The following is a 72,089-nucleotide window of genomic DNA, read 5'->3' as shown; positions in this document are numbered from 1 at the left end:
TAATTTTCAATTCAGCATTTATTTCCAATTCATTAAAAATACAAGTTGATATCATGATCATGTACAAACAAAGAAGACAATAGAAATTAAAACATATCATTAAAACATAAATAAATACAAGCGAAAGTGATAATCAAAGTATTGTTGCCAGATCATTGAAACAATATAAAACAGGACGAAAGATAAATGAATGGGAAACAGGAGTGCACTAAAAAAGCCAGGAGATGGCTTGTTAAAACGCTCACACCCAAAGTAAATTGATTCTTAATGGATGCGGCAAGTAGCAAAAGAACAAAAGAAAAGACAGCAAAACAAATAAAAAACATCAACAACAAGACATAAAGCAAACCTAATGGAAATTTATAGTACGATGAGGATCTTCGTAACTTGACAGAGTTGACAGATTAGTAACTTGACAGAATTTGGCTTTGCTTGACTACAAATATTGCATATAACTGTGATGTAAGGGTGAAATATTGTCTAAAACCGTGTTTCTAATGGTCACCATAGGCCCTTAAAATATACAATTTGAATGGGGACAGATAATTTTCACAAAAGGACATAATGGCGGCCATTTTGAATGTTGAAATATAGCATTTATCACCTAAATTATATAAGTATGATATAGTTAAAATCATGTTTTCAGACAATATTTCATCAGTAGTCAAGCAAAGCCAAAATCTTTTGAAATCCGTTCCCATTCACGTTGTACATAACACCGTAAGGGCCTGTAGTGGCCATTTTTACTTTAAAAATACAGAATTTATCGCCTAACTGGCATAATAAATGATATATCTTGTTAGAAATCATGCTTTCAGACAATATTTTACTCATGGATCACTATTACGTGCATGTATGGTGCTCACTCCTGTGAATATTGGTTTCCCAGTTCGCATTATACACAATACAGTCAATGTCTATGGCGGCCATTTTAACAGTCAAAATGCAGTATTAAATCTTTTGAATATGTTTCTGCCGAAGATTTAATTCTCTCCCTTGTGATATACAAAAATGCACGTCCCTCCATGCATTTAAAAAACACTGTAAATCATTAAAATTCTGACTCATACATGTAATTACACTGAATAACTTGATGTAAATGTAATGATTCCATGAGTAATTGTTGATTTCTCTCTATATGTATATAATCTTTTCTGTTTTTACTATATTATATGTTACATACATTGATTTGCTATGATGTTAATTTTTTTGTTAAACTGCAGGGCGCCTTTGGAAAGCAGTTTTGCATAACTGAACAGGCCTACCCTGCAGTATAAAATGAATAAAACCAATAAATAAATAAATAAACACAAACTTGACACCTGAATGATATGTTTCGTTAAAAATAATGTTTTTAAACAGTATCCCATTACTTTATCACATATATATGCATTTTAGTGCTCCCTCTGGTTAGTTCTTTGGTCTTCTTTCTCATTGTACAAAATACTATTATGGGTACCATGAGCCTAATTACAACATGAATGCTATAGGGTCTTTGGCAGCCATTTTGAATATAAAAATACAACATTTATCACATACATGGCTTGTTAAATAATATATTTTGTTAACAATTATGTTTTAGACAGTATTCCACTCGTTTATCTTAATAATATGCATTTTAGTGCTCACTCTTGTGATTTCTTTGGCCCCCATTGCCATTGTACATAATACTGTTTGGGCCAGTGGCGGCTATTTTATATATCAAAATACAACAATGTTCCCATACATGACATAATAAATTATATATGTCGTTAGTCATGATTTGCATACAGTACTTCGTTCATAGATCACAATTTCCTGCAGTTTAGTGCTAATTTTTGTGAAAATGAGTTTTCTCTATATAATAAAGTATACGGGGGCTTATGGCGACAATTTTGAATATCCAGAAAAAAAAAATTGTAAAAAAACTATTTTTTCAGAGAGTATTTCACCCCTGGCACACAATTTCATGCATTTTATAGCCAATGTGCGGGTAATTTTTATGATTTTTATGGTGTTACAATACTGCAACAAATAACAGTGAAAATTTAGTTTTAAATTTGATTTCCTTTTTTTATTACAGGAAATAATCAACCATACACAAACAAATAAAAAAATAATAATGGTCTTACATCTCTTGAAGTGTTGATTATAATCAAAAGGTATGAAAGTCCAGTATATAATCCAGATAAGATCCAAGTTGGCTGGCAAAAAATTCCTTAAATTAAAGTTCACAATGATGGCGATGATGAAATTGACGTTGAAGCACGATGAATAACAAGAGTAACTGTAACGAGATGAAATGTCTGTGAAGACGATGTTGATGATGATTAACAGTCAATTTCAGCAATCCATGAGTTGAAAAGCGTTCATTAAAACAGGCTGATGATCCCGATGAGAACTGAGAATTCCTCTCTCAAAATAACTGCATGCAAACAGTTCATTGATGGCGTGCAAATAATTCAACAGAAGATAAATGTTGTATTCCAGGTGGAAATAAACTATGCTCTGACATAAAGTTTGGCGTGAAACTCTGAGTTCTGATCTGATGTGATGATGTCCTTGAAGAAACTGTCAGCTTATATACATACATTTTCACTAATCTGGAAGCTTCTAGTATTCACTATTCAGGAAGCTTCTAGTATTGTCTACAAAAAGAACATTCTGCCAATTTCTAGAGCAGTCTAATTTAAGAAGACCCGTGAATGACCTCAGTAAAATTAACAATGTCAACAACATAGCTAATTGTATTGTTCTTTTCACTGCCACTAGCCTATTGTCTACGTTCCATAAATGACAGAGATTATTCAGCCTATTAAATAGACATGCCTAACAAAGCTTTAAAGAGACATTCTGGAATGTTCTTAAACATTTTATGCTATGAATATCCTTAAAGAGAAAATAACTAAATAAAATGAATGTAATTGCTCCTAAAATTCTTATATATAACAATGGGTAATTTTCATAAAATGCTCAAGGTTACACGAGTGGCATCATTCAGATTCTTAATCAGCACCCTCGAATTGACAACAAACCATCAAAAAAAAATGTATATATGAAACAAAAAATAAGAGTACGCTTCTTTTATCCTGGACTATCTCACAACGAGGAATCAAATCACATTCGTCAGTGAAGACATACAAAAGATTTAAAGCTTACTTTCAGGTTTCACTAAATTTTCAACTAATATATCATATACAGTGCGTCCCACAAAAAACGAAACCGAGATTTATCGATGATTTATCATACCTTAATCACAAATACAATAGACAAATGACCTACCATTGTAAAGCTTAGAATATCCTCTTTCATCTGACATTACTTAGATTATTTCTCATTCACGTATGAGTGAGCAAAAACAATTTGAAGAGGGGATACCAAAAAGTCATTTGGCGGGCTGTATCTGGGTTATAAAACGAAAACCAAATTTTTAAGAAGTTCAATATCTGCTCTTCAATTTGATACCTCAATTACAGAAAATGGTAAAAAAAAAATAAAGTAATGGTTATTTTAAATAAGGCTTGAATTTCAATAATTTCATAAAATGAAGAGGTTCTACAGGCTAGCGTTCAAACTCACTTGAAACTCCGTTTTGTTGACGATCAGCCATGCATTAAGTCTTTGTTAACCATGTGATAGCTTTTGTGGGAAACCGGTGAAAACACGTTTATTTAATGAAATTATGGAAATACAAGCGCATTGTTTCGAGGGAACATAACTTTTTTACTTGTGATTAAGGTATCAAATAAAAGAGCAGATATTGACCGTTTTAGGCATGTGATTTTATTTTTGAAATTCAGATACCCACCGCCAAATGAGTTTTTGGTCTATGTCATCTAGTAGCACCCATCTGTTGATCAAAATAGTTTTAATTAGCTCAGGGTCTGTGCCTGCAAACAATGCTCAATCCTTTCCCATTCTTTACCAAAATTGAACTTTGTCCGTTTTCCTTTTCACACGATTACACATTTGAAAATAATATAATAACATTGAATAGTTTTCCGCAACCCGAGTAGAACATAATAACGGAGTTGATCGCTAGACTTCAGTTAAATGTTCTGAATCACTTTGTGCAATCGGAAACAGCGGACGTGCAAACATGGCCAAAAGCCCCCAAGGTAGCTCAACTTTCCAAGATCTCTTGTCCGATGGTAAGATTCCTTCTCCTTCTATAATTGTTTATAAGGCATTGTTATGAAGCTCGACTTCTAAAATTATACCTCTGCTCATCCTCAGTCGTGTTTTATCTGAGTGTCGTTTCGTACGTGCTGTTGCAAAAAGAACATTGTAAAATGTGAGGGGTGGGTGTGTGTAGATTTTCAAAAGAGCGTCTCAAGTTTTATATTTATTCACAATTACAGCTAAGATGAAATTAGATCATCATAGATCTATTTTCCACAGTGTCGTTTTTTCATCAGGGATGCACTGTTTACAGGTGCCAATTTGAATATTGGGAAATATCAATTTATACGGTAAATGAATGATTATGTTAAATTGACTGAATCCCTTCCCTATACAGTGCGTCCCAGAAAAAACGAAACCGAGATTTAGCGATGATTTAACATAACTGTATCACAAATACAATGGACAAATGACCTACCATTGTAAAGCTTAGAATCTCCTCTTTCATCTGATATTTCTTAGATTATTCCTCATTCACGCATGAGTGAGTAAAAACAATTTGAAAAAAGGAGACCAAAAACTCTATTGGCGGGGGGTATCTGAATTTAAAAAAAAAAATCACATGCCTAAAAGGTTCACAATCTGCTCTTTTATTTAATACCTTAATCACAAAAAATGGTCAAGAAGTAAAAAAGTTATGTTCCCTCGAAATAATGCTTCTATTTCCATAATTTCATCAAATAATCGTGTTTTCACCGGTTTCCCACAGAAGCTATCGCATGGTTAACAAAAGACTTAATGCATGGCTGAGTTTGAACCTCTTCATTTTATGAAATTATTGAAATTCAAGCCTTATTTCAAATAACCAGAACTTTGTTATTTCTTGACCATTTTCTGTAATTGAGGTATCAAATTGAAGAGCAGATATTGAACTTTATTAAAATGTGGTTTTCTTTTTGAAACCCGGATACAGCCCGCCAAATGACGTTTTGGTATCCCCACTTCAAATTGTTTTTGCTCACTCATGCGTGAATGAGAAATAATCTGAGTAATTACAGATGAAAGAGGAGATTCTAAGCTTTACAATGGTAGGTCATTTGTCTATTGTATTTGTGATTAAGTTATGATAAATCATCGCTAAATCTCGGTTTCGTTTTTGGTGGGACGCACTGTATAGTATAATTGCAGAAAGATGGGAGTGGTTAGCCAAAGGGTTGCGCTATATTGGGCTATTGTCTGTCATTGGGGTACCTCCTGTACCGATTGGAAGGTCGACCATGCCAAACCTATCTGAACATGCTGTAGGTCCAGCCAGTGGCGTACCTAGGATTTTCCACAGGGGGGGCAAAATCGGCCGCCAAAAAAAATTGACAAGCAAAAAAAAAAAAAAAAAAAAAGGTCTCCAATAAAAAAATAAAGGTTTTCTTACCAGAAAAAAAATTGCGAGCAAAAAAAAAAAAGAAAAAAGGTCTTCAAGCTCATCAGGGGGGGGGGGGGGGGGCAATAAAGGTCTTCAAGCTCGTCAGGGGGGGGGGCAAAAAAGGTCTTTTAAGCTCGTCAGGGGGGGGCAGGTTTATGACTTTTGTATGGGTTGTGGCTCCCTGCCCCCCCCCCCGTAGGTACGCTAGTGGGTCCAGCTTTATATGAGGAACAGCTTAATTCTATTTACAACATTGGCCACTTCCCTCTCGAATTGCGACAATCCGTTCTCATTCGGCTTCCTGTTTAATCTCTTTAGATACAGAGTCGGACGCTTCTCGGTCACTTCTTCACAAGGTTTACGAGGTAATAAATTTAATTTCTTGTTGCAGATCGAGAAGAAAAACAAAATAGCAAATGTATCGAAGAGCCATGCAATGGATATATATATTTTATATATTTATGTATACGAATAAAGTTGCATGTGTGTGGCCACACGAATGTCATTAAATTGTCCTTTTTTATCGAAAATTCACGTTTTTATACTCGGGTATGCACAGAGGTTGATTATCAGTTTGATGAGGGATGAGGGAATACATATCCCTTCCTTACAGATTTCGACATACCGAGTCAAGTCCCCTTATCCTACCGCCCCATGCCTACATAATACACTCACGCTATAGGCCTACAAAATCAGCCATACGAATAGGCGAATTCCATTTCACACAATACTTGCTCTCAAATTATTTTGAAAGTTACTACATGCGTGCCTGCTATGAATTACAGGTGTTAAATAAAATGTTCTAAAATATATCATTACATCCTAAATATTGAATATGTTGCACCTACCAAAGCTGAATCGATAGTTTAAATATATAGAATAAGGCAACTTAAAAAAAACAACATTTATCATTTTTGTCTGAGGTATATAGACATGTATTGCAAAAACCTGGTTTAATCGGATCTCTAAATAATAATTAAGACTCGAGTGATCGTTGAAAATAATTTATGCTTTCATTTTCCAAACACATATATTTTCGTCTTTAAACCTGAAAACCAAACCTAACTTTAATTTTTATAATTTGGTGAAGATTTTGCAGATCGATATCACCATGAAGATGATACATCATTCTCTGATTCTTGAAGTGCTGGATACATGCAACCAAACCTCAAAAAAATTTATCTCCGAACATGCTACACCGAGACCAAAGCGGAGAAGTTGGGTGAGTCATTCAGTTCTGATTTGTACAGAAATTGATTTAAAAAAAATGCTGAGCAGAAAGTATTGAGGCAGGAAAGTGGGAGTTTGATGCGATGAATTTATTATCCAAAAGCATAATCCCCCTTGGGGTGTCGATTGCAAGATACACGGAAGAGGGAGAAAGGAAGAAAAACAGTGCATTTTAATTCTAAACAGTATGACTGCTGCATGTAATGAAATACGCACTCTTAAAACAATCTTGCTAAGAACAACTACGTGTAGATGAAAGGGCCATTTAAAAAAATAATATGTAACATCTGCAACAATCAAAATTTTCACTTGGAAGTAGCGGTGCAACTTACTAATCTTCTAATGATACAATTCTACAAGCTTTAAGATTCTTTTTCAGACTATATGACTACATTTTCTTAATTCTAATAGTGAATAATAAGATTGACGCTTCGTAACTATATATGCTTTTTATTAGAAATCAAAACAACGTTCATCTGGCGCTAAGGACAGGTTTTCAGCACTAACGGATTATCAATCTTGCACTCAAACCCTTACCTCCAAAATAAGAAGTCACTTCTCAGAGGTAAGCAAATATAATGGTCCTTATTTCATAATTTTTGGCTTACCACTAAACAGTCGCTGAGTCTATCAGATCACGTGGGAGCAGGGGCGGCGGAACGCATTTTCGTTTGGGGGAGCAAAAAAGGGCACTTATATGTGCAAACGGATATTTTCAGCATGAGATAATCATGTGCGTTTAGTAGTTGTAGTAATTAAGTTGAGAAAAGCCTTTCTGAAGTGATTTCATATTTATAAAATAGTGTTGTAGTGTTGTAGTGTTGACACTTGGGGCAAAAAGTACATCCTTTATAAAAACAATTTAGTCCAAATTTGTTTATACCATCGCAAATTTTACCCTAAGCACGTAGTCTCCTAGCGAAAATAGATACCCTTTTTTCATTATTTTAGTGTTTTTGACACCCTTATCACGTTACGTACATGTACGTAACGTGCCCTATCTTAAAAAAGACATCCTTTTTACGTGTTTTGTTTGTGGTCGCGATGGTATCCACTCGTCAATGTACATGATGTAAGTGGCCCTCGGGGGGTTATACTAAAAATCTACCAAACTCCGCACCCGGGAAAGTGGATATTTTCAAGATGGCGTCCAAGATGGCCGTCATTCACTGAAAATGTATATGATGGGGTGACCATAATTTACGCACATTTTGAAAACTATCATGAAGCTTATTTTGTATCAAAAACTTCTCACAGTTCACACAAAATTAATCAAAATTATAAATACCACAGTCGAATTCGCTTGATGGAATTATAAAGTAGGTCAAGGTTTTTTTTAAGAAATGTTTTATTTCTCTCTCAAAAAACAAAAAACATATATTTCAAAAAATCAAAAAAGACTTCCAAAATAGAGTCTAAACTTGCCCGACAGAGTTTGTTCAATATCCGGGAATATGACTTTTGTGTCTATACCATGGTTTAATGGGTCAAATTATACAATGGGATAACGGGATAAGTTACAAGGGCAGTCGGTTGTCAAGTATGTCCAAAAATCCACGGTGGCTTAAAAAAAAGAATAAAAAATAATCGCTGTTATTTACAAATGGACATAGTTCATGTAATATCCATCAAGGGCATATGTTTTTGATGTCTCAACCATCATGACCATGGTTTTACAAGTCAAAAAATTAGTTACAAGGACAGTCAGTGGTCCATTACATGTATGTCGAAAATCCAAGATGGCTTCCGAAAATCGGAGTCTAGAATTACTGCTGTTACTTAAAAATGGACATCGTTCATTTAAAATTCACCAAGAAGATATGATTTCGGTGTCCACACAATCGTTTCAAGGTGAGAATAATACGTTTGGACTGGTTACAATATGCAGTTGTCCATTGTGCCTAAAAATCCAAGAGGGTAAAATGGCATCTAAAACGACTCCTATCACTCAATAATGGTCAGAGTTCATACACAGTCAGACCGCAGGTCCCTATGCTAATGAGCAAAAAGGCCAGATTCATCCAAATCATCTCGTGGCTGAATCCTCCTCCTTGCAAAATCTCGTGATTCGTGAGATTTTCTTTCTCTAAGAATTTACCTGTTTTTACCTCAAGTTAAATTAAATATTATTGCACCATCAGATAGAGTAAGTGTTACTCTTTCATATTGGTCATTTATTTTGTATACAATATTTTGTTAAATAAGTAAATTTCTGGCCTGAAAATGTGCCTCAAAACTGAATTTTCTTCCTCTGTTTTCTTTTGCAAATTGTGCAAAACTTTTTATTTTGAGCCTCAATGATATCTATATCACCATAAAGCTAAACTTCTGTACTTTCTCACAATGCCACTCTTGATATGCGGCACCTTTTAATCGGGTCAAGATCACACTTTTCCCACCAAGGTACAAGACGAGATTTCTTAAATTTTGTACTTGCATGAAATCCAGAGTTCTGATTGGCTGGAAAAGGTTCACAGAACAACAGGCGCGGGGTATTTGAGGAGATTACCACATGGGAAGTGTGACCTTCCCATGAACCCAGGCACTGGAACTGTTGGAATTTGGCAGTGTGTGGAGTCTTTGACCAATCAGAGTGCAGTATTCTTGTTTTCAAGCTGCTTTATGTATTTGGCAAATGAAAAGTGTGATCTTGACCCGATTAAACCAATTCTTATTTTGAAACCTATATCATTTTGAAGCATACATATTCAGCTTTATCATGATATAAAAATAATTTGGGCTCAAACAAAAATAAAGTGTGAAAATAGCAGCTTTTTTCAGGTGAAAATAATTGTTTTGTAGCATATTTTAGATCAAAATTTAAACCTATATTACAAAATCTTTGAATAAATGCAAACACATGACCTAAAAGAATGATTCTTCTTCTTTACAATGATACCAAATTCATGAAATTCGATGCACAATTAGAGCAGCAATGACCGAATAAAAAGAGGTGTTTTGGTCTGCATCAAGCTCATTAAATATGCAAAACATCTCAAGTCATGAATATCACTTGGATGAAAGAAGCCACTTTCTTGGGACCTGCCGTCTGACTGTACAATATCCACCTGTGAGAAACAATTTTGGTGTCTACACTGTGGTATGAAGGGTCCAATAATACATTAGGACAAGTAACAATGAAGGTCAGTTTTCCATTTTGTCCAAAAATCCAAGGTAAATTCTAAAATTGCATCAATATGGGTGCTGTTACCAACTCGTGAAACAATCTTATCCGCTCGCATTTTAAATGAAGGCACCGAAAGTATTTCTTACAGGTGGATATTGCATCCACTTTTAAATAGCAATATTCATTTAGAACCCATTTTTGGAAGCCATCTTGGATTCCAGGCAAAATGGACATCTACACATATTGTCACCAGTCCCAAAGTATTATTTGATCCTTGAAAACCTAGTGAAGACACCAAAATAATATCCCCAGGTGTATTTTCAATGTTCTATGTCCACTTTTAAGCAACAGCAAAACACACTTTTTTAAGCCATCTTAGATTTTTGGACACATCAGATCACTGACTGTCCTTTCAACTTGACCCAACGTATTACTTGACCCTTTAAACCCTATATAGTGTAAACACCAAAATCATATCACAAAGGTATATAATTGTTAATTAACTATTATTTCCACTTCTGATTAATAACAGTCAATTTAGACCCCATACTTGGAAGCCATCTTGAGTTTTATAACATACCAGACCACTGACTGTCCTTGTAACTAGTTCTAATGTATGCATTAAACCATGGTTTAGACACTAAAATCATATTCTCCAGACAGATATTGAACAAACTATGATCTTAATGTATTATTTGACCCTCGAAACCATAGTTTAGACACACAGTATCACAGGCGGATATAAAATGAGCAATATCAATTTTTGAGTAAAAACAGTCAATTTAGACCCCTTTTTTGAAAACTTTGTTTTTTTTAACATACCAGACCATCGTCTGTCCTTGTAACATCTCATAGGCAGATAATAAATGAGCTATGTCAATTTTCAAGTAACAACAGTCAATTTAGATCCCATTTTTGGAAGCCATCTTGGGATTTTTAACATACCAGACCACTGACTGTCCTTGTAACTTGTCCTAATGCATTACTTTACCCTTTAAACTATGGTTTAGACACCATCATCATATTCCCCAGACAGATATTGAACAAACTATGTTCATTTGTAAGTAACATCAAATATTGTTTACACCATTTTTGGAAGCTATCTTGGATTTTTGTACATACCAGACCACTGGCTGCCCCTGTAACTTGTCCCGATGTACTACCTGATCCTTAAAACCAATTAATAGTTACCAAATTAAGGCCAGTTTAGCAAGTAATGGATGAATTGTGGATTTTTAGCCTACGGCAGCCAGTTAGGGCGCCATCTTGGATTTTCCCGGAGTGCTTAATTCATTTCAACCTTTATCAATAAATTGTATACCCCCTGGACCATGGAATATGCACTGAAATATGATTCTAGGGTGGATAAGGAGTGAGTTTTATCAATTATCAGTGAATGGCAGCCATCTTGGACAGACACCATCTTAGAAAATAACTACTCTCCTCGATGCGGAATTTGGTTGATTTTTATTATGTTATTCCTGACATCAAAAAGTACAAAAAACAGTTGAAAACCATTCATTAAAAATTGTTTGGAGTAAGGGTATATATATTTATTTTTTGATTTTATATTGACAAGTCTATTAATCATGTAAAATGATCAGTGAACAGATTTTCATTCATGTTGAATAGATTCATATGTTACTTTAAAAGTTATCACAGTATTTCGACATTTTCTTTGTCAAAATAAGTAGTGTCATTTTGAGGGGGCCAGATATGACGTATCGGGCAAATTCTATTTGTAAAAGTTGTCAGGGAGCCCAGTGAGAGAGAAAAAATTTCGACATTTTTCATAAAAAAAAAATCAAATTTGGTAAAATATTTTTGGCATAGTATTCAGAAAATAATAATCATATTTCATCAATCTCTCTTTCCTTTTCCCTCACTTTCTTGGTAATTATTTTTTTTGGGGGGGAGAGCGCCCCAAAGCACCCTCCCCGTCTGGACGCCGCTGGTCAAAATGGCCACTGGCTGCCATTCTTGATATTTTAATGGCAAAAAACTGCCCAAAACCGTTTTCTTTAAACTATGTTGTCACTGATCTGTGTACAAGTACATGTACTCTCTATTCACTTCAATCGAAAAAATGCTATGCTATTCAAAACGAAACTTCATTGTCTAATAATGCAGTGAAATATTTAGACGAATCTTGTGGGAAACCGTACCATTGACTACACATCCATGAAGCAAGGGAATTATATATAATCTGTTCAATTCAATACTACCTCAATAACCCTATTGTTGTGCCAAAAGCCTTCTTTAGGGGAACTTTGTAGCCACTGGGGGATCCAGGGGGGAGGGGAGCTGTGGCCCGTACCCCCCCTCCTTTGAGAGGCGCAATTAAAATTTGTAATGTAAAATTGCCGTTAAAACAGACGTGTGTCCCCCCCTATAATGTGAAGACCCTTTTTTTTTTGCTTTTCAAATTTTTCCACGGGTAAATGTGCACCCCCTTTTTCAAAATCCTGGATCCGACCTTGTTTGTAGCATCTTTATGGGAACTTTGTACCCTCTGTTTTATGTACCTAATCCATACATGTATGCCACAGAATTAGGGGGGGGGGGGTATCTATTCTGGATGGGAGAAGCAGCGCGGGATATTCCCCACGCAGTCGCCGATCCATGATTGCAAGAGGGGATTCATGTTAGTCTGCTGTGCAAACCCTTAACTCGATTAAAGGGTCTGAATTGCAGTCTACTCATGCCTTGTGTACTAAAGGCCCTCTCGCTCAAACAACAACTTTTGTATGTGCTAGTCTTTGTGTGGAGACTTAATTGTTGATCAAAGTTTCAGTCAGGGTCTGTGCTGGCAGACTGGATTCATGTGGAGAGGGGCAGTGCCGTGGTATACAAATATGTTTGGAAAGCATAAATTAGGGTCAAAGGTTCCCTACCATATAGATTTTACCCCTCACAGGAGGGAGGGGGGGGGGGCTGGGTGCCAATCCCGATACTACCCCCTCCTTCTGGATGCGTCCCTGCACCTACTTACCTCTCCCTCGTAAGCAAGAAATTTCTTTTTTTTAAAGAGTTGTTTTCAAAATCTTTACAGCACTCAACATTTTTTTGTGCCTGACTTAATATTATTACCTGGTATAGATGAGCTATGCAGCTGAAGTGAATTAATTAATGATTTCATGATTTTCTTTTTTGGTTCAGGTGGTTGAAAAGATGACTGAATTCCTTGGTCAGTGGGATGACCAAATCAAAATAGAAATTTGGGCATCGTATGAAACCCTATTCTTCTCCCCAACGTTTTCAGATATTGTAAAGCTTTATGTGGTGAGTCACAATTCCATACAATTCCTTGGGAAATTTCGTGATTGTGTCATTTTCTTTTAAACATTTTGTTTTGCTACAAACCAGTTCAATGATGCAATCTTACATGTCTTCTTCTATTTTTCTTATTTTCTTCACCTTTCGATGGGAATGGATTTACATTAAAGGTCAAGTCCACCTCAGAAGTTTTTTAAATTTGAATAGAGAAAGATCAGACAAGCATAATGCTGAAAATTTTATCTAAATCAGATGCCAAATAAGAAATTTATGACATAACAGTCATATGCACAAGTCAGTGACATGCAAATTAGACGGTCGATAATGTCCCTCACCCTCTCTTTAGTTTTTTTTAATTGTTTGAATTATACAATATTTCAATTTTTACAGATTTGACAGCAAGGACCAACTTGCAAGATTAACCATAATGTTAAACAATGGTAATCCCACATGTTAAGGGAGAAATAAAACTTTGTTTCACAGGACAATTAGCAGAAAATTAGAATATTTCATATTTCAAATAATAAATACAAAATAAATAGTGAGTGATGTCATTAGTTCCCTCATTTGCATACCAACCGGGATGTGCAGATAACCATTTTGTGAAGCTAAGGCGAAACTTAAAAATGTCACAAATGGGCGCGCCGTGGTCTAGTGGTTCTGACTATCGCCTTTCAAACAGAGGATCGTGGGTTCGAATCCTCGCCTTGGCGTGTTTCCCTTCAGCAAGAAATTTATCCACACTGAGCTGCATTCAAACCAGGTGAGGTAAACGGGTACCGGCAGGAAATAATCTGTAGCCTACCTTAGCCTACAGGCGACAATGCTCTGTTGTTGTTCCGTATTCCTATTCCGTCGTCCTCTTCTTCTGTCTTCTGTCTGCTTCTTCCACAAAATCTCATTCGTTTAACACGTAGTTTTTGTTAGCCCTGCCCTGGCTCCGTCCCTCATCCTAATTTGGTAGACATGTTGTCCAGCATCCCTAGTTGTGCACTTCGTCTTCCATTTTCCAAAATCACTCATGCATGACCATCAAGGCACAATTTTGTAAATTTCAAGTCAATTTGCATACTATTCCTAATCCCGTCCTAACTCCCGTATCCTGCGTGCTACAGACTTCTAACAAATTGCAGTAGATTGTTTAAGAGTTGCTCTTTCATATGAAAACTACAATTTGCCTTTCAAAATGCCGTCTTCTTGCCCTAAATTCAAATCCAATATAGTCTTCGTTCAAAATGTTCATATTTATTGAAATGCAAAGTATGAAAATCGTAAAATGACCATAACTTCCTTGTTTATATTCATTTCCGTCTCATATTTTCATGGTTTACTACATGGGTGTCGATCGGTATTCTTGGTTGGGGGGGATGATTGACACAAATGTTCTTGTGGATGGGGATCTTTTAACATTACCCCCACTAAAATCACAAGTTAGGACATTTGGGAGTGGTTGATATGCATGGTGTTCTTGCAGTGGCGTACCGTGAGTCACGACATTGGGGGGGGGGGCACCAGCAAAATTTTTGAGTCACTTAGTGAGCGCGCGAAGCGCGCTCAGTTGCCAGGTATACTGACCTAATAGGGACATTTTAAGGACAGTGCCATTAAACGGATTTGTATCTCACTGCTCAAATAATGCGAGCGCGAAGTGCGAGCTGAAAATTTTTGATATGCAGACCAAAAAAGGACATTATAAGCAAATTTTTGTAATCATGATACATACCTGTCTCGCTAAACAAACAATGCGAGCGCGAAGCGCGAGCTGAATTTTTGTAAATATTGACCCCAAACGAGGACATGTTAAGGACTATATTTTAGGAATCCATTAAGAGTATACATATCTCCCCATAGTCATCTAATGCGAGCGCAAAGCGCTTGCTGATTTTGCTACATCTAAACACATGAATCACTTTTTGTAGTCATTGTAATCATGATAATATGCATATCACTCATCAAATATTGCGAACGCGAAGCGCGAGCTGAAAATTTAGGATAATCAGACCTGAAGAGAGGCATTCTAAGGCCTGTTTGTAAGAATTCACTAAGACCGTACGATACGTATTTCACTAAACAAATGATGCGAGCGCGAAGCGCGAGCTGAACATTTTTGATATTCAGATCAGAAAAAGGGACATTTTAAGGACTGATATTTAGGAATTCACGAAGAGCAGACATATCTCACCAATCTACTAGTGCGAACGTAAGCATGGACAGGAAATGTTTTATATTAACACCTTAAAATGGGGCAATCACTTTAAGTAGTCATGAAAAAGAACCATACGTCACTACATAAAACAATAATAAGTCGAAGTGCGAGGAAATATATTTGGTGTATATTGACTTAAAAACGTTAAACAGACAATGCGAGTACCGGGAACAATGAAGACATCTAGGCCTGAGCAAAATAAAGTTATGAAAAAATGTTTCTGATGTATTATAACATAACATTATTATAATATAACATTATAATGAACAATAATTTCTTCATTCCCACTACGTTTCTCTTCCTTTCATCTCTTCCCCGTTTTTTTTTTTGGCCAGCCGATTGGGGGGGGGGGGGGGGCACGTGCCCCCATGCCCCCCCCCCCCCCGTTGTTACGCCACTGTGTTCTTGGAAATTCTTTCATTGTTGCAGTGTACTGTATTTATATATTTTTTTTGAAAATTCAATTTGTGTTACAAGTAAGCCTATTCTAAACTCATACGAAAGAAAAAATGACAAAAATCCGACTGGCAATATCTTTTTTCTTCTTAATGCATGATGATAAAATGCAGATTCGGACAAATTAAGACTAGCACAAATTACAAACTGCGTGGCTTCTCGTGCGCCATCGGGCTTACCGTCATTCCTTAGACGATTTTAACCCTGGATTTTAACATGTTTTAAATACTTTATAAGTGCATGAAACAAAAAACAAACATAAAAACAATCAAAACTCAACTGTCATGTTATGATATTTCTCCAACATTTTCTTGAACCATCAGTGTGTATTATCAGGTAATATATGTGTCAAAATGAAATTTACGTACCGCATGAGTGTGCTCATATACAATGCAAAACGGTCATCCCTTTCCAAACTCAAAAGAGATTTCTTTTTGCCAAAATAAGAAAAAATCAATCAAGTTTAGTTATTCAAGTCCATAACAATAACAAGAATAACATGGAAAAAAACATCCGAAGATACGCTTTAGAGAGAAATGAATGATTATTTTTTTCTGAAACCATTAATTGATTTCACTTATTAAAAAATTGTAAAAAATATGATCATATTACCACTGGTGGGATGGAACACCCTATCAACAAAAGTTGTTTTTCGTCGGGGTCCTTTTATGTCATGTGTTAAAAAATATCATATACATAAACATTTCATTCTTTTTCATCTTGAACCTCCACCCATCTGTTTAAAAGTCCTGGAAAAGAATGCTTTTATTTAATAACAATATACACAAATTGCGAGGGAAACAAACTGATTGATGGCATACTATAATCATCACTATAATCATCATGATCAAACATTTCATTTTTTCATCATCATTATTATAAATTTTCTACCCTAAATTATTGGGGGGATGATAATACAGGCCATCCCCCCCACTTGAAATATTGGGGGGGGGGGATATATCCCCCCCATCCCCCCCGTGATCGACACCCATGAATGGTATCATCCTTCACAATTCAATTTTTTTTACGCATCAGTGACCATTAAATTTACAAATAGCGCCCTCTATTGCAAAGTCAACAAATAGTAAAATGACAATAACTTTGTTGTTATCATTCATTTCGGTCTTATATTTTCAGGGCTGGCGTATGATATCATCCTTCATAATCCATATGCATCTTACGCATCAGTGACCATTACATTTAGAAATAGCGCCCTCTATTGCAAACAAAAGAAATATTAAAATGGCCATAAGTTCCTTGTTTTCATTCATTTCGGTCTCATATTTTCAGGGTATGCTTATTGTATCATTCCTCATAATTCATATGTTTTTTACGCATCAGTGATCATTGCCTTTAAGAAATAGCGCCCTCTATTGAACAGTCGAAAATAGTAAAATGGCCATAACTTCCTTGTTTTCAATCTTTTGGTCTCATATTTTCAGGGTTTGCTCAGGGTATCATTCCCGATAATTCAAACGTTTTTTTAACGCATCAGTGACCATTACATTAAGAAATAGCGCCCTCTATTGAAAAGTCTCAAAATGTAAAATTGCCATAGCTTCCTCGGTTTCATCCACTTTGGTCTCTTATTTTCAGGGTTTGCTTATGGTTACATCCTACATAGTTCACTAGTTTGTTACGCATCAGTGACCATTACCTCTAGAAATAGCGCCCTCTATTGAAAAGTCAAAAATAGTAAAATGGCAATAACTTCTTTGTTTTCTTTCATTTCGCTGTCATTTTTTCAGGATTTGCTAAGAATATCATCTCTCAAATGCCAAATGTTTTTTACGCATCGGTGACCAATTACCTTTTAAAATAGCGCCCTCTTTTGCAAAGTCGGAAAATGTTGAAATTGCCATAACTTCCTTATATGAATATATTTTGGTCTCATATTTTCAGGGTTTGCCAATTGTATCATTTAACATAATCTAATTGCGTTTTACGCATCAGTGACCATTCCTTTGTGAAATAGCGCCCTCTAATATTTTGAAAATGTATATCATCTGGAGTTTTCTCTCTATCTCCTTCTGTTTGTTGCCTTCTATCAAAGCACATGCGTCAATGCATGCACATCGTTCTGATACGATTGCAGTTCTAGTTATTATTATTCAAGTTCAAGTTCAAATTTATTCAAACCAATCAAGAACAAGAAACATATCACATAGTTTAACAAAAATGAGAATACATGATAGGTTTGGGACCCCATAGAAGCAGAGCTTGTGAGAGGGGCCCCTTATAAAGTACATTACAACAATAATGAGATGAAAAAATATTTACAATGATAATCTAAAGAGTAAAATAAGAAAAAACATACAAACACAACACACACACACACACACAACACACATGGTTTATCAAGAATCAATTTAAGATATTTTGTAATCTTTCAAATAAATATTTTCGACATGAATTTTTAAATATGGGCAGTGTTGGACTGGATCTAAAGTTTTGTGGTAACTTATTCCATTCTTTTGTACAAACTATCACAAAAGAATTAAAAGCAGTATTTGTTCTTGCAAGTGGCTGGTGGATAAGATTTTTCTGCCGTGTATTGTACAAATGGACATTTGAGTTAACAACAAATGCATCTTTTAAAAATGAACAGTTTTGAGAGGATTGTGATTTGTACATAAATATCAAGCAATTGAGGGAGACTAAATCATCAAAAGGCAAAATCTTCAATTGCAGAAATAAAGGAATACTTGGACATCTGTAATTCGAATATGTCATGAGCCTCATAACTTTCTTCTGAAGAACTAGCAGTTTGTTTAAATGGTTCCTATATGTATTTCCCCATGCAACATTACAATAATTTAAGTGTGGCATAATAATAGCATTGTAAAGAGTTACTAAGGTCTGCTGAGGGAGAGAGAAACGTAATTTATAAATGACACCAACGCTCCTTGATACCTTAGTACAAACATAACTGAGGTGATTTTTCCATGATAAGTGATCATCAACTACAACTCCCAAAAACCTTACATCTTGACTTCGACTGATCTGATGGCCTCCTATTGATAATGGATTAGTATCTTCAGGGACTCGTTTACCCCTTGTTCTAAAGACAATATATTGAGTTTTACTAGTATTTAATAAAAGCTTGTTACAGCAAAACCATTTAAATATATTTTTAATTTCATTGTTAGTTGAGAGTATGAGAGTTTCCATATCTTTGTGATGGGAAAGTAAGCAAGTGTCATCAGCGAATAGTGAATAAGTAAACAATTTTGATGAATTTATAATGTCATTAACATAAATCAGGAACAATAAGGGACCCAGAACCGAGCCTTGGGGTACACCACATTTAACCTCCTTAGATTGTAATTTAACTCCATTAATCGTTACATACTGACATCTATTCGTTACGTAATTTTCGAACCAACTTAAGGCTACCCCACGAACACCATAATGCTCAAGCTTGTACAATAATATATCATGATCGATAGTATCAAATGCTTTCGATAAATCAAGAAACACACCAATATAAAATTGTCCACTATCAATTGCACTTATAATGGTATTTACTAAATTCAAGACGCCCATACTTGTGGAGTAATTCTTTCGAAATCCAAATTGTTGTGGTATCATTATGTTATGAAGTTGAAGGAAATCATCCATTCTTTTGTACACTATTTTCTCAAGAATTTTTGAGAATATGGGTAACAACGCAATAGGTCTGTAATTTTCAATGCATTTACGATCATTCTTTTTAAATACTGGGACAACTCTAGCTATTTTCAGTTTGTCAGGGACTATACCCTGAAACAAGGACTTATCAAAAATATCGCATAAGGGATCAACAATGCATTGAATACAATTTGTTATGACCTTGGGAGAAACATCATCTGACCCGCATGCCTTCGATGGTTTTAAAGTCGAAACCAAATTAGAAATTTCACAAACAGATGTTGGTCGAAAATACAAGGATGAGGAGTGATTTTGGACCGACATAAAATCTCTGTATGAGGATTGGACAGAAGGAATTTTCTTGCTTATTTTAGAAGGTAGATCAATAAAATATTTATTAAAATACTCAGCTTTATGTAGATCTGAATTTAACAACAATTCGTTATGATACATGTCATTTGGGAGTGGCGTTTTCTTCCCCCTCCCCAGCAATTCATTGATATGGGACCAAGTCTTCCTCATATCATTTTGATTTGTTCGAAAACATTATCATAATAATTCTTCTTACTTTGACGAACAAGATTTGTCAATGTATTTTTGTAATCAATATACTTTTTCCGATTAATTTCGTTTTTATTTTTTGTATATGCATAGTAAAGCTTCTGCTTTTTATGAATGGATTTTAGAAGAATTGGAGTAATCCATGGTTTCCTGCATTTATTCTTACCACTGCATTCAATTAAAGGGAAATGTTCATTGTATAACTGAGAAGAAATGTCACTAAAATAGTTAAACGACACATTAGCGTCAAACATATCATATAAAATAGACCAATCTGTGTTAAGTAAATCTTGTCTAAAGTAATTCATTCTTACTTCAGTAAATGAACACTTTTCTTTTTGTTTCACTAGAAGTAATGGCATTGTCTTTGTTAATGCTACAAATCGGCATATGATCAGAAAAATCAGAACAAAATATTCCAGAGCAGAATTGATATTGAACACAATTGGTAAATATATTATCAATTAAGGTTGCTGAAGATGATGTTATGCGTGTAGGTTTAGTGATTAGGGAAAACAAGCCAAATGAACACATGAAATTATTAAAATCTCTAACCTTTTCATCTGTATCAGCATTTAACAAGTTAATGTTAAAATCACCCATAATATAAATGTCCTTATTTTCTTTATTCAATATTTACATTTCTTGGTCAAAGTCATCAGTAAATGATCGAATATCATTGCCAGGGGCTCTATACACACAACCAACAATTGACTTTTTGTTTGCATTATTCAATTCAATAAATACAGACTCATAATCAGTATTTGCCGTTGATAAATCATTGCGTAATTTGTAATCAAGCCCCTCTCTGACATAACATGCTACACCACCACCTTTTTTATTTGATCGACATACTTGAACAAGTGAATATCCAGGAATATCAAACGTAGCTACTTCTGTGGATGGAGTAAACCAGGTTTCTGAAACACCAATCACAGAAAAATTATGATTTATACATGATAACAAGACCGCCAAATCTTCAAAATTTTTAAAGAGACTTCTCGAATTAATATGCATAACGGAAAAGTTTTCACCATTACATTGGAAATCTTCACAGTTTATGTATTTACACTCATTAATAACCGGTTCTGGAATATTAAATCCGTCATCCATGAGGAGAGATTTCAACAAGCAAACAATAAACCAAAACAGCATTTATTAAACCATATCCGTCACAGACCAAACAAATATAAAATATCAACAAGGGTGGATGAAACATGGAAATCTGAGGACAACCATTACACATATTCACAGACACCCTCACACACACAGACACATTAACAACTATATGATGAATATATACAGGTATGTACATAGTATATAGAAGAAAAGCAAATGCAAGAGCAAATGACATTATAAATATACAACGAGACACAAGTTAGAAAAAAAAGCGGGAAGAAAAAAATGATAAAAGAAACTAAGAAAATAAGTGGAAATCAGAAAAAGGGTGAAGTAATTTTCAAGTTACAGTTAAAAGGTAAACCCCTGAGAGAGGTAACAGTGGAAATAAAGTTAAACACAAAAGTTGGAAGTTATAAAGAAGAGACTTGTTGCAGTGATGAGAAGGACCTCTTAACTTGGATTCCCTCTTGGTTGGTCTTGAGGGCAGCCATGACTCTCCCATCAGTTGACCAAGCCGCTTCGACTTTTGGATGGGAGGACAATTTCATGAGAATTTGATGATTTAACTTTGTTAGGTCCTCCTGGATGGAGATACCTGACCCCTTCAATTTACGGCGATCCTTCATCAGTGCAGCCTTCACTCGATGGGAGCAGAGCTTGACCAGGATAGACCGAGGCTTTCTGTCAGAGCGGGGCTTTCCCGATCGATGTGATCTCTCGATGTCAGCCTTGCTTATTGGGCAGCCAAGGCGATCTGTCGCTACCTTCATCACCAGGTTTTCCGTAGACTCTGTTGATGACTCTGGCACACCAAACACCCGAACAGAGTTCCTCCTACTATACTGCTCTAGCTCGTTGCTCTTACCCTCGTAAGCCTCTACTCTGCTTTCCAGCTTCTTCATGGAAGTGGTGATTGAGTGGATCTCAGCCTCCTTTTTATTACTTTCTTATTTTAAATCCGATTTTGATAAATTTTATTTTCAGTGTTATGCTTGTTGGATTTTTCTCTTTTTATTCAAATCAACTTTTTGTTGGGGTGAAATTGTCTTTTAAGTATTTCGCAACTTTGTTACCATACTGCAACAAATAACAATAAATATTTGGTTTTAAATTTGATGTCCTTTTTTATTACAGGAAATATAACAATAATAAACTAACAGAACATAAATAAATATATATTGGTCTTACATCAATCTCTTGAAGTGATGATTATAATCCCAAAGTTATGATAGTCCAGTATTTAATCCAAGTTGGTTGGCGAAGATTCCTTAAATTAAAGTTCACAATCATGGCGATGATGAAGTGGATGTTGAAACACGATGAATAAAGAGTCACTGTAACGAGTTAAAATGTCCGTGAAGACGATGTTGATGATTAACAGTCAATTTCAGCAATCCATGTGTTGAAAAGCGTTCATCAAAACAGCTTGATGATCTCGATGAGAACTGAGAATTTCTCTCTCAAAGTAACTGCAAACAGTTCATTGATGGCGTGCAAATAATTCCACAGAAGATAAATGTTGTATTCCAGGTGGAAATAAAATATGCTCTGACATAAAGTCTGGCATGAAACTCTGAGTTCTGATCTGATGTGATGTGTTGTGTCCTTGAAGGAACTGCCAGCTTATATACAAATTATTCACTATTCTGGAAGCTTCTAGTATTGTCTACAAAAAGAACATTCTCCTTTCTGGAGCAATCAAATTCTAGAAGACTCTTGAATGACCTCAGTGAAATTAACAATTGTAAACAAAATAGCTAATCCTATTGTCCTTTTCACTGCAGGCAGTCTATTGTGTAGCAATCTATTGTTTAGCAGTCTGTATTGTCTCTCTTTGGACATTCCAGAGATAACAAATATTATTCAAAGATTACTCATGTCCAACAAACATTCTGGAACATTCTAAATCATTCTATGCTATGAATATCCTTAAAGAGAAAATGACTAAGAAATGAATGTAATTGCTCTTACAATTCTTCTTATATATAACAACTTATTATGTGTCGTGAAATAGATATTTGCATGAAATATCCTCCTTGCCTTGATTTCCTTTTTATAATTCAAACAATGATGAATTTACTGATACCTTCAGTTTCATAAATCTAGTATATTATAGTATAGTAATGGTTTATTGGTAATATATACATGCTTGGTAGCAAGTGGCTGAAATATACATGTTTACAAAAAATGAGAACATACAAAGATATTTTACAAAGAGTACATATAAAAAAAAAACAATCATTCAATACATAGTAGATTAAATTACAAAAAAAAATCATTATGACGGATCTAATTAAGGAGTTCTCTAAGTGTAAGTGAAATTATAAATCGCATTCAATCAAATATTGCATAAAAAGACAGAATAATGCAAAGTGAAATCAAATGGTAAAACAAAAGAAAATCATATTCAGGAGGTCAGCAAAAAATCAAGTATTGGAAGATTCATTACTTATTATGAGTAAACATAAATGTTTACTCATTAATGTTATAAATGTTTACTCATTAATGTTATAAATGTAGAGTAAACATAAATGTGTAATAATCTCATTAACGTTGCAATGTATCAAATAAATAAAAAGAAACTAATGGAATGATGGATTCAAAGGAGATGCATAAATTACCATTTAGTTATTACAAACGTACAAATGTATTTGGGTTATGTGTCATAGTCTTGCAGGTAAACTCTAACGTTTGACCTGAAATGACATTTGACCTTACCATGTGACCCCGACTACACCGTAACATCCAGGTCCCCTTAATGCATCTACAACCCAAGTTTGGTTGAAAAGAGAGACACGGTTGTAGAGTTAAGTGTAATCAGAGTCTTGCATGTAAAATTTAACGTTGACGAGAAAGGACATTTGACTTTGCCATGTGACCTCCGACTGCACCATAATATACAGGTCCCCTAAGTACAACCCAACTTTGGTTGAAATGTGAGACACGGTTGCAGAGTTATGTGTCATAAGAGAGTCTTGCAGGTAAACTCTAACGTTAGACCTGAAATGACCTTTGACCTTACCATGCGACCTCCGACTCCACCATAACATGCAGATCCCCTAAGTACATCGATCTACAACCAAAATTTGATTGAAAGTGACTTATGGTTGCAAAGTTATCTGTCATAATGTTTGCAAGGGACGGACGGCATTTTGGATCCCTTATTCTTGCCTTTACTTCCGTTGGGCGAGACAAAAACTCAAATTATGATGTAGGCACCGATAGGAGTGAATAGGGGGGGGGGGGTTCATCATCATTATATTTTCAACGTTTTTCATCATACATCACCATCATTGTTATTACCATCGTTATTATCTGATGAAGATGAAAAGGGTAGAAGAAAAGAGGGATTAAGATGATAATGACGAAGAAGAAGAAGAAAAAGAAGAAGAATAGGAAGAGGAAGAAGAAGAGGAAGGATAAGAAGGGGAGGAGGAGGAGAAGGGGAAGAATAAGGGGAGGAGAGGGAGGAAGAGAAGAAGAAGAAACAAATTACACTTTTTTAAACTTGCAATTGTCTATAAATGTCATGTATCCATGAACATTAACAAGACGTAATTCAATCAATCAGACCATGATGTCAAACGTCACATTTTACTTCCATACAGCTCGCATATGATGGTGAAGCCAAGCTCCTTCAGATGCTCCTTCCTACAGCCGATCCGAGGAACATGAAACTGAGAGGTGAAGGGGTCATTGATATCCTTGAGTCTGGAATTCCAGAAGTTGATCCAATATCATTTGTAGAAGAACACTATGGAACATCTACCGGAGGTACCAGCTCAATATCAATGCAAGGCTCCATCAACCAAGCCGAAGGAGCTGCAGCTGATACACATAAAGATCATGACCAAAGTGAGGCTATCAGTGGTGAAGATTTAGAGCAGAATAGTGCATCCTATCGATCCGTGTCTTCAAATATGGTTAATGAGATGGAAAAGCTCTGCCCATTCCTGCATGATGTGGATCTTGAAGCAACGGATCAGAACGGTATCCCTGATGATCAACCTGTAAAGGAGTCTCAATCTGGAAAACAGTGCATCCCTAATAGTCCCCAGCTGCAGAAGGTGTTTAGTCATTTAAAATTATCAAAATTGTAATCATAAGAAGGAGAAAAAAATTGGTAAAACAGGATTTGTTTTGTGTGTTGATATGTCGGCTCCACAGGTTCCAAACAAAGGGTTATGTGGCAGCATCGACATTGAGAGAAAGGCATCGACCATTCCCAACCATGTCCCTTGGAGAGGCCCCATAGTTATCAGTCCTTTGGCAACTCACTTATCACCATTCATCCTTTTTCCGCAGACGGGGATCGGGTATCCCAACCCAACTTAATCATTTGAAGTTCAGGTGGACAAAGGAGACAGAGATTCAAACTGGGGAGATCTCACAATGCCCCTAGATGATTGAAGCTTAGTTTTTGTATTTAACCAAAGGAGCTTAGCAATTAAATGACAACATTTCTAGATCTGAAAAGCAGTGGATTTTCAAAGCACTTGACAGCTGCTTATGACAGCATCTCGACCTACTTGCTCTTACTTTCCTTTTTTTTGGAGGGGGGCAGAAAAAAAATCCCCCCTCTTGATGCCGCCACTAAAATTCATACTTAACCACTCTCCTATAAATTGTGATGAATTATCACAAAACTATGAGTATTTTGAAAACGAGTGTAAAAGAAGGAGAAATATAAGAAAAAGGAAATGAAGTAAGACAGACAAAGATGCAAGTTTGTGCCATATTACTATGCATGCTGTCATTGCTGTGATTTATAAATTGATGAAATATCAAATGCATTATTTAATTATGGATGTCAAATTCCACATTCATGCAGCTCGAATATGAAGGAGAGGTAAAGCTGCGCCACTCACGAGATGATCCCAGGAAAAGAAAGCGAAGAAGTGTACGAGTCATTGACATGAACCAGTCTTCTCTCGAAATCTCTACATCACAAATCACACAAAAGACTACCCAAACTGATGAAGATTCCACTAGGCCAGTGTCTTACAAATCATCTATACATGGATTTAACAGAGAATCAACGACAGTGGAAGATCTTCGTCAGGTCAGTAGCCAGAAGGTAAAAGAGGATGCCAGCTGTGAAGATGTAGGGGAAAACGACGGAAATGCGGACAGTATCTCACTTACATCTGTGACATCAAATCTGGTTGAGGAGATGGAAAACTTGTACCCATTCTTGCGTGATGTGACACTTTTTTCGGCAGATATCGACAATCTCTCTGTCATCATGGCAGAATTTCGAAACGGGCGTTCTGAAAGACAGGGCACCCTTCCTAATCCTGGACAAGAGAGGTATAGCACAAACAGTTTGCTGGAAGGACCTTTGAGTTTTGAAGAAATGTTCAGCCAGCCATACTGTTGTCTGAGGATGGTGTTACAAGAAAGGTTCCCTTTGGCAAAGCTTCGCTTGTTGGTCATGTGTCTTCAAGCTTTGACTGAGTCGGTAAAAGAACAGGTGTCACGTAAGTGTTATTGGAGATTCACTGATATTATAATAACTATATTACATTATGATAATTATTATTTCCATCTTTTCTAATTTCACCGACTTGATGTTCTGTCGGTAAATCAAACGGCAACCAAATTGCTTAATGCAATCTATCTGTTCTCTGATTATCAAATAAGTCCTCTTTTCATTCCTCACTTCTCTTTCTTGTTCAAGACCATGCCTTCTATATAGTTACCAAGCACACTCTAATTCCTATATCAGTCAAGACGATTTGGTGTCTGGTTTTGGTAATCATTATTCCTGATACTTTCTTTATGATCAACAGGTAAAATGGGTGTCGATGATTACCAAGTAGGCGGAGATGACCTGGTACCATGCCTTATATTCTTTCTCATTAAGGGAGATCCAGGACAGGTTACAGCCTTATACCCACAGCTCAGGTTCCTTGAAGACTATCTCCCGGACGCTGTCGCAGGTGGCATAATCGGTTTCAGCCTGACTCAATTCCTAGTAGCATTTTCTTCCATTATTCAGATGGATGGCGCCGATACAAGTACATAGGCAATATGTCTTTGTAATATATTATGTAGAAAATCATTTGGTTTTCTAACTATGCAGGTGCAGATGAAATAAGAGCGCTAAAGATATGCAAATCATCAACTACAAATGTCTTCAGTTTCGATTAATGCCATGCTTGACTTACCCCTTTATTCTTGTAACATTAACATTACCCAATTAGAGAATGAGTAAAAATCTGTTTACTTTTGAGCCTGTGATCATGCCAAGCATGCTTGCATCACTGTTTATTGTCTGTTTTACTATCGATTTCAAGTTGAATAATCGACATTTTTGTTTAAATAATTTGCTTGATATACTAGTAGTAATGTCTGCCATTTTGTGATAATATCTTCCAGCGGCTGGTTTCACCAAAATTGTACCCTTCCTTTTCTGTACCCTTCCTTTTCTATTATTTGTTTGGTGTTTGAACATGTTGGGCATGGCCTCTTCTTTCAATGGTGTTTAAACATGTTGGGCATGGCCTTTTCTTTCAATTCATTAACTCCCATTTTTTTTGCTCGCTCTAGCCACACCTATAAAATAATAAATAATGATAATAATAATTTGATTGATATAGCGCTTTTTCCAGAGGATACAAAGCGCTGTTGATGGCATAAGACAAGTTAAGGTTTATGGTTATATAAGTGTGTTTTGAGATGTTTTTGAAGAGGTCAAGAGAAGAGAGGTTTAGAAGAGATGGAGGGAGTTTTGTTCCAAAGACGGGGGGCAAGAGATTGAAAGGAGTTGAAATCGGCTATTTTTCTGGATTTTGGAATGACATAGGAAGGAGCAGCTGCATAACGCTGAGAGTATGTAGATCTTTGTTGCTGAAATAATGAAGAAATGTAAGAAGGTAGTGTGGTTGACAGAGATTTATAGGTTTGAACAAGTATTCGATATATAAATGTATTCTATCAGAAACAGGTAGCCAATTCAGTTCATTCAGAAGAGGGGTAGCATGACACCATTTTGGTTTTTGACAGATTAATCGTGCACATTTTTTCTGAAGGCGTTGAAGTCTTCCAAGATCTTGTTTACTAATACCCCCAAGCAAGCAACCACCATAGTCGAGCCTGGAAAGCACAAGTGCCCTAACAACATTATGACACGTGTCCTTATCCAGGAAACTTCTAATGCGATTGAGATTATATATTTGCCGGTTGAGAGTACGACACAAGTATGTTACATGTTCGGTCATTTTCATTTCACTATCAAAAACAACTCCTTAATCATTAATGGTTGAAGATATTGGAATATCATCAATGTCATCAAAAGAAAAAGAAAGGTCAAGGAACCGATTAAGGCATGCAGAAGATGCAGCAACAAAGGACTCTGTTTTACAATAATTTGATTTCAATTTATTATCAATAAGCCACGACTAAATGTCAGACAAACATTTTGAAATCCGAAAATACACGCAGGCTGCATCTCCAGGCTTGGTAGGATCAAAAGTGGTGAACATCTGAATGTCATCGGCATAAACATGATACTGGATTGATTGCCGACTGATGATGTTCCCAATATTACCGATGTAGTATGTAAACAACTGAGGCCCGATAATTGATCCTTGCAGTATACCATATTCTAATGGTTTCTCACTTGAAAGTGACCCTTTTATGTGTACTCGACTAGACCTGTTGCTAAGATACGATTTTAACCAGGAAAGAGCATTATTACCTAGGCCAAAGTCATCAGCCAACCTTTGCAAAAGGATTTTGTGATCTACCGTATCAAAGGCAGATGAGAGGTCAAGCATTAATAAGAAAACAGCTTGCTTATTGTCAATTGCACAATTCATATTATTCTGAAGACTAATCAGTGCAGATTCAGTGCTATGTGCCTCACGATATGCAGAGTGCATTGGATCAAGTAAATTATTCTGTGTAACAAAAGTAGATACCCGTTTGGAAACGGCCTTTTCAATCACTTTGCCTACAAATTGCATGTTAGACACAGGTCTATAACTACCTAAACTATCTTTGTCCAGAGCAGACTTCTTGAAAACCGGTGTTATAATGGACGATCTAAGACTCCATTAGACATTGACAGATTCAGGATACGTGAAAGTATTGGGAGTAAAACAGACAAATGTTTCTTTACCAACCATGTAGGCATGGGATCCAAAGTGCAAGATTTTGAGGAACACTAAGAAATCACACGTAGTAAGACATTCTCACTCACAATATCAAATTTATCAAGAGTTGAATCAACTTTACATGTATTTGAAGATACGTTAGATACACTACAATCAGTTGGAACAGTGCCCTCCACAATTTTAGAAACTTTACTGGCAAAATGATCTGAGAAACTTTCAGCAAGATCTGAAGAGCTGCATGGGAGACACAGGAAGGACATTACTACTGGCATTGAATAATTCGTTGACAGTCTGATACAATACAGGTCCTTAGTATTACACGTAGAAAGTTTGTTATGATAATAGTCTTTCTTAGCAGAAACAACAACATCGACTACATTCCGCTGGGCCTCAATATAAAGTCTATAATTAGCATCTGACTTTTCTTTGCGCCAACGTCTCTCAGCACGTCGTCTGGTACGTCGGGCTTCATTCACTTCATCGGTGTACTTTCACCCGAACAGACATTGACCTTGTCGATGCAGGGGCATGGGCGTCCAAGACTTCACGACAAGCTTTGTTGTATTGTAGCACAAGATCATCTATGTCACTACTATTTAATACATTCCATTATTGAGTTCATCCTTTTAGAAAGATCCTTAGAAAACAGATCATGATCTATTGACTTCAACTTTCTGAGAACACGAACGTCACTAGAGGTAACTGGCTTCTTTAGATCAAGATCAAACTTTATCATATGAGCGATCAGAGAGGAGGATCTGATCAAGGAAGCATGTCTGGATGATATTATCACTGTCCTTATTAACGATGACGAGCATGTCCAAAACGATGAGTGGATCCTTGAACAAGCTGCTTAAAGTTAAGTGAGGTAAGCAACAAGTTGAAGTTTCTGACCTCAGGCTTGCTTGGACAGTCCATGTGAAAGTTAAAATCTCCCATGACCACAAGTCTGTTTGGTAGCAGATCTGCACAGCTGAGTACTTCCTCAAATTCTTCAAAAAATGTTGATGATGGCAGAGATCCAAAAGGTGGCCTGTAGATAACAAGAAAATTGACTTGTGGGTTTCTGAATAGAGCAAACTCAAAGGAGCTTACTTCAGGGAGGGCATCAGAACAATCCTGCAGCTTTACATTGCTATCATACACCGCAGCGATCCCTCCACCACGACAAGAAGTTTTTCGAGGAACACTGAGAACGGAAAAGCCAGGTGGACAACTCTCACCAAGGATGACCCGGTCATCCTGCTGAAGCCAAGTCTCTGTCAGGAATGCGATGTCAAAGTCATTGTCGATGATCAAGTCACACAGTAGAACACTCTTGTTGCGAACTGACTGACTATTCCAAAGGCATGCTTACCGAGTATTTGGTGATTTTTTTTTGTATTGGTATTCTTGATCGATTCTTAGAATACAAAGTGGACTTATGCTCAAATATGTTCACTTAATATCATGCCATGCATGTCGTATTCCTAATCATAATCATTATAATGTCTTACAATTTATCATGATAAAAGAGTGCTAAAGATGTGCATAGTTAATTAAGCTGTTTGATTGGTGTCATGAAGGCCATACTCGTTACTCTGTCGTGTTACTCTTGTACTATTTTTTGTCTTTTTTATTGTTCACCTTTGCAATGCCAACATTCTTCTATTAGAAAAAAAGTACGGTTTTCATTGTGAGCTCTTGATCATTTATTACATGCTTGCATTAGAACTTAAAGGTCAAGTCCACCCCAGAAAATTGTTGATTTAAATCGATAGAGAAAAATCAAACAAACATAACGCTGCAAATTTCATCGAAATCGGATGTAAAATAAGAAAGTTATGACATTTTAAAGTTGCGCTTATTTTTCACAAAACAGTTAAATGCACAACTCAGCGATATGCAAATGAGAGAGTCGATGATGTCCATCACTCACTATTTATTTTGTTTTTTATTGTTTGAATAATACAATATTTCAAGTTTTACAGATTTGACAATAAGGACCAACTTAACTCAACCATAAAATGTTAAAATAGTGGTAATTCCACATGTACAGGGAGAAATAAAACTTTGTTTCACTTGACAAGGAGGAAAAAATTAGAATATTTCATATTTCATATAATAAAATACAAAAGAAATAGTGAGTGGGTGACATCATTAGTCTGCCAATTTGCATACCGACCAGGATGTGCATATAACTGTTTTGTGAAATTAAGCGAAACTTTAAAATGTCATAACTTTCTTATTATACATCCGATTTTGATGAAATTTTCAGTGTTTTGCTTGTTGGATTTTTCTCCTTTTTTCAAATCAACTTTTTGTTGGGGTGGACTTGTCCTTTAATTATCGTCTATTTTATTATTAACTTCTATTTGAATAATCGACTTTGTGTTAGAAAATTCGCTTGATCTATATGTCTGTCATTTTGTGCCTAACTTATATTGGTTGGCTTTACAGAATTGTAATATTCCTTTCTAACGTCGGTCTTAATGTCGACTTTCAAGTCTTATGATTATATTGTATATTTTATGCACGCAAAATCGACTTTACTATACGTACTTGAAATAATATCTTAACATTTGAATTTGCTATTTAGATGTATCTCACTACATATTTTATTTTTATTTTGAAGCTTCTAACTTTGTGTCCTCCGCCAATATCTGTCGGTTAGCATATTTTGCTTATAGGCATCACATGCCTAATTCATTTCCCATAGACTCGTGTGTTAAAGTGGCACTTAAAAAGAATTCATAAAAAAAAAGGAGGAAATTCGCGGGTTGAATGTTTACTACCAGTGGATATGATAAATGTCTGACATTCCATATCTGACCAGAAAAGGGTACCTCGACCGGCTCCTTTTAAAAATAAATCAGCATTTATGAAGACTACACCTGACGGGATCGAATTCATAACTTGAGAAAGTAAAATGGCCCTAATTCTCCCGCCAGTAAAAATATCGTTTCATAGTGGTGATATATCTTTCCAATTTGGAAAGAGGAAGTTCAGTAGGTACCCTCCCTAGAATCAGTGTTAGATTGTTAGTCATATTCATTCATTTTTGTCAATCAGTAATATCAAATTTAAAAATTGAGCTATGGGTTGGCTCGAATGAATATCTTTGGCCTGCCAGTTGTGATTAGGCCCGTGCAACCTTTACTCGTTCCGTTCTCATTGACTTTGCACCCTTCACACTTAGATGTCTTTGCCCTTCGTTCTCGGCTTTGTGTAAGAATCCTTTGTGTTGCGCCTTCTCGTCCTTCTTTACTATGTGTTTAGTGTTCTTTGCCTTCTCCCCTCGCTCTATTATTTTGCTTGACTGCCTTTTATATGACCTTGATCAACACTTTACCGGACATAACACAAGATATTTAAAAAACAAATCATTAAAACGCAGATTTGCTGTTTTTGAAAAGTGTCATCATTTAGTTCATGGTGTGCTCATTCATCCGTTAAGTCACGGATGTCGCTAATTTTCGAAAAACCACTTCCTAACAACCCTAGCTATATCCCATGCTTGGTTTCAACTTGAATGATTTGTTATACTGGACGATTTGATAGGGTTCTTTGGGGGGGGGGGGGCTTACTTTTGATGTTGTGTTTATAAACTTAGCTTCGGAAGAATTAGATCTCGATTTTGAACAGGATCATAATATAGTGCAAAATCCCTCTACTGAGTATATTAAGCAACATCAGGTAAATAACCTTACAAAAATGTTAATAAAGATACATTCTGCATAATGCATGCCAATTTAAGAAGTTTGAATAAACATTTTGATGAGCTTCAGTTACTTTTGAACAAGTCTTCCCATTAAAAAAAGTGTACCTTTTCTCTAATTGGCCTCACCGAAACATGGCTATCGTGTGAATGAAACCAACCTTTTTTTTTATTAAAAGGTTATGATTTCATAACAAATAACCGAGAAGACAGAACTGGGGGTGGGGTAGCGTTCTATATTTCACACGACTATGGCTATACGGTTTTTGATTATTTCAAATCCATGAACCACACTGTACAATCTCTATTAATTGAAATTAATATTCCTGATAGCAAAAATATGATTATTGGTGTAGTTTATAGACCCCGAAACTCAAATACGAATGACTTTCTAACTTACCTTTCCGAAACAACAAATAATCCAGCTCTTGTTGATAAGGATCAAGTACTTATATGTGATTTTAACATTGATTTATTGAAACACAACAATATATCTCAAGACTTCCTTCCGGCATCCTTCTTACCTCTGATTTCTAGACCTACTCGTGTAGTTAATAAAACTGCTACACTTATTGATGATATTTTTTCTGTAAAATTTTCCCCTCCAGATTCTTCTATAATACTTTCTAACATACCCGACCCTTTGCTGATTCTTACTCATTTTTTCATTAAGACGCCCAACTAGACCTATACACTCCCAACAACGAAGACGCAGACCTACGCACGAAAATACAGCCAGTTTAGGTGCTTCTTTGGATAATGTCGTCTGGTCAGCTGTATACAATTCTGAAGATGATGTGTCCTTTAACCTTTTTATGAATATATTTATTGCGAAATTAGACCTGCATATACCGTTAAAAAAGATAAGCGTACAAAATACAAAAACATACAAAATATTCCTAAATCACACTGGATATCGCCATCTATCTTGCGTGCGATTAATAGAAAAGTGACTTATTTTATTAATTCAAAATGAAAGGTACATGAGCAATCAAAAATGAAATACACATCCTATACACTCACTAAATTATTCCGCATTGAAAAGAAAAATTACTTTGCGAGGCAGTTGGCTCTATAAAACACGACATGCAAAGCACGTGTAAGGTTCTAAAACACACCATGAACTTGTCCAATAATAAATCAAATATTTCCAAAAATATAGTTAATAATGTTATTGTTGATGATGCTGACATCCTTTCAAATACTTTTAATAACCATTTCTCTTGTATTTGCGCAAATTTGGCTAAAGATATTCCTCCCGCGACGAAAAGTTTTTTCGGACTATCTCGGCCCCCACCAAAATTCAATATTTTTTTAAGTTATTGATATTGTATCTGCCTTGAAAAATAAAAAAGCCCTGGCTTTAATGAAATTAATAATTTCATTTTAAAATCGGTAATAAAAGTTGTTGCCCCATTGGTGCATACATTCAATCTTTCCTTAGAAACTGGTACAGTTCCAATTCAAATGAAGATAGCCAAGGTAATTCCTTTATTGAAAAAGGTGATAATTTGGATGTCGGTAACTACTTGTCAGTCTACTTGCGACCTATTTCTCGTTTATAATACTAAATAGGTTCATTATTGCGGATTGAAATAATCGCTAGAGGGTATTCATTTGTCTCGCAATCTACTATGGTCAACAAGGAAATTCGTGATCACTCTCGCAAAAAGTGTTCACTGGCTTTCTAGGAAAGATAAAGCCCACACAGAAACAGCCACCTAGAATATACGGGTTGCCCAAAATACACAAACCCGGGATACCCCTCAGACCAATAGTATCATGCATAGGTTCATTTGCCTATAACCTATCAAAGTACCTGGCGGACATCCTGTCCCCTCTCACTAACTGCTCAGAACACACGGTTTCCAACTCCAGTGAATTCGCTGAATTCACATCGGAGCAGACAGTTAACGAACAGGAATCCATGATCTCTTTTGATGTAGTCTCCCTCTTCACTAACGTACCGATAGAGGGCGCATGCAGTACGACCCTGCAACGCATGCAATCCGATCCCACATTATCAGAACGTACCACACTTATGCCCGAACAAATAGCCGAACTCCTGGAGTTCGTCCTCAGGTCCACATATTTTCTGTACAGAGGCTCTTTCTATGAGCAAACAGAAGGAGCAGCAATGGGTAGCCCAGTCTCAGCGGTTGTGGCTAACCTATATATGGAAGGTTTTGAACAGAACGCTTTGCCCAAGTGTCCTTCCACATGCCACCCTCGGGTGTGGAAGAGATACGTCGATGACACTTTCATAATCGTAAATAGATCCGAAACAGACAGCCTACTCTCATACATGAATAGCCAGCAACCGTCCATCCAGTTCACTCTGGAGACTGAGCAAGGAGGGAAATTAGCATTCCTTGACACACTAGTCCAAAGACACGAGGGCGGGAAACTCTCCACCTCTGTCTACCGCAAGCCCACTCATACATACCAATACATACCATATGATTCTCATCACGACAAATCGGTCAAGAAGGGTCTTGTTAAATGCCTGTTCGACAGAGCAGCACGTATCATAACTCACCCACCTGAACTCCCGAAAGAAAGAGCACACATACGTGGCGCCTTGTACAGCAACGGCTACCCACGCCGTTTTATCAAGAACACTTTCAAGAAAAAACAACCACCAAGGGATCAGAAGGTTTTCAAGACTTGCACAGTCTTGCCATACATAGATGGCCTCTCACAACAACTTAAACGCCGATTAGAAGGTCACGGTATCCGAACGGTTTTCCGCTCGGACACCACCTTACACAAACAGCTTGTACACCCCAAAGACCCTATTCCTGATCACAGACGTGATGGCGTAGTATACAACATTCCATGCCAGGGATGTGACGGGTCTTACATCGGAGAAACAGCCCGACCGATAGTTGAACGCATTTCTGAACACAAGCGCGATGTTCGGTTACAGCGAACCGACACATCCGCGGTGGCAGAACATGCTTGGGAGAAGCAACACCACCCAGATTGGGAGGGTGTACATTGCATTGCCAAAGAGAGACATTGGTATACACGCAGGATTAAGGAGGCTATTAGTATACGTCTTTGTCCTAACAACTTCAACAGAGACAGCGGGATCGACATCCCCGACTTCTGGATGCGAACCATCCGACAGCACAATACCCCCTTACCTGGCAGTGCACGCCGACCCGATCGTTCCCGGCCCCGAACGAGGGACCGCTCAGCTAGTCAGCCCCCGCCCACGGGAAACTAGCGAGCCCGCCAAATTTGTCTAATTTGCATATTGCCGACCCACGGCGTATTTGCATATACCCCCGGCTTATTTGCATATACGGATTACCGGCCGCACCGCATCCGACGCAACGGATCAATGCCCACCTATTGTTCTCGCGTTCGTGCGTACGGTCCTGGAGATTAGTATAAATAGAGTACGTCATCAGATAATTTTCGTCACTTGATAAAGAGTTGCAGCGGCACTCGAAAGCTCGTGAACTTGTAAGCTAGTGAACACTTTTTGCGAGAGTGATCACGAATTTCCTAGAAAGCCAGTGAACACTTTTTGCGAGAGTGATCACGAATTTCCTTGTTGACCATAGTAGATTGCGAGACAAATGAATACCCTCTAGCGATTATTTCTCGTTTGTCCACATTTTCTAAGACCCTTGAAATAATAGTATACGTTAGAACCGATTTTTTTTGTCAATGCATAATATTATATCTGATTTTCAGTTTGGGTTTCGCGAAAAGCACAACATCACTCATGCCCTGATGATTTTCGTCAACAAAGTAGTCAATTGAAAATATGTTAACTGTGGAGTCTCTCAGGTTAGCTTATTGGGCACGCTTTTTTCACAATTTCTGTAGATGATTTCTGTAGATAATCCAAAATCTTGTCCCTTATCTTGTTTGCAGATGATTCGACCTTATTTTTTCTCATCAGAATCCACAAACTTCAGTTGATGTTATCAATTCTGAAAAAACCTTTGATTTAATAATGATTTCTAAACACAACAAATATAATGAATTAATGCCAAACTACATCTCAAGTGACGTTTTCTGTATGAAATACTTTTCATGATCATATAAGCAAAATTTACTCCTATAAAATAACAAGTAATTAAATAAAAAACAAGAAAAGAAACTATTAATAATCATCATGGTGTATTCCATATAAGAAGAGCAATAAATCAACTTCATATTCCACATTAGAATTTTTTTTTTATTTGATATTTGGGCAATTTCATAAAGTATATGGTAATGTGACCCCATAATGTGAAATCTTCCTGAAATGATTTGTCTCTGGTTCCAGTTTATATGAAAAGTTGAAATGCTCTCATACAACCATCGCTTTGCCATTTCATGACAGTGGTGTAAGAGTGAATAAAAAATGGTGGTCGGATGCACAAACATGTTGATTCATTTCATGGAATTTAGAACCACAATCATCATGTTGATTGCTATGACTGCTCAAATTTGTTGAGAATAGTGGTACAGGATTGGTAACACTTGGTATCACTGAAACATGGTTTTTCAGTTAAGTTGAAAGGAATCTTTTTACAATTTCTGGTTATAATCTTGTAAATAATAATCGGACGAGCAAATGAGGGGGAGGCGTTGCTCTGTATATCCCTTCCCAAATAGAGCACCAGGTTCATCAGGACCTTAATATTATGTCTGATCAGCTAGAAACTGTTTTTGTTGAGATCGATAACTCTGGCAAAAAGAATCAGATTATAGTTGTGGTATACAGGCCTCCAAATTCAAACTTTAATGATATCATAAATGAACTCCAGTCCGTACTGAACAATCCACTTTTAGTTGGAAAATCAGTGTATCTTATGGGAGATTATAATCTGAACCTCTTACTTTGTAATAGTGAACCTCAAGTTGATCTTTTCCTGAATATACTAATGTCCTTCTCCCTACTGCCCCTTATCACTAGACAAACCAGAATCACAGAGGTTTCAAGTACTTTGATTGACAATATTTTTGTAATGTGCAACCATATCTATGGGATAATAGTATCTGACATATCAGACCACTTTCCTGTATATTGTAATTTGCCTTTAGGAAGACCACATTGTAAACCCAAAGACAGGAAAGCTGTGCGCAGAAGTACTCCAGAAAATGTTGCTTATTTGAGAGAAGCTCTACTAACAACAAATTGGAATGATTGAAAACGCCTTTGAAAATTTCTTCAGTAAATTTATGTAGCTCTATGATGAGAATGTTCCACTAGTTGAATATAAGAAGAATAACTAAAATAAAGTTCCACGTATGCCTATATTAACGTCTATCAAATAGAAAACCAAATTACACTATCAATATAAAAAGAGGAGTTCTGATTCAAATAGAAGAAAATATGCTAATTATAAACACATCCTTGCCTCTTTATTACGTACTATTAAGAAACAATATTATTCTGCTCGTTTTCAGATGACATTCAAAAATATTAAAATTACTTGGAAAGTAATCAGAAGTATTTTTAAATCGCCCATAAAAACTATCAATATTGAATGTATTAATGTAAATGGTTGTTCGGTGAAAGATAGGCAAATTGAAAAGTTTAATGATTTCTTTTTCAATGTTGGGCTGAAACTTCAGGAGTCTATCCCTAGATGTCAGATGAAGAACTTTCGTAATTCCATGCAAGAGACAAATACAGAAAGTCTGTTTTTACTGCCAACACATGAAGTTAAACTGTTGGAACTTGTGACCTCGCTGAAAAGCAATAAGAGTCTTAGGTTTTATGGTATTAGAAATGAGCTGATTAAAGATATTGGGCATGGTATTGTGAGTCCCCTTGTACACATTTTCAATCTATCTTTCACATCTGGCATTGTGCCAAAACGAATGAAATTTGTTAAAGTGGTGCCAATTTTTAAAAAGGGTGATCCTCAAAGTCAGTAATTATAGACTAATTTCATTATTGATATCTTTCTCAAACATTTTGGAAAAACTTGTATAAAATAGAACAGAAACCTTTTTCAAAAAGACTGAAATACTTTCAAAATACCAGTTTGGGTTTCGTGAAAAACATACCACTACCCATGCTATACTGAATTTCGTTGATAAAGTGGCTCGATCTTTAGATAACCATCACCACACGATAGGCATTTTCTTGTATTTCTCAAAAGCTTTTGATACGGTTGATCATGAAATTCTAATAAGCTAGAGAATTATGGAGTTAGAGGCATAGCTCTTAGTTGGTTCTGGAGTTACTTAACTGACAGAAAACAATATGTATCGTAATATGGAACCGACTCAAGTTATTAAACCATGTCGTGTGGAGTCCCTCAGGGATCTCTTCTTGGCCCCCTTCTCTTCATACTGTATATAAATGATTTTAGTCTGTCATTTGATGTTTTGTCATTCATTTTTTGCTGAGGATTCGAGTTTATTTTTTTCTCATAAAGATCCCAATGCCTTGTCAGCAACGGTTAACACTAAATTGGAATATGTAGTTCAGTGGATCGATGCAAACAAGTTGTCCTTGAATCTTCAGAAAACTAACTATGTGCTCTTTGGTAATTCTCTGTCAGTTTTACCACAAGGTTTATTATTTGACAATGTTGACATTATGAGGGTAAGATCCACCAAGTTTCTTGGATTACAAATTGATGAGAAGTTGACCTAGATGTAGGTGTCTCATTGCAACAGTGTATGTAAAGTCATGTAAAAAATACTGGTGTAATCTATAAATTACGTTCTTTTGTACCAAAAGAAACTTTGCGTATTCTATATTCTACTCTAGTTTTACCTTATCTTAATTACGGAGTGTTGGCATGGGGCAAGTCACAAAGAACACAATTAGAAAAGATACTTATCGCACAGAAAAGGACAATTCGACTTGATTTTCATGCTAGTTATCGTGCTCATACTAATGTTTTGTTTCACAGTAATAAATTATTGAAGATAGAGGATATCTATCTTTTGCAGTTAGGTTCAATCATGTATGATTTTGAAAATGGTACTTCCCCAAATGCATTGGCTCAACTATTCATTAAAAACTGTCAAATTCATAATCATAACACAAGGCAAGCAGCTGCTCTTCATATACCACGGGTAAGAACTACCTTTGCTCTGAATACATTATCCGTAACTGGTCCCAAGTTTTGGAACACACTTCCCATTGACATAATTGAAGTAACTCATGCTGTCAGTGTGTCGGTCTTTAAACGTAAGCTAAAAATTACATTTGCTGAAAGTTTATACTGAAACCCATCAAAATATTTAGTATAAAATAGATTACTTATTATAATCCTTTGTTTTTTGGGTTGTACACCTCTTTTTCCCTCTCCTCTTTTGGCGTTTATCTTATAAACTTTATACACCTCCCCAATATAACTCTCCCTCTCTCTCTCTCTTCGCCGTCTCAACGACTTTTCTCCCTGTATACAGTGCGTATCAAAAAAAGTTTACACTTTGAAAAAGCCCTGGGAATTAAAAAATATACAACATGTAGGTAGTTTTTTCACATATAATCTTGGGTTTGGGTCTCATCTATCCAATGAAAGTAAAAGTTTTGACAGAATGTTACACTTGAATGAGCACTGTCCAAAGCTCGCAGAAATCTGATTGCGCAGAAATGCTCGTTTTCACGCTGTGTCAAGGGGAAAGGGCGAAATCAAACGTACCCTGCGAAACATTTTTCATACATTTCCCTTGGACTTTTAGTCAATTAATAAAACAGATACATTCAAGCATTTTGTAACAACTTTGCCGCCCAAATTGAGATTTTAATGCTTAGTAAGCACAACCCTTACCTTTTGTGTGCCAGCTGGATCTGAGGACATAACTGAATCTGAACAAAAGTTTATATCAAACATCTCCAGCATTTTTTCACTAAGTTTTTATCATATAAAGTGGGTTTACATTTCATATTTCATTTAATACTTGTTTCTCCACACTTTTCCCAAGCTTTACAATGATTAACAAAATGAAAATCAAGCCTAAGGCATTCCATGTAAATCACAGATCAGTGTAAAGCAAATATCGTCACGATGGCCTTGGTGTGTGGGGGAGAGGGGTGGGGCGCAATGCACTCTTCGAAGTATTTTGGGCAAGGAAACAAGTTTAAAAAGGTAAAATATATCTTCAAATCAATTTTACTAGCTAAATTCCATGCGTACTTCAGGATTAAGGTCTACTTTAATTCGCATAACTATTTCAAAATTCTGCGCAAATCATTTTTCACTAACTCTTCAAAAGTAAGTGGTGCTCACTCAAGCAGAAATATTTTTCGACAGTTATATCGTCATTTGCTTAAATGGATCTGTACTAATGTTAAAATGTGGAAAAATTTTCAGGATATTACAAATGCATAATTTTACAGGATTTTTTCTAAGTGTAAACTATTTTTTGATACGCACTGTATAAACCCTTTCTCCTCATTTGATAACCCCTCTCTTATCTGTCCTTATGTCCTCTTCATTTTGTATATAAAGTCATATATATATATTCACTCTTTCCTATTTTTGATAATTTCTCTCTGTTTTTCCTTCTTTCCTTTTCTTTCCATAGGTAGATTTAGATGTGTAGTCTTATTCAAAGTATGTAAAATATCTATACACTTATCGTATCCTTATTGGGGACCTTGTCTTGACAAGCCTTGCTTTTTTAAGGTCTCCTCTTTCTTTCAAAATGTGAAATTTTGTGTAACCTTTGTCTCCAGAATCCTACTCTATAATGTAAATGATATGATTTATGTAACAACCTAAATGTATGTTTAGCGCTGACAATCATTTTGTTTATCTTACTATATATTCCATTATCATTTATTTTAACTACCATGTATGAATGTTTTTGTGAAAGGAAGTAATAAATGAATTATGAACTATGAACTATGAAATGTAATAGCTTCTGGGCAATTCCATAAGATTCACATGTCTGTCTACCATTTGTGTGATCTTCCTTGAATGAGTTCACTTACTTTTTAGTTCATATAATTGGTGGTATTGCTTTTAAATGATCACGTTGGAGTAGTTTATATTCATGTGGCCCCGTGCCCCCCCCCCCCCCGTAGTTAAGCCACTGTAAACATGACAATTGAGTTAATTTTTATTATCATCGGTAAAATTTGTCTACAAATAGAACAAAGTTCGATTACTTTACGGAACTGCCCTTTATACAATCAGCAAATGGAACACACCTGTACATGAGTAGAACTTGAAAGCTCCTTCCGTATCCATCGATGCTCCGCCTCCATAATGCTCCCCCTTCTCCCTATGTCACAATGAAATTTACAGTTAAGGTGCAATTATAAACAATGCACAAGTGTACAGTTTATGCAGATTTTATAGATGTGTACAAGTGTGTATAAATATTGTGTAATCTAAAGATTTCTTTTTCTAAACCAATAAAATTTGTATATCGACAATAAAATATGATATGTAGATGATTTGGGTGTCAAAATGCATAGAATTACATAATTGGTTGATAAGCAATTCCTGTGCCACTCACAATTGTATTTCAGCAAGAAAACACGGTTTGTAGATGGTCTTGGTGTCCAAATGTACAGAAATAAAAAGGATATGGATAGTAATAGTAATAGTAATATAGTAATAGTAACTCTAAAATCATATTGTAAGGCACTATCGGGGAAAAATACACAATCATTATAATCAGCAATGTTAAAAGTGGAGTCACTAAGGGGCGGAGGTGCAATTAGCTTATATCCAAAGACGTTCACGTCGATAAAAAGGGTGCAACACAAGCTGGGGTCACGGCATGGGGGGGCACCAGTACATATTTTGAGTCACACTTAGAGGGCGCGCTAAGCGCCCTCACTTGCCAGGTATACTGACCTAATAGAGACATTTTAAGGACTGTGCAATTAAACAGATGTATGTATCTCACAAATTAGATCATGCAAGCGCGAAGCGCTAGCTGAAAATTTTTATATTCAAACCAAAAAGGGGAAATTATAAGCAAACTTTTGTAATGATGATATGTACTTCTCTTACTAAACAAACAATGCGTGCGCGAAGCGCGAGCTGAAATTTTTGTATATATTGACCCCAAACAGGGACATTTTAAGGACTATTTTTTCAGGAATTCATAAAGATGATATGTCACCATAGTCAATTATATAATATAATTTCTTCTTCTTTTTTTTTGGGCCAGCCGATGGGGGGGGGGGGGGGGGGGGAAACGTGGCCCCGTGCCCCCCCCCCCGTAGTTAAGCCACTGTAAACATGACAATTTAGTTAATTTGTATTATCATCGGTAAAATTTGTCTACATGCCAACAATCATAATAGCAGATTTTTTATAACGTACATCACTAATTCTCAAACAAGGGTATCTTTAAAATTTCAACCCATGTTCAAATAAAATCGCTATTTCAATCATTCAAAAGACCTGTTCTTAAAGTTCCATTTTTTGAAGGATATCACTCAATTATATTTTGATACTATACCTATACCAATGGAGATTGTACCAATGCAGAATAATGGAAGAAACGCATGACCTACTGAATATTGACTTGTCTTGTGCAATTATTCGACCTTTAACCAAAGTCAAAAGCAAAACCGAATAGTTGATAGGCAAATTGCTAGATAGAGTTACAAGATTTCAACTTTCTAAAAATTTCCATTTTCACAGGAACATTCATGTTTATGATTACTTTCGAAATTTTCGATAATTAATGGTAATATTGGTCCGGTGAAGAACTACTGCAGTAAAAACAAAATGTCAAAATTTTTCGTTGAAATGTACTTTTTTAATAATTTTTTTTCGTTGAAATCCTTAACATTTTTAGTTTTCATTGTCAGATTTTTACAATGGAAAATGTGCCCCCCCCCCCCTTTGGAAAAACCTGGATCCGCCCCTTTTTTATAGGCTGACAGATGTGGCCAGAAAAAAAACAGTGACATTTTCATGTACCGATATTTATGCGATACTTCGTTCACATTTCATCAATGAATAGCAAAATGCACTGCAGATTCATGCAGAATAGTGTTGAATTACATTTTATTCCCCGAGCACCGTGACCAATTTAACAATAATTTATTATGTAAAGTATACTCAAGAATATTCATAGAAGGAATATAAATAATAATAATATTAGATATGCGACGCAACTTCTGTGTTACGGTTATCAGTTGGCAATATAAATGTTAATTATTATTATTATTATTAAACACCTACGCATAAAGGTTACTTACTGCCTTGAGAGTTGCACCGCAGTAATTAGGGAATTTTCACAACTGCAACTGGGACGGATTAAAAAACGCAGAAAATATATTGAAAATGCCCGTCACATAACAAAGAATAGCTGGAATGTCTTTATCGAAAACTGGGGATCGGAACAAAAAGCCGTTAAAAAATCATTTGTTGCAATTTGTTCCGGGTAAGGGTATTTTGGTCGTATATTGACCCGTCTATTGATCGGGTCAGGGTCAATGTCTGCAGACAATATGCTCAACTCTTCGCATTCTATTACGATAAGTGAACTTTGTTTTGTTTTGTTTTCACATGATTACATGATAATAAAATTGAATAGTGTACCGCAACCCGCGCACTACATAATAACGTAGTCGATCGGTAGACTAAAATGTTCTCACTCACATTGCGAAATCGTAAATATCGGATGTGGAAACATGGACAATAGCCCCCAAAGTAACTCAACATTCTCAGATCTCCCGTCAGATGGTAAGAGGTTTATTCTCCTAATCCTTGCTGTATAAGGCATCCTAGTAAAGATCGCCGTCTAAAATTATAGATACTTATACTCATGTTCAGTTGTGCATTTATATATACTTATGGTCATGTTCAGTGACACTTCTTAATATGTGCTGTTGCAAGAAAGAACGCTGTAAAATGTGACGGGCGGGTGTGTAGATTTTCATAAGAGCGTTTCAATCTTTATAGTTTTTCTTAATTTTCATATATATTCACAATTACAGCTATGATGAGATGAGATCATCAAACATCACTACTTTCAACAGTATTGTTATTTCGTCTTGGATGCACTGCTTACATGTGTAAATTTGAATATTGGGAAATATCAATTTACACGGGAAATGAATGATGATATTAAATTTGACTGGATCCCTTCCATATCGTCTTATTGCAAACTAAGTTTGTGCACAATTTTGCCCCCCCCCCTCCCCGAGTAAGGCTTAACGTTTCGTCTCAAAACAGTCTCTGATTTCCTCCTCAATTATTATTATTATTATATATTTTAAATAAGGTTTTGTGATTAATAATATACTCTTTAAGAACAATATTTGGAGTAAATCTTATTGTTGGTCCAGTACTGTATGGTAAGATTATATAAAATAAATCAATAAAATCATATTTGAATAAAAAATATCTGATTAAAATAAAATGAATCATTCTTTGTGATGGAAAGAGGCACGGACTCAGTTTCATATGGCCACTAATTTGTCAACTAGATGATATTGCAATATGGTTGCTTGTTCATCAAGCTCTGGGATAATTGGGTTCAAGAATATTAGAAAATTGGACTGTTGAAGGTGGTACAAGACAATGATGCTCCATTATCAGCTATTATGTTAAATACTTTCGGCCAAATTTTTAGTGAGCACTTTTTGGGAATATTGAATGAAGTGACTTTTTGGTAAAAAAAACCAGGGCCAAATATTAATTTTAAAAAGTCTTGAAGTTTAGGAAATAATAAATATTTAGTTATAAAATGATTTGAAAAAAATATGATTCAATTTGAATCAATGCACCTGTAAAATATCCATTTATGCACTATATTCACTCTAAATAAGCACTAAACTTTGACACCTGCTTGGGTGGGAATGAAAATTAGTTAAATTGAAGAGAACCCTCAGAAACTAGTTAAAATGAAATGTAACTTTTTGTGTATTGGGTATACATTCTTAGCACTTGTATCCACGATTCAATAACTTCTTCTTGCATTGTTAGCATCAAATGTATATAGGCCTATTTGAATGCCTATTTAGTTGGATTCACAAGAGTCTTATCAAGGCTCATACAATATCATACCAATTTAACGTGACGGTTTAACTTCAACTTAGATTTTTGAAACCGAAGATACGAATATTCCTCATTTTCTCGATAATTTCAAAGTAATTCAAAATACTTCCAGCAAATAAGAGGAAGGGGTTTCATGGATGTAAGATATGAAGTGTGAAATCTTATCAACGTGTAGGGTAGCCCCCCCCCCCCCTCCATTAAACATAGAGAGTCCCTTTTATCGAAACAAGTTGAATGCTTTTCATGTTTAACACCCAAAATCAAGCTCGCCGATGTGTCCATTAGCTCACGCAAGGTTAAGAAAAAGCTTACGTGCGGTTGCTAGAGCATACGTAAGGTAGTTGGCTTTAATGAGCGTCTTTGCCTTCCATATGGGAGTGGCTTAATACGCCAAAAGGTAACGTTCATGGCCTACTATTGTCTGTCATTGGGGGTGGGGTACCTCCTGTACCGATTATCAGGTTTAATATGCCAAACCTCGCTGTTGACCCAGATTATGAGGATGCCCATTGCCCCCTCGAACTGTTACAATCCGTTCTCATTAGGTTTCCTGTATAATCTCTGTACATAGATACAACGTCGGATGCATCTCGGCCACTTCTTCAGAAGGTTGACGAGGTAATCAAATTCATTTTTTTTGCTGCAGATCGAGAAGAAAGAATAGCAAATGCTCTCAAAGAGCCATAAACATATATATATATATAATATATATATATATATATATCTTAAAGTTTCACGTATTGGCTTCAGTAAGGTAACACAATAATGCTGATGATAATACTTTGATTGCCAATAAAGTTTTTATTGTCACTCGAATTTTCGACGGTCCTCCGTCTTCTTCAGGAGTTTGCAATGTGTACAATGTGTGACTCTGATTGATCTGATACCACACATCGTAAACTCCTGAAGAAGACGGAGGACCGTCGAAAATTCGAGTGAACAATACATTTTTTTATTGGCAATCAACGCATTATCATCAGCATTATTTGTTTATATATACACAACAAAAAAGTAAGTCCCCTTAAACAAACATCCATAATTTCCGAACCAACGGGAGTTTTTAATATATTTTTTTATATGAGCGTGTAGGTAATCTTATAGGCTACCCTCTGAGTAAATGTAATGGACGTATTTTTTTGTCATGCTCCAGTGAGCACCACAAGAAGACAAAAATGTCACTTTTCAACAGTCATGCACAAGCCAAATATCATGCCTTTGATTCCATTTTATTGGAACTAATTCCACTTTCTCATCATGAAAAATAGTCAGAAGGCTTGTAAAAAGTACTTTCTAAAGGACGATACAACTTTTTTTGGATAAATTTTACGGTTGAATAAACACAAATCAAAATTTGCTATAATTTGTTTTTTTTCCACATTTCTATCGATAAAATGATCAAATATGATGACAGTTTTTTTTGGGAAGAGTATCTTCAACAATACTTATCGTTTCACGGTTCAATGTACATTTAATGAAAACAAAAATACGATTTTCAAATATCACAGGCAAGTATTGTTTCATTTTGGGAACTGACATCTTTTCTCAACTCTTTTCGTTATGTTTATGACCAATTATCACGCTTCAATGATTCAAAGGCGGTTAATTAAACATTCACGCTTGAATGAACATGTGGAATGTGATTAGCTCTTTTTTTACGTTATTGGAAAAAATGCAATTGCTAACTATGGATATCTGTCACAAACCTCCTTGCTAGTTCATTTGATTTTATTTTCATGAAAATCCAGATGTCTAATGCTTCAGTGAGCACACAATATTCGAAAATTATGCAAATGAGGAGAAAGTTCAAGGCCTTGGACCCACTCTGTGCCGTATCGAATGATTATTTTGGTGTACGCACCTTTTGGATAGTGTTATTCTGAAGCCATGTGCGAAGTTCCATGAAAAAGAAACTGTTGTCAGAAGTAACAAAAACTGTCCATGAAACAAACCCTCATTTCACTTTTGTTAAAATTTTGACTTCCTCTCTCAAAGACATTGTATACACTATGGGTGTATATGTTTACGAATAAGTAACCCCTTATTCAATATGGTGGAACTTTTTTTTCAAGGCTGTCTTTAGCAATGTCATTTGGTAGTAATGTTTATCAACCTATGGGCAGAATCTTGTGCAAAAATGAAATCGATTTGTTTATTTATGGATGAGTGAGCACGCATCGAAGTATGAAAAGGGGCATTTTCAATCTCACAGACTCATTTTGAGGGGGTAATAAAGTAAATAATGGGGGCAAATTCGGTTTCAAATGTGACCTAATTGCTGTTGTTTTTATCATCCATCATTTTTATCACCACACACTTTCCGAACTTTTTACATTTTCATGGTTGAGCAAACATATTCGAAAACTTGGGAAAGAATACTCTTTACACTGCAAAAATGTATTCTTTTCCTAACAATATCTCAGGATCAGTTGAATTTATGGACAAATCAGTGGTGGATCCAGAATTTTAAAATGGGGAGAAGCCGAGTAATTGGTGGAGCCACCAACATTTTCGAATGTTAACACGTTTTAACAAGTTGTAGAGGATACTACCATAAACCCCTATGTTGATAGGTCACAAAAAATTGTGCTCACTCAACCATAAACATACGTTATCAAAATTGTGTGTGGAGTGGTTAAATGATGGTTGTAAAACACCATTAACACCATAAAATTCACCTAAAAACAACCTTTGCCCAACTCTGTATTTACACAATCTGAAAAACGATCCTTGTGACTTTCCAAAATGGTCATTTATAAATTATAATTCAATCTTTGATTATTCATGCATGACTCAATCTATCAATTTCATTTTTCACCAGGAGTTGCTTAATGACTGTAGAAAACCACCTAAGGAATATCATATTTAAAAAATATTCCGTTCGAAAGTTACAGCAATTTGATTTAGGGGGGGGGCTTACTATATACATGTATATATATATATATATATATAAATGTGTAAAGTTATACATGTACAACAGCTTTGGCAACTCTTTTTTATTTAAATATTGTAAAGAAATGGATGAAGAGAACAATGGTAGGCGTAGCTTAAATCAAGGTTCCCCAGAGCTATCTACCCTTCGGAAAAATTGGTAATGCCGAAAAAATGTCCCTGCCGGGAATCGAACCCGGGCCCCCAGCTTTGAACGCCGGTGCCTTAACCACTAGACCACAGAGACGGGTCAGTGGCTAGGGCGACCCCGATCCGATTGACCGTCAGATAGACAAATTTTCGACACTATACCAATTATAATTTCCTTTGTCGGGTGAAGGTGGGTTTCGAACAATGACAAGCCGCCATGCTTCAGCTGGATCAAAGCTATTGCTTTGATACAGTACACGTAGGGGGAACGTATACAAATGTGTAAAGTTATACATGTACAACAGCTTTGGCAACTCTTTTTTATTTAAATATTGTAAAGAAATGGATGAAGAGAACAATGGTAGGCGTAGCTTAAATCAAGGTTCCCCAGAGCTATCTACCCTTCGGAAAAATTGGTAATGCCGAAAAAATGTCCCTGCCGGGAATCGAACCCGGGCCCCCAGCTTTGAACGCCGGTGCCTTAACCACTAGACCACAGAGACGGGTCAGTGGCTAGGGCGACCCCGATCCGATTGACCGTCAGATAGACAAATTTTCGACACTATACCAATTATAATTTCCTTTGTCGGGTGAAGGTGGGTTTCGAACAATGACAAGCCGCCATGGGTTCGATGGTTCGATTCCCGGCAGGGACATTTTTTCGGCATTACCAATTTTTCCGAAGGGTAGATAGCTCTGGGGAACCTTGATTTAAGCTACGCCTACCATTGTTCTCTTCATCCATTTCTTTACAATATATATATATATATATATATATATATATACAAATTAAAGTGGGATGTATCAAGTTCAGGGAAAGTGCTCGATGTTTCAACTGAAGCAGAGCGTTGTAGAAATTTTCCTCACCTCTGGTCTACCAATGGTTTCGCGCCTCGATCACAGGCGGCTCATCAGGACACTGAAGCTAGTTGGATATATATCTATATATGTATTTATATATATATCACGAAGCAAATTCCCACATCAGTACAAACAAGAATCTCATCCCTATCTTCAAATGAAGAAAAATTCAAGACCGCAGCACCGGTATACAAGGAAGCCCTGAGCAACAGCGGTTACCATGGTGACATCGAATTCGCCAAAAACCAAAAGCCCAACAAAACCAGGAAAAAACGCCAAAGAAACGTCACGTGGTTCAACCCACCCTACAGCAGTAATGTCAAAACCAACATCGGGGGAAAATTCATCAACCTAGTCGAAAAGCATTTCCCCAAGGGACACAAACTGCACAAGATTTTTAACAAAAATACTGTAAAAATTAGCTACAGCTGCATGAAAAACGTAAATGCGATCATCAAATCACACAACGAAAAAGTCATCAGAAAATCAAAAGAAGAAGAGAACCCTCCGGAAAAAACATGCAACTGCCGAGTAAAGGAAGACTGCCCTCTACGGGGAAACTGCCTGGCCAAGTCGATAATATACAAAGCATCTGTCACGCACGGCCAAAGAGATGCAATCACCAAAGTGTATTTTGGCCTAGCAGGGGGAACTTTTAAAGAAAGATTCAGAAACCACACAAAATCTTTCCGAAACGAGAAATACCAAAACGAAACAGAACTATCTAAATACATATGGGATCTACAAAAGAAAGGGGAACGATACAATTTAAAATGGGCCCGGGGGGGCCACTTACATTGACGAGTGGATACCATGCGCGACCAAAAAAAACACGTAAAAAGGATGTCTTTTTCACGATAGGGCACGTTACGTACGTAACGTGATAAGGGTGTCAAAATCACAAAAATAATGAAAAAAGGGTATCTATTTCGCTAGGAAAATTACGTGTTTAGGGTCGAATTTGCGGGGATGATAAAACAAAATTAAAATGTTTTATAAAGGATGTCCTTTTTGCCCCAACACTTCGTGTTTAGACTTTAGAGTCCGATTTGCGCGAGGTGTTAGAAGGTGGGGTCGTACTAAACCAAATAAATTAAAGACGAAGACCGAAGGACCCGTAACAATAAAACATTCCTGTACTTGTTTAGGGGTTCATTTCAGGAAATATTTGCCAAGAGTATCGTTTTATTTCCAATACTTGTTAAGGGTAGGGTTTTAGACGCCAATACTTGTTAAGGGGTGCATTCTCAGAATATGGAAATTACGTGTTTAGGGTGCTTTTTGAGACCCCATGGTCGCGCATGGTATCCACTCGTGAATGGAAGTGGCCCCCCCGGGAAAATGGGCAATAATGAAAAAATCCAACTTGGCAATGCGGGGAAGTGGAATCTGCAACCTATGCTTAGACGAAAAACTCATTATCGCAACTCACAAGAAAAACTCACTCAACCGAAGGTCCGAACTAATCAGTACATGCCGTCACAAAAGAAGGAACAAAGAACCGCCGGACCGTGAAATGCATCCATTGCCCCAACCGTGGGCCCCCACCAAATCCAACTAGCTTCAGTGTCCTGATGAGCCGCCTGTGATCGAGGCGCGAAACCATTGGTAGACCAGAGGTGAGGAAAATTTCTATATATATATATATATATATATCTATCTATATATATATATATATATATATTGTAAAGAAATGGATGAAGAGAACAATGGTAGGCGTAGCTTAAATCAAGGTTCCCCAGAGCTATCTACCCTTTGGAAAAATTGGTGATGCCGAAAAAATGTCCCTGCCGGGAATCGAACCCGGGCCCCCAGCTTTGAACGCCGGTGCCTTAACCACTAGACCACAGAGACGGGTTAGTGGCTAGGGCGACCCCGATCCTATTGACCGTCAGATAGATCCTATTGTCAGATCCTATTGTCCCGGCAGGGACATTTTTTCGGCATCACCAATTTTTCCAAAGGGTAGATAGCTCTGGGGAACCTTGATTTAAGCTACGCCTACCATTGTTCTCTTCATCCATTTCTTTACAATATTTAAATAAAAGAGTTGCCAAAGCTGTTGTACATGTATAACTTTACACACATATATATATATATATATATATATATATATATATATTGTGGGGCCGCATGGATATCAATTTCATTGTTCTTTTTTTAATCCAAAACTCGTGTTTTTATATACGGGTATACACAGCGGTTGACTATTTTGATGAGGGATAAGGCATCTCCCCCACAGATTTCGACAATCTAGTATACTCTCCCTTCCATCCCCTCAATGCCTACATAATACAATATAGACCCATGAAATCTGTCATGCAAATAGGACAAGTTCATTTAATATCGTACCAGCTCTCAAATTATTTTGAAAATTACTACATAAATTATGTGGTTACTATGAATTATAGGTGTAAAATGTTGTTACAAAAGCTGAATCGATAGTATCATTAGGATGAAGCAACCCAATACAATTTACATTCATCAATTTTGACTCGGATAGACAGGCATCGCAAAAACCTGGTTAAAATCGGACCTCTAAATAACAATTAAGACTCAGATAATCACTGATTTTTTTTTCTTCATTTTCCAAACACGTACATTTTATATCTTTAGAAACTGTAAGCTCAAAAGCAAAAACCTGTTTCTTATTTTTACACTTTGGTGAAGAAATTGCGGAGCGATATCACGATGAAGATGGCACATCATTCTCTGATTCTTGAAGTGCTGGATACATGCAATCAAACCTCAATAAACTTTCTCTCCGAACATACTACACCGAGACCAAGGCTGGTAAGTTGGGTGATTCAGTTCTGAAAGTGTTTTATTTCTTCGCGTTTCGAGTCTGCATTTTGAGTTTCAAGTCAAAAGTTCGAGTTTCATGTCTAAATTTCAAGTTCAAGTCTAACTTAGGAGTTTCAAGCCAACAGTTCGAGTTTCAAGTCTAAATTTCGAGATTCAAGTCAACAGTTTGAGTTTCAAGTCTATATATATATATATTTTTTTTTGGGGGGGGGTCTTCTCCTCCTTGGGCATCTTTCTTCCCATCTTTATTTGTCCCTTTCCTCTTTTCATTTCCCTTTCTCTTCCACTTTTTCTTATCCCATTCCTATCTTTTCCTTCACTTTCTATTTTTTCGTCCCCTTTCTTCTCCCTTTTTTCTACTCGTATCCATTCCTTCCCCTTTCCCTTTTCTTTTTTTTCCTTCTCTTCTTTTCCCTTCCTTTTCTCTCTCTACCTTTTCCTTCTCTTTTCTCTCGCCTGAAAATTTTCTTCTCCCTCTTTTCTTTTTCGCTATATCCTTTTCTTTTTCTCTCCCCTTTTTTCTTTCTCTCTTTTCCCCTTCCTTTTCTTTCCCATCTCCCTTCTTTTTCTTCTGTTTTTCTCTCGCATTCCCCTTCCTTTCCTTTTATATTTTTCACTTTTTTCTCCCTTCCCTTTTCTTCTTTTCCCCCTCCTTTCTTCCCTTATCCTTATCTCTCCCTTTCCCTTTTCCCTTCCCTTTCTCCCCCTTCGTTCCTTTTCCTTTGAGAAGGGAAAATGGAAGAAATACAATGCATTTTAATTCTAAAATTTACATTATTTTCTTTGGAAGCGCCGTGGTGTAGCGGTTCTGACTCTTGCCTTGTAATCAGAGGGTCGTGAGATCGAATCCCACCATGGCCTAGCGTCCTTTGGCAAGGCGTCAATCTACAATTTGCCACTCTCCACCCAGGTGTTAAATGGGTACCCGGTATGATGCGAAAGCCTATGTAGTACGTTTAGCAATTGGTCTTGGAACTCTTGTTGGAATGCTCCCCAGGGAGTGGAGAAGGTACATACATTATATGCGGGCATGCAAGGATCCGATGACCGGGGTGATAATATTATTTCTGCAAAGCGATTAGAGACGTCGTTCCGATGTGTTTAGCGCTATATAAATGCGGATTATTATTATTACTATTATTATTCAAAACAATGTAAGTAAAAGTAACTAGATGAAAGGGCCATTTTTAAATAACATGTAGCACCTGCAACAATCAAAACTTTCACTTGAAAGCGCAACTTACTAATATTTTAATGATACCATTTTCCAACTTTAAGACTTTTTTAAGACTATGACTACATTTTTTTTCATTCTTACAGTAAATGAGAATTTGTATATCATTGAATAAGAGTGACGTTTCCTAATTATATATGCTTATACTAGAAATCAAAGCAACGTCGCTCATCTGGAGCTAAGGACGGGTTTTCAACATTAACGAATTATCAATCTTGCGCCCAAACCACTACCTTCAAAATAAGGAGTCACTTCTCAGAGGTAAGCAAATATAATGCTACTTATTTCATAATATTTTATTACCACTAAAGAGTCGCCGAGTCCATCAGATCACGTGGGAGCTGTAGGTAGTTATAATTAAAGGTGATGTCCACCGTAAGTTTATTCAAATGAATCAACTATGGGCCTAAGCATATCAATGACATTATCATCTATAAATACACCTACCCCAGTGTTACATTGTACTAGCAAATATGGTGAATAATTTGAACTAATTTATTTCCCCTATAAAAGCAATAGTGCCGAAAGAAAACCATATATACATGTGTGCGTGTGTGTGAGCGGGTATGCGTGTGAGGGTGTTTGTGTGTGTATATATATATATTTATATGTATAAAATATTTATATGTATAAAAAGAGAAGTACGTAAAATCTCAGTTGCGCCAAGTTGTTGGGTAAAGAATGAAACAAAGCAGACAGAAAGACACCTACCGTTACACACCCTTAAACAACACATCACCAGGCTCACACACGACATCTCCCACACACCCACCCACACTTGTGAAGGGCTCAACTTAGGTAAGTGCCTCCATACCAGACATGCCATTTTGAAGCTAAACAATGGGGCAACGGCCGTTTCTGATCAACAAAAGACCAATAACCAATGAGATTAGAGAAAATGACGAAATTTAAACACTGCTATATGAAGAGTTCATGAAGTATTTAGAACGCGTTGTGGGTAGGAGAAGGAGTATGAATGGATGGGTGAATGTGTGTGGGCGATAGAGGTAATGTGTCATGTGTCCAAGGGTTAGAATGATGGGTGTCTTTCTGCATGCAATAACTTGTTTTTCATCTTCACCAGCAACTTGGCGCAACTGAAATTTTACGACCTTTAGGACATTGTCTCGTAGTCAGTCATGCCTGCAAAGATCCTTATGAAAATGGTACCAACATATGCAGAGAGGATAAGTCTATACCACGACATATCAATAAATCAATGATTAAATGTTCATATCATACTTCATAACTTCAAGTTATGGGACATTTTCCTGACTCATATATTACCCAATTGCCGATTGTATATGACCCAGTTGAATAGAAATGCCATGATTTCATGATTTTCTTAATTGGATATCAGGTTGTTGAAAAGATGACTGAACTTCTGGGCCTATGGAATAACCAAATTGAAACAGAAATTTGGGCATCGTATGAAGCCTTATTCTTCTCCTCAACGCTATCAGATATTTTAAAGGTTTATGTGGTGAGTCACCGTTCCATAAAATTCCTTAGGAAATGTCATGATTGTGTCGTTATCTTTTAAACGTGGATAGATAAATACCATAAAAGGGGAGTAGTTGGATATTTATACCTACTAAGTGTAATTTAGAGAAAAGGAAAACTCAACATTTCAAAACAACTTTAACATATGAACTCAATTGACCTTTGACCTTGTTACATGAACTCCGACGGCACCATGTATACAGATCCATTCAGTGCATACAACCCTAGCTCAGTTGAAAAGTGAGTAACGGTTGTAAAGTTATTTGTCATACGAGAGCCTTGCAGGTAAACTTTAAAGTTTGACCTGAAACGACCTTTGACCTTACCATGTGACCTCTGGCTGTACCATACATGTAGGTCACGTACTAGTGCATCTACAACCCAAGTTTGGTTGAAAAGTGAGACATGGTTGCAGAGTTATGTATCATAAGAGAGTCTCGCACGTAAACTTTAACATTTGACCTGAAATGACCCTTGACCTTATGTGACATCCAACTGCACCATAACGTATGTCGGTCCCGTAGTACATCTATACAACCCAAGTTTGGTTGAAAAGTGAGACACAGTAGCAGAGCCGACCGAAGAATCGTAAGTTACTGAAAGTGGTATTAGTCTGTTACAAAATTGTTAGTTTTTTGTTCAATTTGCTCTCATTTCTTTATTTCTACATCAGTTATGATCATACTTGGTAAATATGACCCTTAGGTAATAATACATGTGACAGTGAGCCCATGAGAATGATCAGGTCAAAGATCATCTAGGGGTCAAAAGGTCAAATGATATAAGGTCATATCCATCCTTTAAGTTTTTGATCAACTTGCTCTCATTTACTCATTTCTGCATCACTTTTGATCACACTTGGTTTGAATGGTCCTTGGGTAATACCACATGTGTATTATTGACGACGATAGGGTCAATGTTTTGTTAAACTTGTTTTCATTTCTTTATTTGTGCATAAATTATGTTCACACTTGGTACATATGATCCTCGGGTAATAACACAGGCTTGTTCATGAGTGTGATGGGGTCAAAGCTCATCTAGGGGTCAAAAGGTTGTAGAAACTTGCTTTCATTTCTTTATCTCTAGATCAATTTTGATCACAGTTGGTACAGATAGTTATTGGGTAATTAAGTCAGAGGTCATCTATGCGTAAAAAGATCATATCGCATATTTTGATTGCGAAATCAGGCGAGAATGTGGTTCATGAACCACATTTTAAAAATAACATTTGTTGATGTTATTATATGAACATCACAAGACGTTATACAATAACTCAGATCATGATGTCAAAACATTATAATTCTCTGCAGCTCGCATATGATGCTGATGCAAAGCAACTTCAGATGCTCCTCCCTTCAGCTGATCCAAGAAACATGAATTTGAGTGGTGAAAGGGTCATTGATATCCTTCAGTCTGGAATTCCAGAAGTTGATCCAATATCATTTATAGAAGAATATAATGGTATATCTACCGGAGGTACCAGCTCAATATCAACGCAAGGCTCCATCAACCAAGCAGAAGGAGCTGCAGCTGATACGCATAAACATCATGACCAAAATGAGGCTATCAGCGGTGAAGATTTAGAGCAGAATAGTGCATCCTATCAATCTGTGTCTTCAAATCTGGTTAGGGAGATGGAAAACCTCTACCCATTCCTCAATGATGTGGATCTTGAAGCAACGGATCAGAGCGATGTCCCTGATGACCAACCCGTAAAGTGCATCCCTCCAAGTGTCCAGCTGCAGGTGTTAAGCCATTTAAAATTATCAAAAATATAAACATCGTAATTATATGTAGGGGGGAAATGAGTAATGAAAGCTTTTGTGTGTCGGCAGCACAGGTTCCAAACAAAGGATGATGTGGCAGCATCGACATTGACAGCAAGGCATTCACCAATCCCACCAAGTCCATTTGAGAGGCCTCATAGTTGTCAGTTTTTTGGCTACTCACTTAAAACCATTAAATTCCTTATCCGTAGTCGGGGGTCGGGTATCCCAGCACAACTTCATCAGTGGAGGTACCACGATTTATAAAGTAGGGTGGACAAATAGAGGACATAGATTCAAACTGGGGAGCTCTCCTAATTCCCCTATGATTGAAACCCTTTTTTTTTATTTTTCCAAAAGAGTTTCGCAATCAAATGAGAAAATGTGTAGATTTAAACAGTAGAGAATTTTTAAATTACTTGACAGCTGCTTGTGACAGCTTAAAGACTATATGCTTGTTACTATACATTTTTTCTAGGCAGCAAAGGTTTTGACCGACCCCCCCCCCCCTTCCTCTAGGTGCCGCCACTGAAATTCATATTTTACCACTCTATTGTGATGACTAATCACAAAATTAGGGGAGTGTTTTGGAAACGAAAGTAAAAGAATGAGAAATGGGGTAAAAGGACAGAGAGAAGTAAGGCATGTTCAACTTAGGGTCATATTTCTATGCATGCTGTGATTGATAAATTTTTAAAATATTAAATGCATTATTTAATTATGAATGTCAAATTCTGCATTCATACAGGTCGAATATGACAGCGAGGTAAAGCTGCGCCACTCACAAGATGATCCCAGGAAAAGGAAGCGAAGAAGTCTACAAGTCATTGAGACAGGCCAGTCTTCTCTTATAATCTCTACACCACAAATCACAGAGAAGGCTGCTGATGAAGATTCCATCAGGCCACTGTCTGTCCCATCATCTATACACAAGTTTAACAGAGAATCAACGACATTGGAAGGTCTCCGTCAGGTCAGTAACCAGAAGGTAAAAGAGGATGAAAGCTACCCCTTATGTGCCCAAGTTTTAGAATGGGTGATCATAAAGGTAGAGCGGCTCTGCTATAGTTACTGAACGCGATTTTTATTACATCATGTACGTGGTGCCGACTATGTAAGTTTGGGCTTGATGCGGAACGAAGAATCGTGAGTTACTGAAAGCGGTATTAGTCTGTTACAAATTGTTAGTCTTTTGTTCAGTTTGCTTTATTTCTACATCAGTTATTATCATACTTGGTAAATAAGACCCTGATGATAAACAAGACAAAAGTAATTTAGTTTAATCAGTAAAAGTAGAAATAATGATACATTTACGAATTTTGGCTAAATACGCAATTTGCATTGAATTTAATTGTACATGAACTCACGTTTTTGAGCAGTTTTGAGTCTGACATGCAGTGCACTTACAAAATGTTGAATAATTTCGTAACCGCGTACTCGGGCATCGCAAATTTGGTCTAAAAAATTGAACGAGATTTGAAAGTAAAAAGTCAGTAAGCGGCGCGGTTGAAAAATTTTCACTCGTTGGATTAATCGTGAAAAATATAGAGGGGGGGGGGGGATGGATTCTGCCCACTATCTTTTTCTAGGCAGCAAAGGTTCTGACCGACCCCCCTGTTGCACCCACAAATGTAATGACGCCCACAAATGTAATAACGCCCACAAATGTAATAACACTTTACCCACAAATGTAATAACACTTAACCCACAAATGTAATAATTTGTAATAATTTCACCCACAAATGTAATAATGCACTTTACCCACAAATGTAATAATTTTTGATCGCCCACAAATGTAAAAATGACTTTACCCACAAATGTAATGAATTTGAAGGGATTTTTGCCGAATCCGTTCTAAACTAAAATCCTATAGTAATGCGTTCTTTTTTTCCAGACCCGGTTAATCAAAAATTATAATATAGGTCCAAAGTCTTTTATTTCAGACCCGGTTGTTTCAAAAACTATAATATAAGTCCAAAGTCTTTTTTCCAGACCCGGTTGTTTCGAAAATCATAATATAAGTCCAAAGTCTTTTTTTCCAGACCCGGTTATTAAAAAAATATAATGTAAGTCCAAACTAAGATACGATAATGATATTCAAGTGGAATAAAAATGAGAATTGAGCTTAGTCTTTTCTCAAGACCCAGTTAATCAAAACTGGTAGAATTAATGTCTTTGTCGTTGTTTTAACTTATATGGCGCGTATTGTGAATATATGCGCTAAGAGTAAATTGAGAATCAAGCGTAGTCTTTTCTCCAGTCCTGGTTATTAAACCTAAAACCCTATAGTACTGCGTTCATATAGCACAAAAGTGCAAAGTCTTTTTTCCAGACCCCGTTAATTCAAAAATTATAATATGAATCCAAAGTCTTTTTTCCAGACCCAGTTAATTCAAAAATCATAATATAAGTCCAAAGTCTTTTTTCCAGACCCGGTTATTTAAAAAACTATAATATAGGTCCAAACTAATATACAATAATAATATTCCAGTGGAATAAAAATGAAAATCGAGCTTAGTCTTTTCTCAAAACCCTGTTATTCCAAAATTATAAATAACAATACAACAACAACAACAACAAAAACAGTATAAAGACCCCATAATCTTATTAATGCTGCATAACATGGACATATAGCCTAGTCTTTCAGCCAGACCCATTTTTTTTCTTCAAAATAACGCTAATAGTTATAATAAAAAAACTCCAAATCTAAGACCAAACAATCCTTCAACCTAAGAACCTGTTTTAAAAAGAGGTTTAGAGCGTTGTCTTTATTCCAGACCTAATCATTAAATAAACTACAAAAAAAAATCTTCTAGCGTAAGACCCTATCATATTCTTATTCTTGTGGAATAACACGAGTTTTAAAACGTACTCCTTCCTCCAGACCCGGTTATTTAAAAAATGAATTAAAAAACCTCAAATCTAAGACCAATCTCCAAAAGTTACACCCAGTAAAAAAATATGTCTCTACCCCACACCCAGTTTTTTTTATAAATAATACTAAGACCCCTACAAAACATTGTAATAATGCATGAGTAAAGCTAACATTCTTTCTCCAGACTTGGTTATTATTTGAAGAAAAAAAATAAAATAGTTTTTACAAATATTCTAAAACGAATACCCAATAATTTAATTACTGTGGAATAACATGAAGATCGATTGTAGACTTCCTCCAGACACAGTTATTTCAAGAATAAAAAAGCAATAAAACCCAGCCCCAGCAACGAATCTAAGAACCAACAATCCTCCAAATTAAGACCATGTAAAAAGCACATGTTTAGAGCGTTGTCTTTATTCCAGACCGAGTCATTTAAGAAATAATTTAAACAATCTTAAAAACATAAGACTTTGTCATATTCTTATTTTTGTGGAATAATACGAGTATTATGCTTAGTCTTTCGTCTAGACCCGGTTACTTAAAAGATAAACAAATATTGAAGAAAAAAAACAAAGCTAAGACCAATCTTCAAAATTAAACCCAGTTAAAATGCTTGGGTTTAGAGTGTTGTCTTTACCCCACACCCAGTTCTCTTAAACATACAAATTAAGAGAAACATTAATCTTAAAACTTAGACTCCAGCATCTTCCAAACTATAAAAACCCTGTGATAACGCATACAACAAAAACGGCAAATTAATCATTGGCGTTAATATTCATATCTGAATGATACACGCCTTAAAACCCAAGATAACAACAACAACGTTATTCTACATCAATGATATTGTTTTCTTTGTTAATATTGTTTGTTTGTTTTTATTGTTTCTTATAACTTCCTATTTTGAAATAACTGGGTCTGGAGCAAAGACTACACCATGTTTCCATGCTATTCAATGTTGATAAGATTGCAGGGTCTTTGTTTTGTAGATGTTGTTGTGTTTTTAATTATTTTTTTAACTGGGTCTGGAGGAAAGACTACGCTATATTTGCATTTTGTTCAACATTAATAAGATCGTGGGGTCTTTGTTTTTGTTTATTATTATTTATCATTTTTTTTTTCTATTTGAAATATTTTGGTCTGTAGGAAAGACTACCCTAAACTTCTATGTTATTCAACATTAAGAAGAATTAATTTTGGGATCTTTATTTGGAAGATTGTTTAAATGTTTTATATAACCGGGTCTGGAGAAAAAAGACTGTGACTTTGCGCTATATGAACGCATTACTATAGGGTTTTAGTTTAGAACATATTCGCCAAAAATCCCTTCAAATTTATAACATTTGTAGGTAAAGTCATTATTACATTTGTGGGCTATCAAAAATTATTACATTTGTGGGTAAAGTGCATTATTACATTTGTGGGTGAAATTATTTAATTTGTGGGTAAAGGGTTTTAGTCTTTAGTTTTAAGTAACCGGGTCTGGAGAAAAGACTTGATTCTCAATTTACTCTTAGCGCATATATTCACATTACGCACCGTATAAGGTAAAACAACAACAAAGACATTAATTCCACCAGTTTTGATTAACTGGGTCTGGAGAAAAGAATAAGCTCGATTATCATTTTTTTCCACTGGAATATCATTATCGTATCTTAGTTTGGACTTACATTATAATTTTTGAAATAACCGGGTCTGGAAAAAAATACTTTGGACTTATATTATGATTTTTTAAACAACCGGGTCTGAAATAAAAGACTTTGGACTTATATTATAATTTTTGATTAACCGGGTCTGGAAAAAAAGACTTTGCACTTTTTTGCAATATGAACGCATTACTATAGGATTTTAGTTTAGAACGGATTCGGCAAAAATCCCTTCAAATTCATTACATATGTGGGTAAAGTCATTATTACATTTGTGGGCGATCAAAAATTATTACATTTGTGGGTAAAGTGCATTATTACATTTGTGGGTGAAATTATTACATTTGTGGGTAAAGTGTTATTACATTTGTGGGCGTTATAACATTTGTGGGTAAAGTGTTATTACATTTGTGGGCGTTATTACATTTGTGGGCGATTATTACATTTGTGGGTGTAACACCCCCCCCCCTTCCTCTAGGTGCCGCCACTGAAATCCATATTTTACCACTCTATTGTGATGTTTAATCACAAAATTAGGGGAGTTTTGGGGAAACGAAAGTAAAAGCATGAGAAATAGGGGAAAACGGACAGAGAAAAGTAAAGCAAAGATTTAACTTAGGGTCATATTTATATGCATGCTGTGACGGATAAAGATAAAGAAATATAAAATGCATTATTTAATCATGAATGTCCAATACCACATTCATACAGCTCGAATATGACAGCGAGGTAAAGCTGCGCCACTCACAAGATGATCCCAGGAAAAGGAAGCGAAGAAGTCTACAAGTCATTGAGACAGGCCAGTCTTCTCTTATAATCTCTACACCACAAATCACAGAGAAGGCTGCTGATGAAGATTCCATCAGGCCACTGTCTGTCCCATCATCTATACACAAGTTTAACAGAGAATCAACGACAGTGGAAGATCTTCGTCGGGTCAGTAGCCAGAAGGTAAAAGAGGATGCCAGCTGTGAAGATTTAGGGGAGTGCGAAAAAAATGCAGACAGTATCTCACATGTGTCTGTGATAGAAAAGCGTACGCAAACCGATCCAACATCTTCTGAAGAAGACGATTCTTGTGTGTCAGGCAAAGACTTGACCTCAATATCAAGGCATGGATTCAATAGGCAGGCTTTCTACAGAGAGATAAAGTCAGGGAAAGATCTGTATACAGACTGGTCGAAATACGATCAAGATGAACAAGGTAACCAGGTGGCAAAGTGGGGTATAGGTGCCGATAGTGTAGCGGAACATCAACTTGAATGTGTAGATAGTGTATCACATATATATGTGACATCAAATCTGGTTGAGGAGATGGAAAACTTGTACCCATTCTTGCGTGATGTGATACATTTATCGCCACATCTCGACAATCTCTCTGCCATCATGACAGAATCTCGAAACGGTCGTTCTGAAGGACAGGGCACCCTTCCTAATCCTGGACAAGAGAGGTATAGCACAAACAGTTTGCTGGAAGGACCCTTGAGTTTTGAAGAGATGTTCAGCCAGCCATACCGTTGTCTGAGGATGGTATTACAAGAAAGGTTTCCTTTGGCAAAGCTTCGCTTGTTGGTCATGTGTCTTCAAGCTCTGACTGAGTCGGTCAAAGAACAGGTCTCACGTAAGTGTTACAAGTTATTCACTGATATTATAACTATATTGTATTATGATATATCTTTTCCACTTTCACCAACTTGATGTACGGTCGGTAATTAAAACGGCAACCAAATTTCTTTAAGCAATCTATCTGTTCTCTGATTATTAAATAAGTCCTCTTTTCATTGCTCACTTCTCTTTCTAAATCAAGACCCTGCCTTCTATATAGTTACCATGCACACTCTAATTCCTATATCAGTCAAGACGGTTTGGTGTCTGGTTTTGGTAATCATTATTCCTGATACTTTCTTTATGATCAACAGGTAAAATGGGTGTCGATGATTACCAAGTAGGCGGAGATGACCTGGTACCATGCCTCATATTCTTTCTCATTAAGGGAGATCCAGGACAGGTTACAGCCTTATACCCACAGCTCAAGTTCCTTGAAGACTATATTCCGGATGCTGTCGCAGGTGGCATCATCGGTTTCACCCTGACTCAATTCCTCGGTGCATTTTCTAATATTATTCAGAAAGATGACGCCGATATAGGCAATAGGTCTTTTTAATATATTACATAGAAAATCATTTGGATTTCTAACTATGTAGGTGCCGTTGAAACTGTCTAAAAAGAACGCCAAAGATTTAAATTTGCCTTTACGTTACGGCAGGTGGTAATTAGAGACAGGTTCTTGCAAACTTGCTCAAAATATACATTTATCACATATTCAAGAATAGTAAATATCATCTCTGCGCATAAGTGGTCCTTACTAACAGGTCATTTTTTATCTCGATAAACGTTTGGCCAAAGTAAACTTATCAATGAAAGTTTACCTAGGGGTAACTTAAGCAATGCAATTTAACCTTGAGTTAACTTAACCTGAACTTAACCAGGACAGGTAAATCTAGGATTTACTAAACCAATGCAATTTGAGCACCAGTGAATAATGCATTTGAAAGTGAGAAAACCACTTGGTGTGTCATAGTTCAGTCTTTACTTGCAGTTTTATGAAACATCACCTTGGTTTATGGCCTGCATTATTTTATCAAATGGACAAACTCTCAGCAATTTTATTTATGGAGGCAATCAAATACATATGCTATTTTACATTATTTTTATATTATACACAGGACTGAGAGTGACAAGAGCTCAAAAGAGTGTTTAACGAAGCTGAAATTGAAAGATCTCCCATTCTTTTGTACAGATGAAATTTATAATGAGCTGAAAATCAAAATCAAAATTAGCTGAAATCAGTTAAAAAATGAACTTTCACACCCCTGTACATTGAGTATAAAATCTGGGTATAACTTTCAAAACAGTCTGCAGTCAGAGATTATCTATTGCACTTACATTTTACATACTGAGTACATGTAATAAGATATATAAGTGATTGACAACTATACCTTTATTTGTTTGCTTCATGCAGGGAAAAAACTCATGACATCATGTTTTTTGTGATGCCATGAATTTTTTTACGAGTTTGGACAAAGAAAAATACACAAGGTTTTAACAAATAACATTTTCCATAGTTTTGCAGTGAAAAAAAAAGAACGTCTCTTGCCTGTTCAAAATTCATTGAATTCCATTTTATATCACACAAAAATATTGCTGACCTTTGTCACTGGGCATGTTCATGCCATGTGTCAAAAAAAAAACATACACCTTTACGCTCCATATGATTTTAACAATTAAAAAAAATAAAATTCCACACAAATTTACGAATGATTTATGAATGTACATTGAATTAATATGATAATATAAACTCCTCAAAAAGACTTTGGAAATCTGATTTTGATCGACAATCTCTCCTCGCTTTTAGTAAATATCAATGTTTAATTAATATCAATAAATAGATCATTTAATTATTTTTAAAATGATACCCTACATGATATGTTTATGGTTCACATGGAGGTGCAGTGCCTTGAGATGTGGGGCAAGGTCAAAATTCAAAAGTTGCAAAATGACACAATATTGAAAGTCACTGTTCTTTTTCCGTGGTGATGAGTGAGTTTCTCAGCGCCCTCTTTTGACTTTGATCGATAATTCCTCCTCGGTTTTATTAATGTGTTATTAATATCAATAAATAAATAATTTAATTTTCTTTAAAATGATGCCCTACATGATATGATTATGGTTCACATGGAGGTGCAGTGCCTTGAAATGTGGGGCAAGGTCAAAATTCAAAAGCTGCAAAATGACACAATATTTTCCGTAGTGATGAGTGAGTTTCTCAGCGGTTTCTTTTAATTGTTTTCATGCACCTTAACATCAACATTAACATGGAATCAAACACACCTCTGCACAAATAAACACGTAACAAACAAACATGTATGGGTATTTCAAACCACGACTCAAACCATTTTATCTCACAGAACCATCACTACATAAACCACAACAAAACATAAAAAATGAAGAAGCAGGGGCTTGATTTTAATGGATTTCCATCTCTATTGACACAGACAAAAAGAATCATGTTCTGTATTGACCCTTCATTCATTCATTCATTCATTTATTTATTCATTTTTCCAACAAATTTTACAATGCAATAATAACGATATATAAAACATAACATCAGACAATATAAATGACATAAATATTCAAATAAACCAAATATAAAAAATATACACTTGATACAGAAGATAATATTTCCAATTTGATAATAATATGCAAGATACATGTATGTTGGAAAAATGGAGTGGCCCACTAAAAAGCAAAGCTTGTAAAGGGTGGACCACTCAAAAAGAAAAAAAAAGTATAACGTATAACACTTAAATCTATATGGGCCAAAAAAGCAGCAATACAAAAAAGATAATGAAATAAAGATATAAAAAAATAATTATGAAGATATGAAAACAAATAATTATAATAAATGAAATAAATATTAAAGGTGAAGCAGAGACAACAAAGACATGAAGACACAACAAAGCAAAACAACAACAACAAAAGATAAGACACACAATCAGAGTAAAAATAAACAAACATTGCTGCACAAACTGCGAAAATCCGAAGAAGGGAGAAATGAAGAGAAAGGCAAAGAGAGAGGAGAGAGAGAGAATGAGAGAAGTGTAGTCAATCTAACACAATCACCGAGGGTAACCTGTAAACAGGTAAACAATAAATAAATAAATATATCATAGAGGTAAAGGAATCAATGTGGGGTTTTGTAAGACTGCAACAAAATTAATTTTAATTTTCTTTTAAAAGAATTAAGAGAAGGGGAAAGCTGGATATCAGGGTGAAGAGAATTCCCAAATTTTGGGCCACTATATATAAATGTATTTTCATATAATTCATGACTATTTCTGCTCGTTTTGCAGCTTTTTAATTCAGACCTCATAGCACACTTTGTAATCATGCTCTTTTCAAGATGACATGATCATAACCAGCATTATGTCATTTTAAAGAGAATTAAATGATCTTTTGAATGATATCAAATATGCATTGTGTAAAATCGGGAGTTGGGAGAAATTAATGGCCAAACTCAGATTTCCAAACTTTTTTTGAGGGGTTTATATTTGTGTACTAAAATTTTTTGAATTCATACAATAATTTGATATTTCATAGTTTAGGAAGATACCACATTTCAGCAAAAAAATGATTACATAAAATGGTTGCATTTCATATCTTATCTGTGTGTACTCAGTACAGAGAGGGGCAAAGTCATGTAACCACTAACCAATAGCTTGGAAAGGTTACAGTTTAGGGGAACTGCTTCATTGAGAGCTACTTGGTAACTATGCCATTATAGCGACTACACTATATCATGGTAACATGACCCAACAGTCAATCACAATTAAGGTTTCCATGGTATTTACAATAGTAACCATAGCTGCAAGATTCAGAATAATTAAGAGGTCTGCAACCCCATAGACTTACTACTGAGAAGACTGAAAGCTTAGCTTCATCAATATCTTGTTGGGTGAACTTGCCATCTATGGCCCATTGGACGGCTGATTCAAAGGCTGACATTGTATCCACTGTGTTGGGGTCCCTGGAAGTTCACATACAAGAAACCAAGTCTACATTTAATTCGACTCATTTTACTTTTATCAGCATAAGAACAAAAACATTCATAGAACAAACATGACATAATCAAACAGGAACAATAATTAAGTATTATACTGAAAGGGTAGCAGCAAAAATAAATAAATCTACGGCCGAAACATGAATTGCTTGATCAATTTTTTTTTTAATTGAATTTTAAGACAATAGAATAAAGGAATCTTTAGAACAGAAAGAGCTGTGGTCGAAAGAAGATGAGTAGCATTCAAATATCTGGTAGAAAGGACACAGGTAAGCTCATGGAAAGGTTAGGCTAAGAAGAAACTGTTGAGGAAGTAGTTTGAGATGAATGGCCCATGTGTTGAGGAGGGAAGATAATGAACCTGTGAAGTGATCATGGGATCTGGGAGTTGGCACAAGTGGAAAAGAAATGCTGAAGGTTGCATGGAAAGATATGTTGAAGAATGAAAAGCTGTAAGGTTGGTCTGAATGAGAAGGATGCTCAAGACAATGAAGTGAAAGGAGGGAGTGTCATTATGGCACGAGAGTCAGTAACCCTGCGCAAGAGGGAGAATGGTATTTAATACTCAAAATTTTCTTTGATTTTTTTATTATTTTGATTTGAATAGTTATATCAATCTGTAGTGATTTTCAAATTTCAATTAATAAAATATTTAATTTAATTATGACTTCTAAACACAACAAATATAATGAATTAATGCCAAGTTACATCTCAAGTGACGTTTTTTCGTATGAAATGATCATATAAGCAAAATTTACTCTCATAAAAAACAAGTTATTTAATCAAAAACAAGAAAATAAACTATTAATAATGGTATATACCATATAAGAGGAGCAGCAGATTCACTTCATATTCCAAATAATAAAACAATAGCTTTATTTGATATTTGGGCAATTTCATAAAGTATATGGTTATGTGACCTCATTATGTGTAATCTTCCCGAAATGATTTGTCTCTGGTTCCAGTTTATATGAAAAGTTGAAATGCTCTCATAATTCAATTTAATTCAATTCAATTTAATGCAATTTTTTTCAATTTTCAATTCAATTCAATTTTTTTTTCAATCAATCAATCATAAAAATACAGGTATATACAAATTAGATAAAAACATGGGATTGGGAGCCCCTGGAAGTTTTCATATAAAAAAAAACTTGTGGGTGGGGCACCACCATGATACATTTAAATACAAATAAATATAAGACATACATAAAGAGTGAACAAAAAATAAAATTGAAATACAATAAAAAAAAAAGAGAGAAAAAAGAAACAATGGGCTAATATAGGGGAAATAAACAAACAAGCAAACTAGAAGTAATAATTATAAATGATAGTGACCTACAGCGTGCTATTGGCAGGAGTTTTTATACTGAGAGAAAAATTGAACTTTCAAAAGTTTTTTAAACTTATTTAGGGTTTTACTTTGTTTAATATCATTATTTAAATCATTCCAGAACTTGATTCCTCTACAACGTAGAGAATTTGGGGTAATTTAAGTTTTTGGAAGATATTAGTGAAGATCTGCTGAATGACGCGTAAAGTATGAATGGTAAGAGGCATTTGTGTTGAAGAGATTATTAAAAATATTTGGCAAGAGATTTGAATGGTAATTGTACATAATATATAAGTATACATAAGAGCCAAGTCACAAATTTTCAATATTTTACAATCGAGAAATAACTTGTTTGTGTGACTATTGAAGTGTGCATTACAAACTGTTCTTATTAACCTTTTTTTAATAAGAAATAATCTATGTAAATGTGTTTTGAATCCATTCCCCCATAACATACAGCAATAAGTGAGATGGGATAAAACCAAAGTATTATATAGTGAAATTAATACATGTCTGGGTAAAATAAACTTTAGTTTGCGGAGGACACCAGTACTTTTTGATAAACGAGTGCATAAATCATCAATATGAGGTTTCCAGGATAGAAATTCATTTATCTTGATACCTAAAAAATTGATATTTGATACCTGGGAAATAATCTTGCCATCCATAATAACTGGAGGAATGTCAGTACCAATTTTTTTAGTTTGTGTTTTAAATAGTAAAAATTTAGTTTTTTCAAGGTTCAGTGACAGTTTATTGCATTGAAGCCAGACGACGACTTTATGAAGTTCAATATTTATGGTGTTAATGAGAGGAATAATATTTTTTGAGAAAGAGTGATACTGGTATCATCAGCAAAGAGTATGAAATTAAGAATTGAGGAACAATTCACAAGGTCATTGATATACAAAAGGAAAAGCAAGGGGCCGAGGACGGACCCTTGCGGAACGCCGTGTGATACATGACTGAAAGTTGACTTGACACCGTTGACCACAACATACTGCATGCGATTCGATCAATAATTATCAAACCAATCAAGAGCGAGACCTCTTATTCCATAATGTTTCTTTTTTTTTAAAGAAGTATGTCATGGTCAACGGTGTCAAATGCTTTCGAGAGATCCAAAAATATACCAATAGTGAGATTACCCTTATCTATTTCTTGCATTATACGATCATACATGTGAAATATTGGCATATACGTTGAGTAATTTTTACGAAAACCAAATTGTTGTGAGATTAATATATTGTTATGATTCAAAAAGCTGTACAAACGTTCAAAAACTATTTTTTCTAGTATCTTTGAGAAGATGGGTAAAACAGAAATTGGTCTATAATTAACAATGTCTTTACGGTCACCCTTTTTGAAAATTGGAATAATTTTAGCTATTTTAAATGCATTAGGAACTTCACCATATTCAAGAGACATATTATATATGACACAGTCATGACAGTGGATGGACACATTGATAAATACATTTTTTCACAATAGATGGGATATTATTATCATCAGAGCCACAGGAAAACGTTAATTTCAAGAAGGAGCAGATCTTTAGTATTTCATTTATATTGGTTGGTTTAAAAAAACATTGAATGAATATTGTTGTTTCCTAATGGACACATTGATAAATACATTTTTTCACAATAGATGGGATAATATCATCAGAGCCACAGGAAAACGTTAATTTCAAGAAGGAGCCGATCTTTAGTATTTCATTTATATTGGTTGGTTTAAAAAAACATTGAATGAATATTGTTGTTTCCTAAAAAAGACATGAAGTCTGTGTCGCAGTCAGGGATGACTTGAGCAAGATTTTTGCCCAAATTTGCGAAATATCTGTTGAAATAATTAGATTTCATTTGATTGGTATCAAAAGATTCATTATTATAAAACATTTTGGTCGGTAGAGAAATTTGAGCTTTTTTCCCCAATATTTTATTGATTTCTTTCCATGTTTTATTCATGTTACCTCTTAAGGTGTTAAATTTTTTATTATAATATTCTCTTTTAGCAAACCGAATTAGTTTTACCAAACAATTTTTATAGCTTTTGTATTTTTCTTCTTTCCTTTTTTTAATCTTTTCTGGTCCAGAGTATCTATGAAAATTTTTATATAGGATATTTTTTTGTTTATAGATTTCATGATGCCAGAAGAAATCCATGGTTTGTGGAATCGTGTTTTGTTTTTTTACTGTTAACAGTAGGAAGACATTCATTATAGGCATCATAAAAAAATTAAGTAAAACAGATCATATTATGCATGGTTGACATCGTTGGATGCATAGATTGGTTTCCAGTCTAGACAGATCAATTTCTTTTTTAAGCAATCGATCCCAGCATCATTTATCATTCTCCTCAGACGGGGTTCCCTTGAAATTGATTATTAAATTTTTTTGCAACATAAAATATTGGGAAATTATCTGAAATGTCAGAATATAGTAGCCCACTTTCATATTCAAATTGGATTGCATTTGTAAAAATATATTATGGTAGCAGATTTATATGATATGCGTGTAGGCTTGGTGATTACTGGGAATAAATTGTATGAGAACATAGTATCAGCAAACTCTATGCTTTTTGTGTGACTATCAGTATTTAACAAATTGATATTGTAATCTCCCATTAAGTATAGTATTTTTTTTTCATTGTGTATATGAGAAAGCAGAGAATCCATATCATGTAAAAACGAGTCAATTTCAGTATTGGGAGGTCTATAGACATTTCCAACATTTATATTCTTAGAGTTGACATTGACAATTTCAATAAAAATAGTTTGAAGGAATGAATTATTTACAGTCAGGTCTGGTCTTTCAAGGAATTCAACGTTTTCGGAAATATACAAGGCAACACCCCCACCAGGCCTGGAATCACGACATGTGTGCACAAATGAGTAATTAGATATATTATAGATAGACGTTAACATGAAATAATTCAGCCAAGTTTCTGATATTCCTATAACAGAAAAGCTAAAATCAAGGGAAGTCAGTAACTCCTCAAGTTTACTAAAATGTGAGCAGAGACTCCTAGCATTTAAGTGTAATAGAGATAGTCTATCATCAGAGTTACTATATTTAGTACAAAAATCATCAGGAAGATAATATGAACATGGATTTTTTGGAAATTGAAATGTCTCATCCTCTGAAATATCTTCTACAGAAGATTGTGCATGTAGATTGAGGGAATAATGAACGTCTTCAAGGTTATTATGCATTACAAAAGGATTAATTTTAAGATTTTGAAAATTAGCATATGCCTGTTGAAGTGCCCATAAAAACTCATCATCTTCAATAATATGGTTAAAAGGAAAGATTTTCCATTGCAAATGGAACATATAAAATCAGATAAATCAGCTTGACTATGGTTTCGGTCACATATAACTTCACAAGTACAACATGGTGTACGGCTAGACATGTAAATGTAGGTACGTAAACAGAAGTCAAAGAAAGGAAGAAGAAAAAAAGAAGATATCAAATAA

At 35.7% G+C, this 72,089-nt stretch overlaps 3 protein-coding genes across 6 annotated transcripts; all 3 read left to right on the top strand.

Moving 5' to 3' along the window:
* The first annotated feature begins 24,742 nt into the window (after positions 1 to 24,742).
* LOC135155692 (uncharacterized) lies at positions 24,743 to 28,424 on the top strand. Its single transcript, XM_064105639.1, has 3 exons — positions 24,743 to 25,196; positions 25,961 to 26,609; positions 26,922 to 28,424. Exons 1-3 carry the CDS (start codon positions 24,771 to 24,773, stop codon positions 27,155 to 27,157), a joined length of 1,311 nt encoding a protein of 436 aa, XP_063961709.1. The 5' UTR covers positions 24,743 to 24,770; the 3' UTR covers positions 27,158 to 28,424.
* On the top strand, positions 27,811 to 36,723 carry LOC135155421 (uncharacterized). Its single transcript, XM_064104365.1, has 3 exons — positions 27,811 to 27,963; positions 34,763 to 35,941; positions 36,655 to 36,723. The coding sequence occupies exons 1-3, from the start codon at positions 27,811 to 27,813 to the stop codon at positions 36,721 to 36,723; spliced, it is 1,401 nt and encodes a 466-aa protein (XP_063960435.1).
* A 7,591-nt stretch (positions 36,724 to 44,314) lies between these two features.
* LOC135155690 (uncharacterized) lies at positions 44,315 to 64,950 on the top strand. Of its 4 annotated transcripts, none has more exons than XM_064105625.1 (9): positions 44,432 to 44,579; positions 46,468 to 46,514; positions 52,506 to 52,628; positions 54,025 to 54,135; positions 55,235 to 55,357; positions 56,688 to 57,122; positions 57,892 to 58,116; positions 62,376 to 63,285; positions 63,584 to 64,950. In XM_064105625.1, exons 1-9 carry the CDS (start codon positions 44,528 to 44,530, stop codon positions 63,826 to 63,828), a joined length of 2,271 nt encoding a protein of 756 aa, XP_063961695.1. In that variant the 5' UTR covers positions 44,432 to 44,527; the 3' UTR covers positions 63,829 to 64,950. The 4 variants fall into 4 exon arrangements, with proteins under 4 accessions (XP_063961705.1, XP_063961695.1, XP_063961700.1 ...); XM_064105630.1 differs by having other exon boundaries at positions 44,446 to 44,579; positions 63,658 to 64,950; XM_064105617.1 differs by having other exon boundaries at positions 44,446 to 44,579; positions 57,892 to 58,131.
* The last annotated feature ends 7,139 nt before the right edge of the window (positions 64,951 to 72,089 follow it).

This window comes from Lytechinus pictus, chromosome 1 (genome assembly GCF_037042905.1).
Source record: "Lytechinus pictus isolate F3 Inbred chromosome 1, Lp3.0, whole genome shotgun sequence".
Classification (NCBI taxonomy): Eukaryota; Metazoa; Echinodermata; class Echinoidea; order Temnopleuroida; family Toxopneustidae; genus Lytechinus; species Lytechinus pictus.
The sequence above is the reverse complement of the archived record's forward strand: the minus strand, read 5'-3'. Positions and strand labels throughout refer to the sequence as shown.

What these genes read in the sequence shown, in the direction of transcription:
- LOC135155692 (XM_064105639.1), top strand. Translation starts at nt 24,771, where the DNA reads ATGCTCCTTCCTACAGCCGATCCGAGGAACATGAAACTGAGAGGTGAA. An exon ending in ATAGTCCCCAGCTGCAGAAG is followed by an intron (nt 25,197 to 25,960) that starts GTGTTTAGTCAT and finishes ACATTCATGCAG; the next exon opens with CTCGAATATGAAGGAGAGGT. An exon ending in GGTAAAAGAACAGGTGTCAC is followed by an intron (nt 26,610 to 26,921) that starts GTAAGTGTTATT and finishes TATGATCAACAG; the next exon opens with GTAAAATGGGTGTCGATGAT.
- LOC135155421 (XM_064104365.1), top strand. Translation starts at nt 27,811, where the DNA reads ATGTTTTTGAAGAGGTCAAGAGAAGAGAGGTTTAGAAGAGATGGAGGG. An exon ending in GCAGCTGCATAACGCTGAGA is followed by an intron (nt 27,964 to 34,762) that starts GTATGTAGATCT and finishes AACCTATCAAAG; the next exon opens with TACCTGGCGGACATCCTGTC. An exon ending in ACCACCCAGATTGGGAGGGT is followed by an intron (nt 35,942 to 36,654) that starts GTACATTGCATT and finishes TCTGATTTTCAG; the next exon opens with TTTGGGTTTCGCGAAAAGCA.
- LOC135155690 (XM_064105617.1), top strand. Translation starts at nt 44,528, where the DNA reads ATGGACAATAGCCCCCAAAGTAACTCAACATTCTCAGATCTCCCGTCA. An exon ending in TTCTTCAGAAGGTTGACGAG is followed by an intron (nt 46,515 to 52,505) that starts GTAATCAAATTC and finishes ACTTTGGTGAAG; the next exon opens with AAATTGCGGAGCGATATCAC. An exon ending in CTACACCGAGACCAAGGCTG is followed by an intron (nt 52,629 to 54,024) that starts GTAAGTTGGGTG and finishes TGCTTATACTAG; the next exon opens with AAATCAAAGCAACGTCGCTC.